The 55,330-nt window shown below is 41.0% G+C and overlaps 1 protein-coding gene and 1 non-coding gene across 9 annotated transcripts; both read right to left on the reverse strand.

Moving 5' to 3' along the window:
* Nucleotides 1-6,902: 6,902 nt before the first annotated feature.
* Nucleotides 6,903-52,963, reverse strand: Ms4a20 (membrane-spanning 4-domains, subfamily A, member 20). Of its 8 annotated transcripts, none has more exons than NM_001432887.1 (7): nucleotides 52,770-52,963; nucleotides 47,580-47,689; nucleotides 44,193-44,336; nucleotides 42,268-42,321; nucleotides 38,342-38,461; nucleotides 12,238-12,358; nucleotides 6,903-7,089 (listed from the first exon to the last, which is right to left on the reverse strand). In NM_001432887.1, the coding sequence occupies exons 2-7, from the start codon at nucleotides 47,637-47,639 to the stop codon at nucleotides 7,019-7,021; spliced, it is 570 nt and encodes a 189-aa protein (NP_001419816.1). In that variant the 5' UTR covers nucleotides 47,640-47,689; nucleotides 52,770-52,963; the 3' UTR covers nucleotides 6,903-7,018. The 8 variants fall into 8 exon arrangements, with proteins under 8 accessions (NP_001419816.1, NP_001419815.1, NP_001419818.1 ...); NM_001432886.1 differs by having other exon boundaries at nucleotides 52,597-52,963; NM_001432889.1 differs by lacking the exon at nucleotides 38,342-38,461.
* LOC148007865 (U6 spliceosomal RNA) lies at nucleotides 13,919-14,024 on the reverse strand. Its single transcript, XR_015655611.1, has one exon. It is a non-coding gene; the product is annotated as a U6 spliceosomal RNA (small nuclear RNA).
* Nucleotides 52,964-55,330: the final 2,367 nt, after the last annotated feature.

Here is a 55,330-nt window from a genome sequence, read left to right on the forward strand (position 1 = left end):
AAGTTACACTCCAACTCTCATCCATAGGTTTAAAGAGTCATTTACTTTTATTTTACGTGTATGAATATTTTGCCTCTGTGTATGCCTGTTTGCTTTGTGTGTGCAGTGACTGCTATCACAGATGCTTGTGAACCACCATGTGGTTGCTGAGAATAGAGCTTGGGTCATCTGCAAGAGAAGATGGCTTTTAACCATGGAGCCATTTCCCTATTCCCTTCCATTTATCTTTATCTCACCTGACAAATGACTACCGTGTATAAGAACTGTTACACTGGGGCAGTGAGGTCTTAGGAATTAGATGTGACAAACTGACTTTTAAAAAAATTCCGGGGATATGGCTCAGTGGTAGAGCACTTGCCTAGCAAGCGCAAAGCCCTGGGTTCGGTCCCCCAGTTCTGGGAAAAAAAAGAAAAGAAGAAAAAAATTCCAATTGGCATATGAAAGACACTCAGTAGACTCTTCCTGACTGAGCACATTGAGATGAGAGGATAGCTGGAACTTTGCAAGTTAACAGTCGAAAGAACATTATAGGCAGAGGCTATTGAAAGGGACAAAGCCAAGGAGAGAAGAAAACTCAGGACAAGTTTTGGGTAGGTACACACAAAGGACATTGAAAGCAAAAAGGATGAAAAATTCTGATGCAGTCAAAGCTCGCCAATCCCCTTTTCAGATTTGCCCCCAAGTTTTTAAAGGCAGCATTTTTATGAGATCTTATTTATATGTGGCATAATGTCTTAAAATTTGGTATTGTTTTATTGTGTGTACATGCCCACGTGGTGTGTATGTGAATGTGGTGTGTCTGTCTGTCTGTCTATAGTATAGTCAGAGTCTATGTCATGTTTTTTGCTTCCTTATCTTTTCATTTTTCAAAAAGTCACTTTTAGCATATATTATTTGTATGCAATGCTGAAGTTCACTCTGTTTTATGCAATTGTATAACCATATACCCTGCCTTATTTTTCATTTTCCAAAAAGTTACATGTGGCATATGTTAGTTGTATGTAGTGATGAGCATCACTCTGACATTTTATACATGTATATATGGCATTTTGTTCGGTCACCCCTCAGTATTTTTGTATTCCTCTCACTCCCATTGATCTCCTTCCTTTAACCAACCAGCACCCCCATTCTTTTATATTTCTTTTTTTATTTTTAGTTTAATAAAGATCACTTATGGAAACCTTTTGAGGCTTCACTTACAAATGCATGGGTGGCTTGCATATGGCTATGCTGATGAAGGAAATGTCTCTCCTTCCCTCAGCAACCATTAATAAACTGTTCGCAGATCCCCAGGAGTGGTATGGCTTTATGAGCTCCTCCTGCCCCTTTGCTTTTTTTCTTTTTTTTAGAGATTTTAGGATTTGTTTTTGGGGTCTCACACTGAATTGGAAGCTTACAGATCCCACTACACTGACTGGTTAGTAAGCTCTAGGCATCCACCCTTGCAGTCACAGAAGCATGTTGTTTCACCTGCCTTTTATTCATGTAGGGGCTGGGGACCAAACACAGGTCCTTACACTTTCTCAGCAGACATTTAGCTCTTGGATCCATTTCCCTGGCTTTGGGGATTGTATTTTGGTTTATTAAAAAAACCTTAATCCAAAGCAAGGAGAAGAGGGAGGGAGGGAACTGGGAAGGAGAGGGGAAAGTGAGGGGCGGGGGGGGGAGGGAGTATGATCAGGTATTGGTGGGGGCAGGAGAATGAATGGAAATATGCAACCTGTGGTGGTGGGGGGTTGGTAGGGGACCCTCTAGAAAGTACCAGAGACCTGGGAGGTAAGAGACTCTTAGGACTCAAAGGGAGGGACCTTAAGTAAAATACCCAACAGTGGGGACAGGGATCTTGTAGAGTCCACCTCCAGTGAAAGACAGGGCATCAAGTGGAGGAATGGGGTTGCCATCCCATAGTCAAAAACTCTGACCCAGAATTGTTCCTGCCTAAAAGAACTGCAGGGACAAAACCAGAAAAGAGGCTGAGGGAAAGGAGGTCCAGTGAATGGTCCAAATTGGGACCCATCTCAAGAGGGAGGCTTCAAGGCCTGACACTATTACTGATGCTATGATGAACTTACAGACTTCCTCTGAGAGGTCCAATTAGCAGCTGACTGAGACAGAGGCAGATACTTATACCCTGATGTCCCCATTCCCTTCCCATCCCATCTCTCTCCTAGTTACCTCTCTCCAGTCATAAGAGTATTTTATTCCTCTTTCTAAGTGAGATTTGAGCATCCTCACTTGGGTTTTCTTTTTGTTTAGCTTCTTTGAGTCTGTGGAGTGTAGCCTGGATAGCCTGTAGTTTATGGCTAATATCTACTTATAAGTAAGTACATACCAGTGGCTTATGCTCTAAGATCAAGAATCAACAAATGGGACTTCATAAAATTGCAAAGCTTCTGTAGGGCAAAGGACACTGTCATTAGGACAAAATGGCAACCAACGAATTGGGAAAATCACACATCCTATAGAGGGCTAATATCCATTATATGCAATGAACTCAAGAAGTTAGACTCCAGAGAATCAAATAACCCCATTAAAAAATGGAGAACAGATCCAAATAAAGAATTCTCAGCTGAGAATTATTGAATGGCTGAGAAGTACTTAAAGGAATGTTCAATACCCCTAGTCACCAGGGAAATGCAAATCAAACCAACCCTGAGATTCTACCTCACACCAGTCAGAATGGCTAAGATCAAAAACTCAGGGGACAACAGATGCTGGCAAGGATGTGGAGAAAGAGGAATACTCCTCCATTGTTGGTGGGACTGCAAGGTGGTACAACCACTCAGTAAATCACTTTGAAGTTTCCTCAGAAAATTGGACATAGTAGTTGCCTGAGAACCCAGCTATACCACTCCTGGGCATATACCCAAAAGATGCTCCAACATATAACAAGGACGCATACTCCACTATGTTCATAGCATCTTATTTATAATAACCGGAAGCTGGAAAGAACCCAGATGTCCTTCAACAGAGGAATGGATACAGAAAATGTGGTACATCTACACAATGGAGTACTACTCAGCTATCAAAAACAATGACTTAAAAATCAAATTCATAGGCAAATGGATGGAAATAGAAAATACCATCCTGAGTGAGAAAACAGAATCACAAAACACACACACATGGTGTGCACTCACTGATAAGTGGCTATTAGCCCAAAAGCTCGAATTACCCAAGATACAACAAGGACGACCAAAGTGTGGATGCTTCAGTCCTTCTTAGAAGGGGGAACAAAAATATTCATAGGAGGAGATATGGAGAAAAAGTTTGGAGTAGAGCCTGAAGGATGACCATTCAGAGCTTGCCCCACCTGGAGATTCAGCCCATATACCTACAGCCACCAAACCCAGACAACATTGCTGATGCCAAGAAGTGCATGCTGATAGGAGCCTGATATAGCTGTCTCCTGGAAGGCTCTGCCAGAGCATGACAAATACAGAGGTGAATGCTCACAGCCAACCATTGAACTGAGAATGGGGTCCCCCTTGGAGGAGTTAGAGAAAGGATTGAAGGAGCTGTAGGGGCTTGTTACCCCATAAGAACAATATCAATTAATAAGAGCTCCCAGGGAGTAAACCACCATCCAAAGAGTACACATGAACAAATCCCTGGCTCCAGCTGCATACATAGCAGAGGATGACCTTGTTGGGCACCAATGGGAGGAGAAGTTCTTGGTCTTGTCAAGATTGGACCCTCCCCCCCCGCAGTGTAGGGGAATATCAGAGCCGGAAGGCAGTTAGGGTTGGATGGTTGGGTGGGTTAACACCCTCATAGCAGAAGGAGGACAGTGGATGAGATAGGGCATTTATGGATGGGAAACTGGGAAAGGGGATAACATTTGAAATGTAAATTAAAAAAATCCAATACAAAAAAAAAATGACGAATGACATCAACCACTTGTATTGAGGGAAGTAATACTAAGTGTAAAAACTGGGCCTTAGGTCATGTGGGTTTCATGAGACCAGATGTAACCAGTTATCATTCTGGTTGGGATTTTCTCTCTTTTATTAACTTCTTGGAAATGCTTCTAATTGTCTTGAAGGGACAGAAACCTTGAGGTGATAGAAGTCTCAAATGGATCGACACATTTCTGCTGAACGTTTTCGGGGATAGAGAATTTGCTGACTATGTACGTGATAGAGTCTTTGGAGGAGTGATGGATCCTGGAGATTGTTTCACAGTAAAACTGAGAAATAACAAGGCAAGTTCCAATCACATAACGTATGTATGTAGTATTCAAGAGAGCTTTTGTTTTTATAAAATATTAAATAAAACACAAATATTTTAAAAACAACCCTGGTTGTCTTTTTAAAGGGTTAAGTGAGATAAATGAGCTCCTGTTGGGTTGGAGAGCTAGTTCAGTTGGTGAGGTGCTTTGTAAGCTTGAATTCGAATCTTAGGACCCATGCTGAAAAAGAGTTGTGCATGGTGGCATGTGCTTGTAATCTCAGCTGTGTGAAGGGAGAGGCAGGGAGATCTCACCAGCCAGTGAGCTTAGCAGGTCCAGGCCAGTAAGAGAGCCTGTATCAAAAAACAAGGTGGATAGCATCTTAGGAATGACACCTGATTCTGTGCTTTGGCCTGCACATATATGCACATATGTATGTGTAAGTGCACAAGAGCACATATACACATATGTACACATATATGAACTCTTAGGTTAGAGTATGGTCTTCTTTCTGTAGACTATATACCTCAATCTAGACAGGATTTGGGAGGTTTCTAGGGGCACTGGTGGCATTTTTAGCAACTTGTTACCTCTTGGTACTGATCCACCACTGCAGCATTTTGACGAAATGCTTTGGCATGATTTGTTCCACATGCCATGACTCTCAGGAAACCCAAGGCTTCTGGGCCCATCTCCCACCAGTGCTCTGTACTGGCACCTGAAGGTAGGATGGAGTCCTTTTACCTCTTGTAAACTCTGGATCTCAAGCTGGTCCATGGGCCTCCCTGAATGACTGGACAATGATGCCTTGAAATCCATGGATCTTGTCATGACTGTTCCAGAGCTGGCCAGCAAACCTCACCTCTGTCTCAAAGCCTAACAACGGGAAATGACATTCTCCTGCAGCACCCAAACCCTTTACAGACTCTCCTCTCATCCAACTTTAGAGACTGGGGTCATTCAAATGTCACTTTCCCACTGTGGGATGTCCAGGTTAGAGGGTGGAAAGGTATGTGACTAGCTTCCACAAAAGGCTGAGCTACTAACAACAGTGGCAATATACTCTCTCACTGTTCTAGATCAAAATGTTATCAGTCAGACTTGTCACTGTGTCCTGCAGGCCACATGTCTCCCAGGAGAGCTGTGAATTTGGCCCAATGTAGATGACAATGTTGGGTTGCAATTTTCAAAAGTTGGATACCCCGAGAAGATCCCTTTATACAACTCTGGTGGTTTTCTGCTGCTCTTGGCATTTGACTAAGAGATGCTTCACTCCACTTCTATCTCCACAGGTCCTCTCCCTTCCTCTCTCTGTCACCTCCCTTCTCTGCTTGCCTGACTCTGTCCAAATCCTTAGTTTTCTAAGAGAATCAGCTGTACTGGATTAGGCCCCATCCTTACATCAATTTTACTTCATTCCCTCTGTAAAGATGATATTTCTATTAAAATTATTTATTTGCTGGGCACAATGGCACACACCTCTAATATCTTAGTGCTGGAAAGGTGGAAGCAGGTGGATCACTGTGAATATAAGGTCGCCCTGTGCTACTAAGTTCTAGGCCAGGTACCACTACACAGTGTGACTTCGCCTCAAAACCAAAACAAAAATTACTTATTCTGTTTGTACTTTAATGTGCATGCTACTCTACACATGGAGAGGTCAGAGGACAACCTGTAGGAGTTCTCTCATTCTGCCACGTGGGTCTCAAGGATCAAACTCAGCTAGACTTGGTATCAGACACCTTAATCTGCTGGCTAGCTTACTGTCCCCAGATTTTATTTCTAAATAAAGTCTTATTTTGAGGTACTGGGCACTAAAATGTCAACATCTGTTTTCTTTTTATTGGGGGACACAAATGCATCACAACATCTTATAGAAAGCTTTCATGGACTTTTTTATGGCTTAAGAAAAAAATGTATTAAAAGTGATCTCACTTTTAGCTTTTAGAGGTGGGCTCTTGTCACCAGTATTGGGAAATAGGAACTATTCCTTTTGGCCTCCCGAATCACCATGGTTTACAATAATGAGCTAATAACTGATAACAGCCTGCTGATGAATTGCTATGAGTTATGTAGGAGCTATGCGTAGCTCTTTTAGTGACAAGTATCATGTAGCCCTCTTTTCTACTCCATGGGCTGGGGATCACTCTGCAAGTTAGCAGTAGTGTAGACCAACTTAGAGTCTTGCTTTCACTACAGCAGCACCATGCCTCTTCCAAAACTGGTATTTTCTTCTTTATAAAAGGGTTCCTTTGTTTATAATGTTTTCCACAAATGGAGATAAAACTGAGCAGTCACCTTTACTTCCTGTCATGCCCCAAATCTTAAGGGTAGAGAAGGCTGGTAATCTACAGTGGGTGTGGAGGTTTGAATAAGAACAGCCTCCATAGGTTCACATATTTAGATTCTTAGGGAGTGGCACTATTTGAAAGGATTAGGAGGTGTGGTCTTGTTGGAGGAAGTGTGTCACTGGGGGGGTAGGGGGTAAGCTTGAGGTTTCAAAAGCTGAAGCAAGGCCCTGCTGGCTTTCTTCCTGCCGCCTTTGGCTCTGAATGTAGAATTCTCAGCTCCTTCTCTAACACCTTGTCTGCCTGCACGCTGCCATGTTTCCCATTACGATGACAATGGACAAAACTGCTGAAATTGTAAGCCAGCCCCAATTAAATGCTTTCCTTTATGAGAGTTGCTGAGGACATGGTGTCTCCTCACAGCAATAGAACACTGACTAAGCCAATTTGTGATCAAATTGCATCATTTATTACTGAACTAGGAGAAAGTGAGAAGTGGCAAGGATGTGACTGAAGGGCTCTTCAGTTAAGTCACATCAATTTCATCTTCTATTTTCTTTGGTTAGGAGTCTTCAGAGACATTTTCCAAGTCGAGTAGAGATGGTGGTTTTGAAGGTGGTGGTTCTGAGAAAACTAGGAAAAGTTGAGAGATAGCAAATTGGTAATTAGTATCGTCTTGAGGATAAAAGGTTTGCCCTTAGTCATCAAGTCAAAACTAGACTAAATAACAACCACTTAAATGTAAAAGCCTAGAGCATGGGCGAGCTGAAACTCTAGGAAGACGGCACTCTCTGTGTCTTGAGGCCATACCCATGGATCTATGACCTAAGAGGTACTGCTTAATTATTTACTTGATTGGTTTGGTTTTTCTTTTTTTTTTCTTTTCTTTTTTCTTTTCGAATAGAATCTCACTATGTATCTCAAGTTGCCCTGGAATGGACGATCCTTCTCGGTTAGCATCCTGAGTGCTGGGAGTATACATGTGTGCATCATTTCTACCCCACAGGTTTCTATGCATTGTAGCAAACCCAATACCTTCAAGTATTACACTTTTCAAAGGGACTTTAACCTTCTGCTATATTCTGGTGGTTGTATCAGATTTGGGGGTCTTGTATGCCATGCAGGAAGTCATGCTATGCTGACTAGTCTTAACTGTTAACTTGACACAACCTAGCCTCACCTGGAAGAGACTTTCAGCTGAGAAATGATCTAGATTAGACTGACTCGAAGGCATGTCTGTGGGGAATTGTCTTGATTACTAATTGCGGTGGGACTACCCACCATGAATGTGGGTGGCAGCATTTCATGGGCCAGGCCCTGGACTGTATAAGAGTTAAGCAAGCTGGTTGAGATAAACAAGAACACAAGGGTCCATGCTTTTATTTTTTTTTTCCTCTGTTTTTGACTGTGGACATGGTGTTTTAAGTTCCTGCCTTGCCTTCCCTGCAACAATAGACTGTATCCTGTAATTATAAGCCAAATAAACCCTTTTCTCCCTTAAGTTTCTTTGGGACAGGGAAGTTTTTCTTTTCTTTTTTTTTTGTTCTTTTTTTCGGAGCTGGGGACCGAACCCAGGGCCTTGCGCTTCCTAGGCAAGCGCTCTACCACTGAGCTAAATCCCCAACCCCGGGAAGTTTTTCAAAGAAACAGAAATTGGGACTAGAACACATCTTAAGGGACATGGTATTATTGTTTTCCTGAGCAACACTTTAAAGCTTTTTTTCCCCCATGTATCCTTTACATGTATTAAAGAATCTTTTGCTAAGCACACAAAAATCCCCCTGAGAAGATGAGTACTTAAATCATCTCTTAATCTACTGGAATTAAGTTTAAGTATTCAAAACTACAACTCTTGAGTGATAGGGGAACTATTAATGAAGGCTGAACCATCTATAGTCAGTCCTGTTGCCTGAGAAACTTGATTATAAAACTAATATACACAATGTATATTTTGACTTTCAAACTCCTGTTCCTTTCCTATGCTGCATTATTTACATTTAGATATGCATAACTTGGATTGCTCGATTACTTATCCTTGTCTAATGCCTTGTCTTCTTTTCTGATTTCTCCTTCTTGAATGGCCCAGAGGCAGGTGGGTTCCCTCAAAATCACCCTGCCACCACACTTTGTCTTATGCCAATCCAGTCCTCTTTGCTATTATTTAGTTCAGAGCTGGAGGCATTTGTGTCTGTGAGAGGGAGAGAGGGGTTTCCTATTCTTTCAGAGGAAGAAGAACCAATTTCTGAAGCATGTGACCAGGAGTTATGTGGTCTGAGCCATCTTGGGAGCACGAACTGAAACAGTCTTAGGATACAGATGCAGATACGGGGGTGGGGTGGGGGTGGAGGTGGGGCAGAAAGAAGTCCTGTACCCATCACGCCTAAGGTCTTCCTAACTTTGGAACTGTTGTTTTAACAGATGCATCTTCTCCTGACTGGTTGAATAATTGAGTTAGGGGTGAGCACCTATAAGTTGCTATAGAAAATATTCTAATGAATGTAATTATAGTAGGAACAAAGTATGACTGAGATACATTGCTGTTTAAATCCTTCAAGGGCCCCTCGTACCCAAGTCTAAAGTAGGCGTTCTTTAATAACTTGGTTAAATGCTCTCAGGACCTGGTCTCCGTTTATTGCTGCGCTTCATCTCAGCAATTTGTTTTCATATAGTAGCCATCAAGGCCTGTTATCCCTCTACTCCCAGGCAGAATTTTAGGCTGATACAAGAATACAGTTATTTTTATTTATTTTGATTTATTTTAAAAAATATTAGGTAAGCTGAACATATATGAAAACTATCATTATTGCAACCTGTGTACACAATTAATAATTTTAGTGATTATGTCTCTAGTCTTATATTTTTGGTTGTGAGCCTAGCCTTTAACGGCTGAGCCATCTCTCCAGCCCAGTATGTCTCTATTCTTTACCTAATAATGTAGTGTTTATTGATTAATTTTTATATGCTGACTAACTTTGAGTTCTTAGGATAATGCCTAATTAGCCATGGTGTATACACTTTTAAAATGGTACTAGATTGATTTGGTAATGAAAGCCTTCAAAAGTTTATTTTTATTTGCATGTAAGTGTGTGTGCCTGCTTGACTGTATATGCACCATGTGTATACATTGCTCAGAGAGGCCAGAATAGGATGTTGGAGAGTTAAAGGTGGTTGGGAGATGTTGTATGTGACCAGTGGGAAGTAAACTGTGTCTTCAAAACTGACTGCCTCTTTTTTTTTGATTTTAAAATATTTTTATTATCTTAGTGATGAATATAGGTATAAAAGGAATGTAAGTCAATCAAAAAATTATGCTTAAGCAACAAGCTTGAAATTTTGCCTTCTCTTTGTACACAGTCCTATGTTTATCCTGAGATGACAAATAGAAGAAGAATGAATTATAAAAATTACGTAGACATATAGTTAATAATTGTCTATTCACTTCCGAGGTGTTTAGTTCTGGTGTTGTAAACATTGTCTATTTCACAGGAAATGACTTCTCTTTTCATTTAAAGACAAGAAAATCAATTGACACAGCCTCAATGAACTCACTCCAGTCACCCTACTCGGCTTCCTCTGTTTTGATATTTAAATGGAGAAGGGTAAGGGATTAATGTCAACTCTAGATAGAGAGAAGTGTGACATTTTTATGTAACACCTCTGCCTCTTAACTGCTGAGCCACCCCTCTGTCTTTTGCTTTGGTAGATATTTTTGCTGCTGGTAGTGAGGGCTCTTCCAACTATATTCCGTAGATTTCTCTGTTGTATTCTTTCCTTGGCCAATCAATTTATGCATGAAATTTGTTTTGTGTTTTTGATGGAGCATCCATCATTACCTAACCTAAGTTAAAAAGCATTATGCCTAGAGTTTCTTCTAAGAGTTTCACAATGTTGACTCTTAAGCTGAGGTCTTTGTGCATTTTGAATTAACTTGTGGAGCTTGTGTGGGGTAGTGATCTATTAGTTTCACTTTTTAGTTGTCCCTGTACCATTTGAAAAGATTACTTAGTCATCGAATTGGTCAGTGTGTTATCCAGCAACGGAGGCAAACGAGAGCATCTATCCCATTTGTTGGCATGTCATTGTTCCTAATAGCCACTTCAATATTTTTATTTCTTTAATATTGTTCTGTTCATTCATAATTTGACAAATGAAATTTGATCTTCCTTTTCCTTTTGTCCATATAGCTACAGGTTTGTTGGTTTGTTATTTTTTTTAAAAAAGAGAATACACTTTTGTTTTTCTTTGTTCTCTTTTTCTTATTGATATGCATGTATTGCATGAGGCATATGCATTTATTTTTATTTCGGGCTATTATTTTCATTTTTCACTTTAAGCTTAGTTTTAAAAGTCATTTTCTAATTTTTCAACAGCAAAAAGTTGAGTTTTGCTTTGAGATTTAAAAAATATACGATTTATACCTACAAATGTCCTAAAAGTTCTCTAAAATCTCTTCTTCCCCTTTCCCCTTTCTTTCCCTCTCTCTACTCCTTCCGTGACTCCCATATGCACGTTTTGGCACCCCATTGTCTTTCCCAGTGTCTAATACACTGTTCGTTTTCTGCATTTGTCCTTGCTCTGTGCTACTGATGATTGAAATTGCCTATCTTCAAGTTGCTGCTTCTTCTTCCACCTCACGACTTCTTTAAATTATTGTACTAAAAATTCTAATTTTACTGTTGTAGTTTTCTGCTCTGGGATTCTGACTTTTTTTTAAAAAAGAGTTTCAGTTTATTTTATTTTAGGTTAGGTGCTGCTATAATTTTAGTGTTTTTTAAAGGTTGTTTTTATTTTTTTTAAGTTAAAAATACATTCTTCTTGTATACAATACACTCCAATCAGAGTTTCCCCTCCTTCCACTCCTCCTATTCCCCCTATTTCTCTCTCTCCCAGATCTACTCCCTCTCTATTTCTCTTCAGAAAAAAGCAGTTCTCCAAGATATATCTTGGATATCAACCAGCCTTGATATCAAGTTGTAGTAAGACTAGGTGCATCCTCTTCTATTAAGGTTGGACAAGGCAGCCCAGTAGGAGGAAAGGGTCCCAGAGTCAGGCAATGGAGTCGGAGACAGCCCCTGCTCCTACTGTTAGGAGTTCCACAAGAAAACCAAGCTACATGCTCAAGTGACAGCTCAGCTGGTGAGGATGAGGAGCAAGGGAAACACTCCTCCACTGCTGGTGGGATTGGAAACCTGTACAGCCACTATGGAAATCATTATGGTGGTTCTTCAAACAAATTGAGAATCAATCTACTTTAACACCTACTTATTTTAGCTGAATAAAACATCTCATGTTTAAGTCTAAGGTCTAGACTTACTTAGAAAAAAATTAATTGACTTATTTTTCTCCATTTGTGAAGAACATTCTTTGCTATTCATTTCCATATCTCAGAATGTTTTGGCTCAAAGCTCCATATTTAAGGTAATATGGCAAAGTGGGCTAGTGATTGGGTATAGATTTCTTTAATTGCTTGATCTAATAAAATTCCTAGCCTTTGTTGAGGGGTTTTCTTTCGTTTCAGGCTCCTGTGATGGCCAGAGGTTGATGTTGGAGTGTTGTTCTACACTTTATTGGTCTATTTTACAGTGTTTTTCATTGAAGTTGACACTTGATGTTTCTGCTAGACTGGCTGACTAGCTATCTCTGTCTCCCAGGAAGGGTCACAGACACCTACTAACATATCCACTTCTTTCCACATGTGTGTTGGGACTGGAATTAAGGTCACCATGTTTGTGTAGCAGGTGCCTTGCCCTCTAACCCATCAACCTGGTCTCTGTTACTCACTTTCGTTTGAGGGTACTTTATTTTTACGCGATGACATGAACCAGTGGAGCACTGTGATTGCAATAATCAACTCTGAGATGGTACACAAGACAGAAATTTGTAGAAGCATCATGCCAGCCATCTGAATGAGAAAAGAAACATTCCACATGTGGAACAAGTCATTTGAAAGCAGTGCAAGAAAAGCGTTTTTTTTTGGGTCAGAATGCACCATTTATCCTTTATAGTTCCAAACAATTATGATTATTTCAAGGTAGTGGCTTTCTTATTTATGAGGTGAATCTCTTGCTAAACACTTTAATTATGTTAACAGCTTCCCAACTTTTACTTCTGTTTTACACATGATGGGGCTGGAAAGGAGAGAAAGCAAAGCAGTACATAGTTTACTTCATTTTTCTCAGTCCCCCACCTTTAAAACATTTTTAAAAAATTTCTTTATTTTACATCTTGACTGCTGTTTCTCCTCCCTCTCTCCTCCCCAGTCCCTCCCCACTCTCTCACCCACCTTTATTCCTCCTCCATTTCTTTTCAGAAAAGGGCTGACCTCTGTGGATAACAACCAGCCTTGGCATATCAAGTTGTAGTAAGACTAGGTGCATCCTCTTTTATTAAGATTGGACAAGGCAGCCCAGTAGGGGGAAAGGGTCCCAGAGACAGGCAACAGAGTCAGAGACAGCCCCTGCTACTACTGTTAGGAGTCCCATAAGACCAAGCTACACAATATATGTGGAGAGGGCATGCAGGCTCCCTGGTTGTTAGTTCAGTCTCTGTGAGCCCCTCTGGGCTCATGTTAGTTGTTCTTGACCCCTATGGCTCCTACAATCCGTTCTTCCCCTTTTTCAAGGGATTCCCCAAACTCTGACTGATGTTTGGCTGTGGGTCTTGCTGTTTCCATCAGTTGCTGGGTGAAGCCTCTCTAATGACAGTTGGGTTAGATGCCTATCTATGATTCTCAGTCCCTTTTAATGGGGTTGATAATATGATTATGTTTTATGCTATTATTCTAAGTATATTTGGAATTGTATGTTCTGTTTTTTTTATTACAGCCTTCATGAAGTGAAGTCATTCTTTCTTATGGGAAGAGTGAGACCTTACCAGTGGAATAGGTCATTCTGATAGAGACAGATTCTTTTGGGTTCCCTTGTTTTTTCCCCAGAATGAATTGTGTTTAGAACATCCAACTCTTTTTTTCAATAGCTGATACTTGTCTGGTTTCCAATAGGGAAGCATTTAGTTTATTGTATATTTTAAATAGGTAGATGGACTTAATCCAAAACATCAGTGTGCTGGCTAGTTTATGTCAACTTGACACAAGCTTGAGTTACTAGAGAAAAGGAAGCCTCAATTGAGAAAATACTTTTTATAGGATTGGGTTGTAAGCAAGTCTGTGTGACATGTTCTTAACTGGTGATTGGTGTGGGAGCCCATTGTGGGTGAGCCACCCTTGGGTAGGCAGTCCAGGTCCTATAAGAAAGCAGTCTGAGCAAGCCATGGGAAAGAAGCCAATAAGCAGCACTCCTCCATGGTCTCTGCATCAGCTTCTGTTTCAAGGTTCCTGCCATCATTGAGTTCCTGTTCTGATTTCCTTTGATTATGAACTATGATGTGGAAAAGCCAAATAAAATCTTTTCTTCCCTAGTTGCTTTGGCTATGGTGTTTCATTACAACCATACTAACCCCAATGATTAGTGTTGCCAAATTCATTAACAAGGATTTCATCCTTGCTAGGGGCCATGCTAATCTTCTCTGTATTGTTCCAATTTTAGTATATGTGCTGCCGAAGCGAGCACTTAACAAGGATTTCAAAGGTGATAATCAACAACAAAGCTGACAGCCCTGTATATATATATATATGTATATATATATATATATGTATATATATATATGTGTGTGTGTGTGTGTGTGTGTGTGTGTGTGTGTGTGTGTTTTCTCGGTTGTTTTCATTCTTGTGTCTAATCTCAATTGGAATAAAAGACTGGAGAAGCAGACAGCAATTTATTGGCCTCCTCTACTTGTTCTCCAAGGACATTGTGATAAGTAACATAACATGAATGATTTTTCAACCAGAAATTAACTGTCTCATAGTTACAGATCAATGTGTTGGTAGGACCATGCTTTCCTAGTTGCTCTAAGGAGGGCACTTCCCTCTTTGGATTTGGGAAGCACTATTCCCATGTGTCTTTATATTCACATAGCCACCTTCCTCAAACGCCTTCTTATAAGAGTACCAGTAATATGGTCTGCCCTTCTCCAGAGTTACCTTAGTTTAGCTTAACTAACATTTGCGCATATTAAAAAAACTCCACAATTCAACCTATAATTTTGCTTCTAGATCCTCCAAATTGATGTCCTTTCCAATGTGCAAAACATATTCACCTCATCTCAACATCTTCTCCAATTGTAAGTTATTACAGCACTAATTCTAAGTCTAAAATCTCCCTAAATACCATACAGTCAAACTTTAAATTCTTCTTGAAATCAATTGGAGGAAAGATTTATACTGTGGTTTAGTAGGGACCAAAATTTCTCGTCCCCATGTGCTCACGAAGCCAGAAAGAAGTAGTTCACGGTCAAGATCCAAGCTGGAGTAGAGATACATCCCAAAGTGGGAAATTTAAAAGGAAGGAAAAAAGCTCCCTGCACCCAAATCCCATAGGAGAGAGAGCTGGACCCTCAGAAGTGCTGACACTCCTGAGAAATCAGAGGAGACTACCCTCTACCCACATTCCAGACCCAAGAGGGAATTGCCTAGTGCCAACTGTACCCCCTGGGCACAAGGACCTAGGAGCAATCAGGGGCAGGACCCTTCTGATTCCTAGATGCCTAGAGCTGAAGGACAGTCGCCAGGAGCGCATACATACCTGAGAGCAGAGGTAAGACCCACTTTTATGCTCGAAGTGATCTGCCTGGTGGATTCAGGACACACAGAGGCAGAAGTCCTCTGGGTCAGGGCACTTCCCCTTTCTAGCTCTCTCTGGAACTGAACTGATACCATCCCACAGTTCCCTGCACCCGAATCCCATGGGGAAGAGAGCTGAACACCCAGAAGGGCAGACATCCTGAAACCGCAGAACAGATGACCACTTCTGCACACCTCTGCCCACATCCCTGGCCCAAGGGGAAACTGCATAATGCCTCTGGACACAGGAACATAGGAACAGTAAGCCACCAGTACCTGCAGTTCCGGTCTGTGCCCAGGACTGTACAGAACCGACCAAACAACTCCCTGTACCCAAATCCTGTGGGGGAGAGAGCTGGACCCTCAGAAGTGTGGATACTCCTAAGAAATCAGAGGAGACTGCCCTCTGCCCACATTCCAGACTCAAGAGGGAATGGCATAGTGCCAACTGAGCCCCTGGGTGCAAGGACCTAGGAGCAATCAGGGGCAGGACCCTTCTGACTCTTGCCCACGCCTAGAGCTGAAAGGCAGTTACCAGGAGCACCTATACACCTGAGAGCAGAGCACCTGTTCTTAGGAAAGGCTGAAAGAAAACAGGAAAACAGTTCTACAGGAGTGCTGACACAGAGGCCTACAGGAGGGTCAAGGCACTCTCAGAAACAGCAAGACACGCAAACCCCAGAGACAACCCAGTGGTTAGAGGCAAGTGCAGGAACCTAAGCAACAGAAACCAAGCATCATCAGAACCCAGTTCTCCCACCAAAGAAAATACTGGATAGCCAAACACACTGGAAAAGCAAGATTTAGATTTAAAAATCACATTTTATGATAATGATAGAGGACTTTAAGAAGGACCTAAATAACTACCTTAAATAAATGCAGGATAACACAAGTAAACAAATAGAAGCCCTTAAAGAAGAAACACAAGACTCGAACGGCAGACCCCCCCTCCCCCCGCAGTCCAGACACCACCCGGCCGGACCTGAAGGGAATTGGTCAACAGTTCTCTGCACCCAAATCCCGTGGGAGGGAGAGCTAAACCTTCAGAGGGGCAGACACACCTGAGAAGCCAGAAGAGACTACACTCTGCCCACATTTCTGACTCCAGAGGAAAACACCTAATGCCACCTGGGACCCTGGTGCACCGGGGCTCCGGGAAAAGGTGGCACAGACCCTTCTGGTTGCTGCCCTCACTGAGAGCTCAAAAGCATCCCCCCACGAGCAACTTGAGCCACGGGACCACAGATAAGACCAACTTTTCTGCTCCAAGCAACCTGCCTGGTGGACTCAGGATACAGGCCCACAGAAACAGCTGAAGACCAGTAGACAGGAAAGACTACACGCCCAAAAGCAGAACACTGTGTTCCCATAACTGGCTGAAAGAAAACAGGAACACAGGTGTACAGCACTCCTGACACACAGGCCTATAGGACGGATTAGCCACTGTCAGAAATAGCAGAATAAGGTAACACCAGAGAAAACCTGATGGCGAGAGGCAAGCGCAGGAGCCCAAGCAACAGAAACCAAGACTACATGGCATCATCAGAGCCCAATTCTCCCACCAAAGCAAACACTGAATATCCAAACACACCAGAAAAGCATGATCTAGATTTAAAATCATATTTGATCATGATGCTGGAGGACTTCAAGAAAGACATGAAGAACTCCCTTAGAGAAACACAGGAAAACATAAACAAGTAGAAGCCTATAGAGAGGAATCACAAAAATCCATGAAAGAATTCCAGGAAAACACAATCAAACAGTTGAAGGAATTAAAAATGGAAATAGAAGCAATAAAGAAAGCACAAAGAGAAACAACCCTGGATATAGAAAACCAAAGGAAGAGACAAGGAGCTGTAGATACAAGCATCACAAACAGAATACAAGAGATAGAAGAAAGAATCTCAGGAGCAGAAGACTCCATAGAAATCATCGACACAACGATCAAAGAAAATGTAAAACGGAAAAAGCTACTGGTCCAAAACATACAGGAAATCCAGGACTCAATGAGAAGATCAAACCTAAGGATAATAGGTATAGAAGAGAGTGAAGACTCCCAGCTCAAAGGACCAGTAAATATCTTCAACAAAATCATAGAAGAAAACTTCCCTAACCTAAAGAAAGAATTGCCCATAAACATACAAGAAGCCTACAGAACTCCAAATAGATTGGACGAGAAAAGAAACTCCTCCCGTCACATAATAATCAAAACACCAAATGCACAAAATAAAGAAAGAATATTAAGGAGACACCGCCGGAACCTGAAAGAAACAGACCGGATAAACAGTTCTCTGCACCCAAATCCCGTGGGAGGGAGAGCTAAACCTTCAGAGAGGCAGACAAGCCTGGGAAACCAGAAGAGACTGCTCCCTGCACACACATCTCGGACGCCAGAGGAAAAAGCCAAAAACCATCTGGAACCCTGGTGCACTGAAGCTCCCGGAAGGGGCGGCACAGGTCTTCCTGATTGCTGCCGCTGCAGAGAGCCCGTGGGCAGCACCCCATGAGCGAACTTGAGCCTCAGGACCACAGGTAAGACCAAATTTTCTGCTGCAAGAAAGCTGCCTGGTGAACTCAAGACACAGGCCCACAGGAACAGCTGAAGACCTGTAGAGAGGAAAAACTACACGCCCGAAAGCAGAACACTCTGTCCCCATAACTGACTGAAAGAGAGGAAAACAGGTCTACCGCACTCCTGACACACAGGCTTATAGGACAGTCTAGCCACTGTCAGAAATAGCAGAACAAAGTAACACTAGAGATAATCTGATGGCAAGAGGCAAGCGCAGGAACACAAGCAACAGAAACCAAGACTACATGGCATCATCGGAGCCCAATTCTCCCACCAAAGCAAACACGGAATATCCAAACACACCAGAAAAGCAAGATCTAGTTTCAAAATCATATTTGATCATGATGCTGGAGGACTTCAAGAAAGACATGAAGAACTCCCTTAGAGAACAAGTAGAAGCCTACAGAGAGGAATCGCAAAAATCCCTGAAAGAATTCCAGGAAAACATAAATAAACAAGTAGAAGCCCATAGAGAGGAGACACAAAAATCCCTGAAAGAATTCCAGGAAAACACAATCAAACAGTTGAAGGAATTAAAAATGGAAATAGAAGCAATCAAGAAAGAACACATGGAAACAACCCTGGATATAGAAAACCAAAAGAAGAGACAAGGAGCTGTAGATACAAGCTTCACCAACAGAATACAAGAGATGGAAGAGAGAATCTCAGGAGCAGAAGATTCCATAGAAATCATTGACTCAACTGTCAAAGATAATGTAAAGCGGAAAAAGCTACTGGTCCAAAACATACAGGAAATCCAGGACGCAATGAGAAGATCAAACCTAAGGATAATAGGTATAGAAGAGAGTGAAGACTCCCAGCTCAAAGGACCAGTAAATATCTTCAACAAAATCATAGAAGAAAACTTCCCTAACCTAAAAAAAGAGATACCCATAGACATACAAGAAGCCTACAGAACTCCAAATAGATTGGACCAGAAAAGAAACACCTCCCGTCACATAATTGTCAAAACACCAAACGCACAAAATAAAGAAAGAATATTAAAAGCAGTAAGGGAAAAAGGTCAAGTAACATACAAAGGGAGACCTATCAGAATCACACCAGACTTCTCGCCAGAAACTATGAAGGCCAGAAGATCCTGGACTGATGTCATACAGACCCTAAGAGAACACAAATGCCAGCCCAGGTTACTGTATCCAGCAAAACTCTCAATTAACATTGATGGAGAAACCAAGATATTCCATGACAAAACCAAATTTACACAATATCTTTCTACAAATCCAGCACTACAAAGGATAATAAATGGTAAAGCCCAACATAAGGAGGCAAGCTATACCCTAGAAGAAGCAAGAAACTAATCGTCTTGGCAACAAAACAAAGAGAATGAAAGCACACAAACATAACCTCACATCCAAATATGAATATAAAGGGAAACAATAATCACTATTCCTTAATATCTCTCAATATCAATGGCCTCAACTCCCCAATAAAAAGACATAGATTAACAAACTGGATACGCAACGAGGACCCTGCATTCTGCTGCCTACAGGAAACACACCTCAGACACAAAGACAGACACTACCTCAGAGTGAAAGGCTGGAAAACAACTTTCCAAGCAAATGGTCAGAAGAAGCAAGCTGGAGTAGCCATTCTAATATCAAATAAAATCAATTTCCAACTAAAAGTCATCAAAAAAGATAAGGAAGGACACTTCATATTCATCAAAGGAAAAATCCACCAAGATGAACTCTCAATCCTAAATATCTATGCCCCAAATACAAGGGCACCTACATACGTAAAAGAAACCTTACTAAAGCTCAAAACACACATTGCACCTCACACAATAATAGTGGGAGATTTCAACACCCCACTCTCATCAATGGACAGATCATGGAAACAGAAATTAAACAGTGATGTCGACAGACTAAGAGAAGTCATGAGCCAAATGGACTTAACGGATATTTATAGAACATTCTATCCTAAAGCAAAAGGATATACCTTCTTCTCAGCTCCTCATGGTACTTTCTCCAAAATTGACCATATAATTGGTCAAAAAACGGGCCTCAACAGGTACAGAAAGATAGAAATAATCCCATGCGTGCTATTGGACCACCACGGCCTAAAACTGGTCTTCAATAACAATAAGGGAAGAATGCCCACATATACATGGAAATTGAACAATGCTCTACTCAATGATAACCTGGTCAAGGAAGAAATAAAGAAAGAAATTAAAAACTTTTTAGAATTTAATGAAAATGAAGATACAACATACTCAAACTTATGGGACACAATGAAAGCTGTGCTAAGAGGAAAACTCATAGCTCTGAGTGCCTGCAGAAAGAAACAGGAAAGAGTATATGTCAGCAGCTTGACAGCACACCTAAAAGCTCTAGAACAAAAAGAAGCGAATACACCCAGGAGGAGTAGAAGGCAGGAAATAATCAAACTCAGAGCTGAAATCAACCAAGTAGAAACAAAAAGGACCATAGAAAGAATCAACAGAACCAAAAGTTGGTTCTTTGAGAAAATCAACAAGATAGATAAACCCTTAGCCAGACTAACGAGAGGACACAGAGAGTGTGTCCAAATTAACAAAATCAGAAATGAAAAGGGAGACATAACTGCAGATTCAGAGGAAATTCAAAAAATCATCAGATCTTAGTATAAAAACCTATATTCAACAAAACTTGAAAATCTGCAGGAAATGGACAATTTCCTAGACAGATACCAGGTATTGAAGTTAAATCAGGAACAGATAAACCAGTTAAACAACCCCATAACTCCTAAGGAAATAGAAGCAGTCATTAAAGGTCTCCCAACCAAAAAGAGCCCAGGTCCAGACGGGTTTAGTGCAGAATTCTATCAAACCTTCATAGAAGACCTCATACCAATATTATCCAAACTATTCCACAAAATTGAAACAGATGGAGCCCTACCGAATTCCTTCTACGAAGCCACAATTACTCTTATACCTAAACCACACAAAGACACAACAAAGAAAGAGAACTTCAGACCAATTTCCCTTATGAATATCGACGCAAAAATACTCAATAAAATTCTGGCAAACCGAATTCAAGAGCACATCAAAACAATCATCCACCATGATCAAGTAGGCTTCATCCCAGGCATGCAGGGATGGTTTAATATACGGAAAACCATCAACGTGATCCATTATATAAACAAACTGAAAGAACAGAACCACATGATCATTTCATTAGATGCTGAGAAAGCATTTGACAAAATTCAACACCCCTTCATGATAAAAGTCCTGGAAAGAATAGGAATTCAAGGCCCATACCTAAACATAGTAAAAGCCATATACAGCAAACCAGTTGCTAACATTAAACTAAATGGAGAGAAACTTGAAGCAATCCCACTAAAATCAGGGACTAGACAAGGCTGCCCACTCTCTCCCTACTTATTCAATATAGTTCTTGAAGTTCTAGCCAGAGCAATCAGACAACAAAAGGAGATCAAGGGGATACAGATCGGAAAAGAAGAGGTCAAAATATCACTATTTGCAGATGACATGATAGTATATTTAAGTGATCCCAAAAGTTCCACCAGAGAACTACTAAAGCTGATAAACAACTTCAGCAAAGTGGCTGGGTATAAAATTAACTCAAATAAATCAGTTGCCTTCCTCTATACAAAAGAGAAACAAGCCGAGAAAGAAATTAGGGAAACGACACCCTTCATAATAGACCCAAATAATATAAAGTACCTCGGTGTGACTTTAACCAAGCAAGTAAAAGATCTGTACAATAAGAACTTCAAGACACTGAGGAAAGAAATTGAAGAAGACCTCAGAAGATGGAAAGATCTCCCATGCTCATGGATTGGCAGGATTAATATAGTAAAAATGGCCATTTTACCAAAAGCAATCTACAGATTCAATGCAATCCCCATCAAAATACCAATCCAATTCTTCAAAGAGTTAGACAGAACAATTTGCAAATTCATCTGGAATAACAAAAAAACCCAGGATAGCTAAAGCTATCCTCAACAATAAAAGGACTTCAGGGGGAATCACTATCCCTGAACTCAAGCAGTATTACAGAGCAATAGTGATAAAAACTGCATGGTATTGGTACAGAGACAGACAGATAGACCAATGGAATAGAATTGAAGACCCAGAAATGAGCCCACACACCTATGGTCACTTGATTTTTGACAAAGGAGCCAAAACCATCCAATGGAAAAAAGATAGCATTTTCAGCAAATGGTGCTGGTTCAACTGGAGGGCAACATGTAGAAGAATGCAGATCGATCCATGCTTATCACCCTGTACAAAGCTTAAGTCCAAGTGGATCAAGGACCTCCACATCAAACCAGACACACTCAAACTAATAGAAGAAAAACTAGGGAAGCATCTGGAACACATGGGCACTGGAAAAAATTTCCTGAACAAAACACCAATGGCTTATGCTCTAAGATCAAGAATCGACAAATGGGATCTCATAAAACTGCAAAGCTTCTGTAAGGCAAAGGACACTGTGGTTAGGACAAAACGGCAACCAACAGATTGGGAAAAGATCTTTACCAATCCTACAACAGATAGCCTTATATCCAAAATATACAAAGAACTCAAGAAGTTAGACCGCAGGGAAACAAATAACCCTATTAAAAAATGGGGTTCAGAGCTAAACAAAGAATTCACAGCTGAGGAATGCCGAATGGCTGAGAAACACCTAAAGAAATGTTCAACATCTTTAGTCATAAGGGAAATGCAAATCAAAACATCCCTGAGATTTCACCTCACACCAGTGAGAATAGCTAAGATCAAAAACTCAGGTGACAGCAGATGCTGGCGAGGATGTGGAGAAAGAGGAACACTCCTCCATTGTTGGTGGGATTGCAGACTGGTAAAACCATTCTGGAAATCAGTCTGGAGGTTCCTCAGAAAATTGGACATTGAACTGCCTGAGGATCCAGCTATACCTCTCTTGGGCATATACCCAAAAGATGCCTCAACATATAAAAGAGACACATGCTCCACTATGTTCATCGCAGCCTTATTTATAATAGCCAGAAAATGGAAAGAACCCAGATGCCCTTCAACAGAGGAATGGATACAGAAAATGTGGTACATCTACACAATGGAATATTACTCAGCTATCAAAAACAACGAGTTTATGAAATTCGTAGGCAAATGGTTGGAACTGGAAAATATCATCCTGAGTGAGCTAACCCAATCACAGAAAGACATACATGGTATGCACTCATTGATAAGTGGCTATTAGCCCAAATGCTTGAATTACCCTAGATCCCTAGAACAAACGAAACTCAAGACGGATGATCAAAATGTGAATGCTTCACTCCTTCTTTAAATGAGGAAAAAGAATACCCTTGGCAGGGAAGGGAGAGGCAAAGATTAAAACAGAGACTGAAGGAACACCCATTCAGAGCCTGCCCCACATGTGGCCCATACATATACAGCCACCCAATTAGACAAGATGGATGAAGCAAAGAAGTGCAGACTGACAGGAGCCGGATGTAGATCTCTCCTGAGAGACATAGCCAGAATACAGCAAATACAGAGGCGAATGCCAGCAGCAAACCACTGAACTGAGAATAGGTCCCCTATTGAAGGAATCAGAGAAAGAACTGGAAGAGCTTGAAGGGGCTCGAGACCCCAAAAGTACAACAATGCCAAGCAACCAGAGCTTCCAGGGACTAAGCCACTACCTAAAGACTATACATGGACTGACCCTGGACTCTGACCCCATAGGTAGCAATGAATATCCTAGTAAGAGCACCAGTGGAAGGGGAAGCCCTGGGTCCTGCTAAGACTGAACCCCCAGTGAACTAGTCTATGGGGGGAGGGCGGCAATGGGGGGAGGGTTGGGAGGGGAACACCCATAAGGAAGGGGAGGGGGGAGGGGGATGTTTGCCTGGAAACCGGGAAAGGGAATAACACTCGAAATGTATATAAGAAATACTCAAGTTAATAAAAAAAAAAAAGAAAGAATATTAAAAGCAGTAAGGGAAAAAGGTCAAGTAACATATAAAGGCAGACCTATCAGAATCACACAAGATTTCTCACCAGAGGCTATGAAAGCCAGAAGATCCTGGACAGATAACATACAGACCCTAAGAGTACACAAATGCCAGCCCAGGTTACTGTATCCTGCAAAACTCTCAATTAACATAGATGGAGAAACCAAGATATTCCATGACGAAACCAAATTTACACAATATCTTTCTACAAATCCAGCCCTACAAAGGATAATAAGTTGTAAAGCCCAACATAAGGAGGCAAGCTACACTCTAGAAAAAGTTAGAAACTAATCGTCTTGGCAACAAAACACAGAGAAGAAAAGCACACAAACATAATCTCATATCCAAATATGAATATAACAGGAAGCAATAATCACTATTCCTTAATATCTCTCAACACCAATGGTCTCAACTCTTCAATAAAAAGGCATAGATTAACAAACTGGATACGCATTGAGGACCCTGCTTTCTGCTGCCTACAGGAAATACACCTCAGAGACAAAGACAGACACTACCTCAGAGTGAAAGGCTGGAAATCAACTTTCCAAGCAAATGGTCGGAAGAAGCAAGCTGGAATAGCCATTCTAATATCAAATAAAATCAATTTTCAACTAAAAGTCATCAAAAAAGATAAGGAAGGACACTTCATATTCATCAAAGGAAAAATCCACCAAGATGAACTCTCAATCCTAAATATCTATGCTCCAAATACAAGGGCACCTACATACATAAAAGAAACCTTACTAAAGCTCAAAACACACATTGCACCTCACACAATAATAGTAGGAGATTTCAACACCCCACTCTCATCAATGGACAGGTCATGGAAACAGAAATTAAACAGAGACGTAGACAGACTAAGAGAAGTCATGAACCAAATGGACTTAACAGATATTTATAGAACATTCTATCCTAAAGCAAAAGGATATACATTCTTCTCAGCACCTCATGGTACTTTCTCCAAAATTGACCATATAATTGGTCATAAAACAGGCCTCAACAGATACAGAAAGATAGAAATAATCCCATGCATCCTATCAGACCACCATGGGCTAAAGCTGGTCTTCAATAACAATAAGGGAAGAACACCCACATATACATGGAAGTTGAACAATGCTCTACTCAATGATAACCTGGTCAAGGAAGAAATAAAGAAATTAAAGACTTCTTAGAATTTAATGAAAACGAAGGTACAACATACCCAAAATTATGGGACACAATGAAAGCTGTGCTAAGAGGAAAACTCATAGCTCTGAGTGGCTGCAGAAAGCAACAGGAGAGAGCATATGTCAGCAGCTTGACAGCACACCTAAAAGTTCTAGAACAAAAAGAAGCAAATACACCCAGGAGGAGTAGAAGGCAGGAAATAATCAAACTCAGAGCTGAAATCAACCAAGTAGAAACAAAAAGGACCATAGAAAGAATCAATAGAACCAAAAGTTGGTTCTTTGAGAAAGTCAACAAGATAGATAAACCCTTAGCCAAACTAACGAGAGGACCCAGAGAGTGTGTCCAAATTAACAAAATCAGAAGTGAAAAGGGAGACATAACTACAGAATCAGAGGAAATTAAAAAAATCATCGGAGCCTACTACAAAAGCCTATATTCAACAAAACTTGAAAATCTGCAGGAAATGGACAATTTCCTAGACAGATACCAAGTATCGAAGTTAAATCAGGAACAGATAAACCATTTAAACAACCCCATAACTCCTAACGAAATAGAAGCAGTCATTAAAGGTCTCCCAACCAAAAATTGCCCAGGTCCGGACGGGTTCAGTGCAGAATCCTATCAGACCTTCATAGAAGACCTCATACCAATACTATCCAAACTATTCCACAAAATTGAAACAGATGGAGAGCTACCGAATTCCTTCTATGAAGCCACAATTACTCTTATACCTAAACCACACAAAGACCTAACAAAGAAAGAGAACTTCAGACCAATTTCCCTTATGAATATTGACGCAAAAATACTCAATAAAATTCTGGCAAACTGAATCCAAGAGCACATCAAAATAATCATCCACCAGATCAAGTAGGCTTCATCCCAGGCATGCAGGGATGGTTTAATATAGGGAAAAACATCAATGTAATCCATTATATAAACAAACTGAAAGAATAAAACCACATGATCATTTCATTAGATGCAGAGAAAGCATTTGACAAAATTCAACACCCTTTCATGATAAAAGTCCTGGAAAGAATAGGAATTCAAGGCCCATACCTAAACATAGTAAAAGCCATATACAGCAAACCAGTTGCTAACATTAAACTAAATGGAGAGAAGATTGAAGCCATCCCACTAAAATCAGGGACTAGACAAGGCTGCCCACTCTCTCCCTACCTATTCAATATAGTGCTTGAAGTTCTAGCCAGAGCAATCAGACAACAAAAGGAGGTCAAGGGGATACAGAATGGAAAAGAAGAAGTCAAAATATCATTATTTGCAGATGATATGATAGTATATTTAAGTGATCCCAAAAGTTCCACCAGAGAACTACTAAACCTGATAAAGAACTTCAGCAAAGTGGCTGGGAATAAAATTAACTCAAATAAATCAGTAGCCTTCCTCTACACAAAAGAGAAGCAAGCCGAGCAAGATATTAGGGAAACGACACCCTTCATAATAGTACCAAATAATATAAAATACCTCAGTGTGACGTTAACCAAGCAAGTAAAGATCTGTATGATAAGAAATTCAAGCCCCTGAAGAAAGAAATTGAAGAAGACCTCAGAAGATGGAAAGATCTCCCATGCTCATGGATTGGCAGGATTAACATAGTAAAAATGGCAATTTTACCAAAAGCGATCTACAGATTCAATGCAATCCCTATCAAAATACCAATCCAATTCTTCAAAGAGTTAGACAGAACAGTTTGCAAATTCATCTGGAATAACAAAAAATTCAGGAGAGCTAAAACTATCCTCAACAATAAAAGGGGTAACAAGGCCACACTTACTAACTGTGCCACTTCCCATGGGCCACGCATATTCAAACCACCACATGGGAAACGCCTTAGAACCGAGTCAGCTTTAAGTCACTGCTGTTATCACTGTAGCCTATGCTGAGGTTTGCGCTGCCATTGAACAACTTCACTCCTGGGACCTTCACTATCTAGATCCAAGGAGCTTTCCAGGGACCTTTGGTGATGGATACCAGGGCTGACCGCCACCCTCTTCCCAGAGGTGTTTCCTGTCAACCTGCCTACCAATGCTCTAGGTAACAGATTCTCCTCTGCACTATGTAGACAGTGCCATTTTCGTTCGAGCTCCCTCGATGGGTCTATTGACTGTGGGCCGGTGAGCAACGTGGGAAGCCGTGCCTGATGTCTGCAGAGATCCAGAAGAGAAGGAAGAAGGAAGAAGAAGCTGCCACTGAGAAGGCTGTGACCAAGGAGGAATTTCAGGATGAATGGCCTGTGCTAGTGCCTGAGTTTGCTGCTGCTCAGGAGAGGGTGACAGACCGGTCTGAGTGTTCAGGTGCCCTTCCTGCCTGTCTGGCAGAGCCTTACTGAAGACTGGAGTGCCAGCCGCTTAGGGCTGGACTGCAGCTCCCACTGGTCAGCCACTGAATGGAGTCCAACAGCTACCAAGTGCTCACAGAAAGGTCAGCAACTGTATGGTCTTTACTTTTACCAGGGGTAAACCCCTGCAGAGTGGAGTCTCTGTGAGACTCAGAGTCCACAGGGCTTGGAAAGTTACAGTCCAGAAAGGCAGGGCCCCACCCAGAGGGTGAAGAGTTCCCCTTTTTAGCCACAGTTGACCATTGCTAGGGGTTAGAGCAGTGGCTCTCAACCTTCCTAATGCTGTGACCCTTTAATACAGTTCTTCTTCAAGATGTGGGGACACCCAGCCATAAAATTAGTTCATTACTAACTCATTGGATTAGCGCATCATTAAAAAGATATCAGGTTATCAATATACATCTTTCCTGGCTGACCATTACTGGGGCCCCCCAGGGCAGGGCAGTCAAGAATCTAGAGAGACAAGTTGATTTACTTCTAGAAACCAAATTACCATAGTTAGCCATAGCTGTTCTCCAGACACTTCAAAGTGGAAAGGTGGATGGGGAACGGTTTCTAACTAAACATAAATCATATAAAACACAGTAGAAACTTGGGCATCGTGGCACATAGGTGTGATCATGGCCCTCAAGAGATAGAGGCGGGGCAACTGGAGCCCACGGCTCTCAAAAAAGCTAAAAGTAAATAAAATGGCATCCTAGTGGTATAAGATCTAGTGTTTTGTTTTAAATCTGCGCCCCTGAGCACCTGGCACATAACAGACATTGAGAATATTCTTGAATACTTCAAAGATGGGAAAATGGCCAGAAAACAGAAATACTCAACACCACCATTCAGGAGGGAGAGCCACAGCTCGATTCTACTTCTCCTCCACTGGAGCGATGGCTTCACAAGTCAGGCAATACCAAGTGTTTGTGAATATGGGGAGGAATTGGAGTCCTCATCAACTGCTGGTGAGACATCTTGCCAAGTCCAATGTGATATTATAGCTGCCACTCCTAGGTTTAGACTGAAGAAAACAGAACAAACATCCACACAGAAACTTGTGTACAGTACCGTTATCCACAGCAGCAAAAACGCGGAAGCCCAGGTGTCCATCGCTGGGTGAAGACTGGCAGACAAGGAAGTCCCCGTGGACAGAAAGTGGGTTAGTGGCTGCGTAGGACGTGGGCATGAGGTAGGAAGTGGGTATGAAGCTGCAGGGTGTCTTTGAGATGATGAACGTGTTTTAAAATCACAACACACAACGTGTGTTAATCACAACGTGTTTTAAATTGCACAACAAATTAAGGTCATGCCATTGTTTACTGTGTGGGGTGAATGGTATGAAGGTATTACAGATAATAGCCTTCAGATGTTAGGAGAGAAGAAGGGTGGAAAACTGTCCGTTCCACATTCCTTGTTGATTGTATTCCTCCTGCTCTTGGCCTGCTAGGACTCTCATAACAGAGTGAACAGACTAAACAACAGAAATGTATTTTCTCAGTTCTGGAAGAACAAGTTCGAGGTTCTGAGACAGTTGAGCTTCAGGATACTGGCTTGTGGAGGACAGTCTTCTCACCATGCCCTCATGGGCTCTCCTTACTGTGCACACTGAGAAAGAGCCAACTTCTGTCTCTTATGAGGACACCAGACCTACTGGATGGCGGGGACTGCCCTTGTAACCTCATTTACCCTTGGTTACTTCCTTAGAAACCTTTCCAAACACAGCTGCACTGGGGTCAGTGTATAAACACACCAGTTGGGGTATATAAATATTGAGACTGTCACAGATACAGAAGTTATGGTCACCCAGTGACCTCCTGCCTGGTGCCCCGGGCTGCAGAGCAGTTGACTTGATCGCCCATTTGAGCTGCAGCTGAAGGCAGCCATGGCAACCTGGAGATTCATCCCCAAACTTCCCAGGATGCCCTGTAGGCAAAGCTTGGGGACTGCTCAAGATGAGGAGTAGGCTTTTGAGTAAACCCAGAGGGGTCAGAAGGAGGATCCCATCAAGTCTGCAGAGATAAACAGAGTGGCCAGTGTGTACAAGGAGAGAGGCAGCCAATTGCAGCACTGTTGGAAAGCCGCACCAGACACAGGCGAGAAAACGGACAGTGGCTGTTGCATAGCACTGAGTAGTTGGTCCAGAGGCCCACGTACCCAACCGGTGAGCCCAGTACAGCGAACAGCAGGATGCAGAAGGCTGTATGTAGGCTGCCTGTGCATACAGATCAAGACGAAGACATAACATGTTGTGTTTGCCCGTGCAGTCTTAGAGCATTCAAGACAAAGACCTGACGCATGAACATGTGTGCATGCTGTCCATTTCAGAGCCCTGAGGGTGGGCACCCCTGACTGTTCTGGACCCACAGAGAAGGCATGACAGATATAACACAGCACACAGCACAGCTGAAGGTTAAAGCATGGGGAATCCCTTGGTTGGGGATGGGTAATCCCATTTCAATTAAATTTTCAACTGATTAAAAACATAAAAAAAAACCAATAAAAGGACTTCTGGGGGAATCACTATCCCTGAACTCAAGCAGTATTACAGAGAAATAGTGATAAAAACTGCATGGTATTGGTACAGAGACAGACAGATAGACCAGTGGAATAGAATTGAAGACCCAGAAATGAACCCATATACTTATGGGCACTTGATTTTTGACAAAGGAGCCAAAACCATCCAATGGAAAAAAAGATAGCATTTTCAGCAAATGGTGCTGGTTCAACTGGAGCTCAGCATATAGAAGAATGGAGATCGATCCATGCTTATCACCCTGTACAAAGCTTAAGTCCAAGTGGATCAAGGATCTCCACATCAAACCAGATACACTCAAACTAACAGAAGAAAAGGTGGGGAAGCATCTCAAACACATGGGCACTGGAGAAAATTTCCTGAACAAAACACCAATGGCCTATGCTCTAAGATCAAGAATCGACAAATGGGATCTCATAAAACTGCAAAGCTTCTGTAAGGCAATGGATACTGTTTTTAGGACAAAATGGCAACCAACAGATTGGGAAAAGATCTTTACCAATCCTACAACAGATAGAGGTCTTTTATCCAAAATATACAAAGAACTCAAGAAGTTAGACCACAGGGAGACAAATAACCCTATTAAAAATGGGGTTCAGAGCTAAACAAAGAATTCACAGCTGATGAATGTCATATGGCTAAGAAACACCTAAAGAAATGTTCAACATCTTTAGTCATAAGGGAAATGCAAATCAAAAGAACCCTGAGATTTCACCTCACAGCAGTGAGAATGGCTAAGATCAAAAACTCAGGTGACAGCAAATGCTGGCGAGGATGTGGAGAAAGAGGAACACTCCTCCATTGCTGGTGGGACTGCAAACTGGTACAACCATCTGGAAATCAGTCTGGAGGTTCCTCAGAAAATTGGACATTGAACTATCTGAGGACCCAGCTATACCTCTCTTGGGCATATACCCAAAAGATGCCCCAACGTATAACAAAGACACATGCTCCACTTTGTTCATAGCAGCCTTATTTATAATAGCCAGAAGCTGGAAAGAACCCAGATGCCCTTCAACAGGGCAATGGATACAGAAAATGTGGTACATATACACAATGGAATATTATTCAGCTATCAAAAACAATGACCTTATGAAATTCATTGGCAAATGGAATGAACTGGAAAATATCATCCTGAGTGAGATAACCCAATCACAGAAAAACACACATGGTATTCACTCATTGATAGGTGGCTATTAGCCCAAATGCTTCAATTACCTAGGTGCACAGAACACATGAAACTCAAGAAGGATGATCAAAATGCGAATGCTTCACTCCTTCTTTAAAAGGGGAACAAGAAAACCCTTGGCACGGAATAGGGAGGCAATGTTTAGAACAGAGGCAGAAGGAACTCCCATTCAGAGCCTGCTTCACATGAGGCCCATACATATACAGCCACCCAATTAGACAAGATGGATGAAGCAAAGAAGTGCAGGCTGACAGGAACCAGATGTAGATCTCTCCTGAGAGACACAGCCAGAATACAGCCAATATGTAGGCGAATGCCAGCAGCGATCCACTGAACTGAGATTGGGCCCCCTGTTGCAGGAATCAGAGAAAGGTCTGGAAGAGCTTGAAGGTGCTTGAGACCTCATATGAAAAACAATGCCAACCAACCAGAGCTTCCAGGGACTAAGCCACTACCCAAAGACTGTACATGGACTGACCCTGGGCTCCAACCTCATAGGTAGCAATGAATAGCCTAGTAAGAGCACCAGTGGAAGGGGAAGCCCTTGTTCCTGCCAAGACTGAACCCCCAGTGAATGGGATTGTTGGGGGGAGGGCGGTAATGGTGGGAGGATGGGGAGGGGAAAACTCACATAGAAGAGGAGGGGGAGGGGTTAGGGGGATGCTAACCTGGAAACCGGGAAGGGGAATAATAATCGAAATGTAAATAAGAAATACTCAAGTTAATAAAGATTAAAAAAAGAAAAAAAAAGAAGAAACACAAAAATCCCTGAAAAAATTGTAGGAAAACACAACCAAACAGGTGAAGGAATTAAACAAAACCATACAGGATTTAAAAATGGAAATAGAAACAATAAAGAAAGCACAAAAGGAGACAACCCTGGATATAGAAAACTTAAGGAAGAGACAAGGAGTCATAGATATGGGCATCACCAACAGGATACAAGAGATAGAAGAAAGAATCTGAGGGGCAGAAAATACCATAGAAAACATCGACACAACGGTCAAAGATAATGCAAAATGGAAAAATCTCCTAGCCCAAAACATCCAGGAAATCCAGGACACAATGAATAAATGAATCTGAAGGATAATACGTATAGAAGAGAGTGAGGACTCCCAACTTAAAGGACCAGTAAATATCACCAACAAAGTTAAAGAAGAAAACTTCCCTAACCTAAAGAAAGAGATGCCCATAAACATACAAGAAGCCTACAGAACTCCAAATAGATTGGACTGGAAGAGAAATTCCTCCCGTCACATAATAGTTAAAACACCAAATGCACAAAACAAAGAAAGAATATTAAAAGTTGTAAGGGAAAAAGGTCAAGTGACATATAAAGGCAGACCTATAAGAATTACACCAGACTTCTCACCAGAGACTATGAAAGCTAGAAGATGCTGGACAGATGTCATACAGACCTTAAGAGAACACTATATCCAGCAAAACTTTCTGTTACCATAGATGGAGAAACCAACAAAACCAAATTTACACAATATCTTTCTATAAATCCAGCCCTACAAATGATAATAGATGGAAAACTCCAACACTAGGAGAGAAACTATGCCATACAGAAAGCGAGAATATAATCTCCTTGCAATGAAACAAAAAGATAGCCACACAAACATAATTCCACCTCTAAAAATGAGAACAACAGGAAGCGACAATTACTATTCCTTAATATCTCTCAACATCAACGGACAAAATTACCCAGTAAAAAGACATAGACTAACAGTCTGGATACGTAAAGAGGACCCAGCATTTTGCTACATGCAGGAAACACACCTTAGAGACAAAGACAGACACTATCTCAGAGTAAATGGCTGGAAAACAAGTTTCTAAGCAAATGGCCTGAAGAAACAAGCTGGAGTTGCCATTCTAATATCAAATAAAATTGACTTTAAACCAAAAGTCATCAAAAAAGATAAGGAAGGACACTTCATATTCATCAAAGGAAAAAATCCACCAAGATGAACTCTCAATCCTTAATATTTATACTCCAAATACAAAGGCACCTACATTCATAAAAGAAACCTTACTAAAGCTCAAACCACACATTGCTCCTCACACAATAATTGTAGGAGATTTCAACACCCCACTCTCATTACCATGGAAACAGAAATTAAACAGAGACATGGAGAAACTAACAGAAGTTTTGAATCAAATGGATTTAACAGATATTTATAGAATACTCCATCCTAAAACAAAAGGATATACCTTCTTCCCACAACCTCATGGTACCTTCTCCAAAATTGACCATATAATTGGTCATAAAACAGGCCTCAACAGATACAGGAAAATAGAAATAATCCCATGCATCCTAACAAATCACCATGGACTAAGGCTGGTCTTCAATAACAACAATAATGACAGAAAGTTCACATATACATGGAAGTTGTACAATGTTCTACTCAATGACAACTTGGTCAAGGAAGAAATAAAGTAAGAAATTAAAGACTTCTTAGAATTTAATGAAAACAAAGATACAGCATACCCAAACTTATGGGACACAATGAAAGCAGTGCTAAGAGGAAAACTCATAGCTCTGAGTACCTGCAAAAAGACACAGGAGAGAGCATATGGCAGCAGCTTGACAGCACATCTAAAAGCTCTAGAACAAAAAGAAATAAATAAACCCAAGAGGAGTAGAAGGCAGGAAATAATCAAATTCAGGGCTGAAATCAACCAAGTAGAAACGAAAAGGATTATACAAAGAATAGAGAAAACCAGAAGCTGGTTCCTTGAGATAATCAACAAGATAGGTAAACGGTTAGTCAGACTAATGAGAGGTCACAGAGAGTTTATCCAAATTAACAAAATCAGAAATGAAAAGGGAGACATAAAAACAAAATCTGAGGAAATTAAACAATCATCAGATACTACAACAAAAGCCTATATTTAACAAAACTGGAAAATCTGTAGGAAATGTAGGACAATAATCTAGACAGATACCAGGTACGAAATTTAAATCAGGAACAAATAAACCATCTAAACAACCCCATAACTCCTAAAGAAATAGAAGCAGTTATTAAAAGTCTCGAAACCACAAAGAGCCCAAGACCAGAGGGGTTTAGGGCAGAATTCTATCATACCTTTATAGAAGACCTCATACCAATACTGTCCAAACTATTCCACAAAATAGGAACAGACCTAGCACTACAAAATTCCTTCTATGAAGACACAATTACTCTCATGCCGAAACCACACAAAGACCCAACAAACAAAGAGAACTTCAGACCAATTACCCCTATGATTATTGACACAAAAATATTCAATAAAATTCTTGCAAACCGAATCCAAGGACACATCAAAATGATCGTCCATCATGATCAAGTAGGCTTCATCCCAGGGATGCAGGGATGGTTCAATATATGGAAATCCATCAACATAATCCATTATATAAACAAACTGAAAGAGAACATGACCATTTCATTAGATGCTGAGAAAGCATTTGACAAAATTCAACCCGTTCATGATAAAAGTCCTGGAAAGAATAGGAATTCAAGGTCCATACCTAAACATAGTAAAAGCCATATACAGCAAACCAGTAGCTAATATCAAACTAAATGGAGAGAAACTTGAAGCAATCCCAGTAAAATCAGGGAATAGACAAGGCTGCCTACTCTCTCCATACTTATTCAATATAGTACTCGAAGTTCTAGCCAGAGCAATCGGACAACAAAAGGAGGTCAAAGGGATACAAATTGGAAGGAATGAAGTCAAAATATCACTATTTGTAGATGATATGATATTATACTTAAGTGATCCCAAAAGTTCCACCAGAGAACTACTTAACCTGATGAACCACTTCAGCAGAGTGTCAGGGTATAAAATTAACTCAAACACATCAGTACCCTTCCTCTACTCAAAGGATAAACAGGCTTAGAAAGAAATTAGGGAAATGACACCTTTCAGAATAGTCACAAATAATATAAAATATCTTGGTGTGATTCTCAACAAGCAAGTGAAAGATCTGTATGACAAGAACTTCAAGAAGGAAGAATGAAATCGAAGAAGATCTCAGAAGATGGAAAGATCTCCCATGTTCATGGATTGGCAGGATTAATATAGTAAATATGGCCATTTTGCCAAAAGCAATGTACAGATTCAATGTAATCCCCATCAAAATTCCTACTCAATTCTTTATAGAGATAGAAAGTGCAATTTGAAAATTCATTTTTAATAATAAAAAACCCAGGATAGTGAAAACTATACTCAACAATAAAAGAACTTCTGGGGGAATCACCATTCCTGATCTCAAGCAGTATTACAGAGCAATAGTCATAAAAACTTTATGGTATTGTTACATAGACAGGCAGATAGATCAGTTGAACAGAATTGAAGACCCAGAAATGAACCCATACACCTATGGTCACTTGATCTTTGACAAAAACCATCCATTTTCAACAAATGGTGCTGGTTCAACTGGGGGTCAGCATGTAGAAGAATGCAAATCGATTCATTCTTATCATCCTGTACAAAACTTAAGTCCAAGTGGATCAAGGACCTTCACATCAAACCAGATACACTCAATCTAATGAAAAGAAGGAGGGAAGAGTCTCGATCACATGGGCATTGGGGAAAATTTCCTGAACAGAACAACAATGGCTTATGCTCTAAGAACAAGAATCGACAAATGGGACCTCCTAAAACTGCAAAGCTTCTGCAAGGCAAAGGACAATATCATTAGGACAAAATGGCAATCAACAGATTGGAAACAGATCTTTACCAATCCTACATCTGATAGAGGGCTAATATCCAAAATATACAACGAACTCAAGAAATTAGACATTAGAGAGACAAATAACCCTATTAAAAATGGGGTACAGAGCTAAACAAAACATTTTTAGCTGAGGAATATCAAATGGACGAAAAGCACCTAAAGAAATGTTCAACATCTTTAGTCATCAGGGAAATGCAAATCAAAACAACACTGAGATTCTACCTCACACCAGTCAGAATGGCTAAGATAAAAAACTCAGGTGACAGCAGATGCTGGTGAGGATGTGGAGAAAGAGGAACACTCCTCCAGTGTTGGTGGGATTGTAGACTGGTATAACCACTCTGGAAATCAGTCTGGAGTTTCCTCAGAAAATTGGACATTGAACTACCTGAGGACACAACTGTACCCCTCCTTGGCATATACCCAAAAGATGCTCCAACATACAACAAAGACACGTGCTCCACTATGTTCATAGCAGCCTTATTTATAATAGCCAGAAGCTGGAAAGTACCCAGATACCCTCCAACAGAGGAACGGATCCCAAAAATTTCATCCATTTACACAATGGAATACTACTCAGCTATCAGAAACAATGACTTCATGAAATTCATAGGCAAATGGAATGAACTGGAAAATATCATCCTGAGTGAGGTAATCCAATCACCAAAAAACACACTTGGTATTCACTCATTAATAAGTGGATATTAGACAAAATGCTCAAATTACCCAAGGTGCAAACCACAGACCACAGGAAGCTGAAAAAGAAGGATGACCAAAATGCAGATGCTCCCACCCCTTCTTAAAAGGGGGAACAAAAATATCCATAGGATGGGATATGGAAGCAAAGATTAGAGCAGAGACTGAAGGAATGGCCACTCAGAGCTGCCCGACATGTGGCCCATATATATACATACACAGCCACGAAAACTAGGTAAGATTGATGAAGCTAAAAAGTGCGTGCTGAAAGGGACCAGATATAGATCTCTCCTCAGGGACACATCCAGAGCATGTCAAATCCAGAGGTCAATGCTAGCAGCAAACCATTGAACTGAAAACAGGACCCCCTTTGGGGGAATTAGAGGAAAGACTGAAAGAGTTGAAGGGGGTTCCAACCCCATAAGAGCAACAATGCCAACCAACTAGAGCTTCCAGGGACTAAACCACTACACAAAGACTATACATGGACCGACCCAGGGCTCCAAAAGCATATGTAGCAGAGAATAGCCTTGTTGGGGCACCAGGGGAAGGAGAAGCCCTTGGTCCTGCCAAGACTGGACCCCCAGTGCAGGGGAATGTCGGAGCAGGGGTGGTAAGGGGGTGGATAGGGCGGGGGACACCCTTATGGGGGAGGAGTTGCGGATGGAGGCTTACGGACAGGAGACCGGGAAAGGGAATAACATTTGAAATGTAAATAAAGAGATATATCTAATTAAAAAAAAGAGTGGAGCAATACTACAATATTATTAAAAAAATGGAGGAAAAGCTCCCAGGGCCTATTTACATCCACAACCCAGTTGAGCTACATTTTGGTAGATTTAAAGGAATGAAAACAGTCCTTCTCAGTGCCTTTTCTCTGGAGAACTTCTTTGCCCTCTGCAACAGTGATCCCACCCTCTCAATCTTCTGGGAAGCTGTTGTTATCTCAGCCTACACTGCATCAAAAATGAAAATATTTTACAACTCGAAATGTGTAAGCTTCCTTCTCTTCATTTCCTAGTTTCTTAGTCTTCTTTATGTAGTTAATATGTAACTTTTAAATGGTGGTTTTCATAATTTTATGCTTATGCATTTATTGCTGACTTACTTTTCTATAAAACAAAATATTTGGCTATTTAATTTTCTTTGAAATAGATATCCTAGTGAGTTGATACTACTCAAGTTTCATTTTCCCCAAACTGCCTAATATGACCTCATCCTATAAATATGTTGTAGGAACCAGGGAAGCAGAGCCCTGCTGTGAGACAGTGTCTCCTAGAAATGACTGAGAAGCTGCACCCATGAAATCTCAACATGGTTGCCTAAACAGACCAATAAAATAACAATGCCAGCTGACATGCCAGTGCAGATGGAGAAAATTTCACAAGTCCATCTTCCAACAGGTGACCAATGGCTTCTGAGGGAGGGAAAATCGGTTTTCTTGGGGATATAACCCCTAGGTTACCCAGTGTCAAGTGGTCAGCCTTAAACACATATATGTATGGGCAACACTGAATGGACTCAATAGATTATATAAATAATAATGACTGCAGAAGAGGTCATGAAGCCAAGAGCGAGGAGAGGAAGAGAGGCACTATAATGAGAGGTGGGGATAGAATGAGGTAAATATACTATACTCACGCTCAAAATTCTCAAAAACTAATTGGGGGTCTGGATGTGTGCACCAGATTTTCTCTATCTCAACTCTTTCTGCTATGAGATGGTGAATTTTTCTTTGTGTAAATACTATGTAATTTTAATATAATACCATAATGACAACTTTGATATCTACTTCATCAAATTCTCTGGCCTTTCCCAACATTATAGGACTTCTCAGATTTCGTGGCAATTTCTTTCTTTCTTTTCTGTTTTTTCGGAGCTGGGGACCGAACCCAGGGGCAATTTCTAAACTAGTTATCTTCTATCCATGTGTATTTTAGGGCAGTTTTATTGTGTGCCATTTATAATAATTTTTTAGTTCTAACAGTTCTATTGTTGAGTTATTATTAAAATTGGTACTTACATTTGACCAAATGTATTCAATTCCCATTGATTCAAAAAGTGGAAATTCATATCCAAATAGCGCTGCACCAAAGAGAGCCGCGAAGATACTTAAGGTGTTTGCTATAATTGCTATTATACGCTGCAATAGTTTTAAAAAAAAGTCATAGGTAGAATAAACAGGTTTAGAGCACTATTTACTGTGTGTGTACACATGGGGATTCTCTGTCTTTCATCTCACCCTAGACATAGTGGGATTGCAGGTGTGTCTGGCTTACATTAGTTCTGGAAATTTCAGTTCAGGTGTTCATGCTAGTGCAATGACCATTCTACCCATTTAGCCATCTTCCTACCTCTCTTGTTCTAAAAACAACCTGTAAAATCTGACTTTTTGCAAGTGTATTAAGAGTGGTTGCTACAAAGACTTCACTTCAAACTTGTCTAGAAGTTAGTAGCATAAAGGTTTTATTTCACAACATATTTCAAAGTACATGAGCTCCTCAGGATATCACTATACAGTGTCTGCAGTGTGCTAAGCACTGGAAGGTTACAACAGGAATTGGAGGAATGGCTCAGTGATTAAAAGCATTGGCTGCTATGCCAGAGGATCCAGGATCAATTCTCAGCACCCACACAGCAGCTCACAACTGTCTGTAACTCCAGTGCTGGGGGATCTGGTGCCCTCTTCTGAGGACACTGCACACACATAATGCATAAACATACATGCGGACAAAACACCTCCACATCCACAAAATAAAATGAGAGACAAAGGAGAAGCTGAGAGTAATGATAATGGGGGAGAAAAGTGATATTCTGATTGTTATGTAATGAAATTTAATAAATAACCTATCAACGGGTTTCAAGTTCAGGAATTGTCAGACTTATTTGTGCCACTTCAGTATTTCATCCTTTTAGTGGTTTCCAACTTCCCTTGAAACAGCACCGACTCTTTTAAGTGGCCTGAAGGACACTATATGAGCTATGAAGAAAGGCGTACCACTGAGGAGGAGCGTAAAGAGTTGCATGTATTGTGTATATGTGTGTGAGAGACAGTCGCGTGCTATCCAGGAGGATGTGCTTGTGGTAATGGGAAGAGGGGTGACTTAACAACAGCAAACCAAAGCAAAGGACTGAAGGGGACACAGGAATTTCAAGTTGTCCAGCAGAAAGTTCTCTTCCTACTTTAAAGACTTTCTTCATTAGTTTATTTCTTTTCCCATTTTCATGCTCGCATAAAGAAGTGTGTGTGTGTGTGTGTGTGTGTGTGTGTGTGTGTGTGTGTGTGTGTACATGTACACGTGCATGAGAAGGCCTGAAGTCCATCTTATTCACTGAGGCAGAGTATCCCAGTCAAACCTGGAGTCCACTGACATGGTTAGTCTTACTATCCAGCTTGTTTTGGGGATCCACTGCCTTCCGGGGATGTAATAGTAGGTGATGCTTCTTTGTTTTGGATATTTGAACTCTAGTCTCATATTAGTTTAGCAAAGGGCTTTAACAAACCACCAAGTCATCTCCTTAGTGCCCTCTTTATCAATTTAATTTTTAGTAAAGGAAATTCTTTTAAGCTTCTGCTATGAAAACCAGGAGGAAATCCCTCTCTGTTCAATCCATGGAAACTTTCCATGGCCCACTCAATCCTAAGGATTAAGAATCTAAGTCTGATCAGGTGTGCCAGTGCACGCCTTTAACCCCAGCAGTGGGGAGGCAGAGGCAGGCGGATCTCTGAGTATGAGGCCAGCCTGGTCTACAAAGAGAGTTTCAGGGCAGCCAGAGCTATACAGAGAAGTCATCTCGAAAAGCCAAACCAAGCCACCCCTAAATCCTGAGAAGGGGCATCTGTTATATTTCTTTATTTCCTCAACTAAGAAGATCATTTATAAAAAGTAGTAAGCTTATCTGTATATAAAAATACTGGAATGATGCCCGCTGCTTCCAGAGAAGGGACCAGGCTGTCTTTGTATAGAAGGCTTTGCTTCTTTAGGTAGTATGGAAGGGGGGGAGGGGCGGCAGAGATGTTTAGGTTTACCAAAGGCTGCAGACTGTGGCTTGGAAATTACACTCCACAGTTAGACTCTCCACACCACCATGCTTCAGGAGAAAGAAACAACATGCTTGGTGAATTCTTTGAAAACCAGCCAAGGGGCCATATTTACTCCTATCTGCTACCATGGCTACAGCACAACAAAACAAGACTTCACACAGAGACAGAAACTGACTATGAGCTGGCACTGAGTCAGGAACTAGGAAAATCTCAAGAGGGATGCCTAGGTCTTGAGGTCACCTCTGCTGTTGCTGTGGAAGAGCAATGCCAGATGTGAACTCTGTGTACACTTGATTGCTGATACTTTGGGGTTACAAGCTTAGAACAAGGACTAGGATGTTAACAGTGGCTGCTTAGGTGATGGTAAAAGTTAAAAAGGCAAGGAAGCCAAACTCTGATTCCTCACAGTCATAGTTGCCAAGCTCCTTCTCAGCAAAGTAGCCTTTATATGCTACTGTTCTTAGGGGAAAAATATAAATCTCTAGCTGAAATAGAGAGCAAAGGGTTTTTAGAGTTTCTCTGTGAAGCTCTGGCTGTTTTGGAACTTGGTCTGTAGACTAGGGTGGCCTTGAACTCACAGAGATCTGCCCACCATTGCCTCCCAAGTGCTGGCATCACAGGCATGTTAGCAAAGCTTTTTAGCTTGCTAGTGTTCTCCATGTTTTCTCAGGTTAGCATGAAGCACAGTAAAGTACTTTGCTCAGGGTTGCATAGCTAACACAGGAGCCTTCAGAACCAGAATCCATGCGTGTGAGCTCCCAGAGTTGTGGCTAACCAAAAGGGGTGGGCAGAAGTGGGCGGGGAAGTTCTAAGTGGGAAGGGTACTGTACCTCACTGGGGGTGTTCTGATTGCCTCTATCTATCTATCTATCTATCTATCTATCTATCTATCTATCTATCTATCTATCTACCTACCTACCTACCTACCTACCTACCTACCTACCTACCTACCTACCTATCTATCTATCTATCTATCTATCTATCTATCTATCTATCTATCTATCTATCTATCTGTATTCTGGTGACATTCTATAGACCTGCAGAAGATAGCTGTTTTTCTACAGGTTATTTTTTTTATCCTCTTTCTTAACAGTCATATGTTGAGTCCTCTCTCCTCCTCACTTTTCTTTGTTAACTTGACACCAGCTAGAGTTATCCAGGGGAAATAACTTCGAGTGAAAAAACTGCCTCCAACAGATTTTCTGTAGGCAAGTGTTTAGAGTGTTTCCTTGATTAATGATTGATGTGGTAGGGCCAGCTCACTAAAGGACAGGTGATGCCACCCCCGAGTAAGTGGTCCTGGGTTGTATAAGGAAATAGTTGGAGAAAACCACAAGAGACAAGCCAGTTAGCAGCATTCCTCTGTGGCCTCTGCTTCAGTTCCTGCCTCTAGGTTCTCGTCTTGAGTTCTTTCAAGGATAGAATGTGACCTAAGTATTATAAGATGAAGTAAACCATTTTCTCTCTATGCTGCTTTTGGTCATGATGTTTCAGCACAGCAATAGAAACTCACCTAAGGCACCGACTAAATACCTTCGAACTTCCATAACTTTCTTTCTCAGCTCTGAGGCTTTTTTTTTTTTTTTTTTGTGATTAACATCCCCCTTTAAATGCTTAGCCACCATGCAGGCATTCATTCCATGGAAACTGTTACATCTGTCTCCTTATTTGCCCATTAAGCACTTTTCCCACACTCCCCCCAAAAAAGACACACTGGTGTGTGTGTGTGTGTGTGTGTGTGTGTGTGTGTGTGTGTTTTAAAGAAAAATTCAGTGCTTTTTTTCATCTGAGCATTTGGAAGAAGTTTTTTCCCCCCTCAAAAGTCTCAGAATCATCAGTAGCTCTTCTTCTTTGTGTAATGAAACATTTTTGTCTGTGGGGTTATGTCCAGCTTTCCCACATACCTGATATATTGAAGAACTACCCTGGGTTATACTGCTGGCTCCCGAGTTGATGAACTGTGGGAAGAAATCTGTATTGAAACACCCATACTGTTTGGCCCATCCCCTAACTCTAGTGCCCTTCAGACGTCTAGACTATTCCCGAGTTTTATGAAGAAAGTGGCATTGAAATGAAAAAAAAAACTGTCTTGGTTCTAAGGGATTCCCTAAAAAAAGTGGTTCTACTTTTTTCTGTTATAGAGATGAAAAGATGTCTAAAAGTTGTTGATCATTCCTTCGATCAACACGTCGGTGATGGGACTCAGGAACTTCTCAGTAATTGCTGCTCAGTTAGCAAGTTAATGACCAGAAGTATTAAAACAATGAGATGGCTACCGTGGCAGCTCTCAGCTACAAGAATACTCTTTCCACTCAAAATATTAAAGGGGGAAAAGATCACTACAAAATGGTTTTAGAAAGCATTTGATCTGAAAATCAAATGGCTTTATTTTTATTTTATTTTATTTATGGCGGTTTCCTCAATCGCTGTGATGTCTGTGACCTACTGGGAACTAGCTAGAAGTGTGGTTCTTTGTGGTTATTTTACATTGACTTTACTTCCTGTGGTATGTCTTCCAGCTGCAGAACTCCCGGAAGATGATCTAAATATCCTAAGAAGAAGATCAAGAGCCTCTCAGCCCATGAGGATGCAGTCTGCTGTGAAAGCAGAGACACCTTACCTTGGTTTAAAGAAAACCCTGCTGTTTTACTGTGGGGCATTCTGTCAGAGTTATTTAAACTCTACAGACATAAAGCAGGGAGTGAAAGGCTACTGCATTTGATCCTTGTGGCAACATTGTGTTGATGAGGTAAAATGAGCTTAAAGTACCACTGGGCTATGCATGATGCAGGGATGGACACGCCATTGAATCAGATTCGTGGTTAATTTCTTCCTTAAGCATCCTGTTTATGTCTTGGGCCTAGGGCTCTTTCTAGACACTTTGCAATTGGAGAGTCATTGTATCATTCCAGTTTAAGTAATTGCTCTTTCCTCCACACACTTCTTTCCAGAAAGTTGTCAGTTTTGCAGTGCCTTCAGAGGTAAATCCTCTAAAGAAATGTCTGACAATCAAAGAAGTGAATGCCAGACCACTGGCTTAGTGAAATGACTACTATGTCTCAGAAGCCTTTTCATAAAGCTCAGGGACTGGGTTCCACTCAGACCTCTACTCTTTTAAAGCTCCATCTTGGTGGTGGAGAGCAAGAAAGTAGAGGAGTATTTATTGAAACCTGTTCTCTGCAAAAAAAAATTCACCCTTATATTAAGCTTTCTGCTTCTCGAGACTTGTTATCAAAGGGAAGTCAGTTGTGTCCCAGGTCACATGACTTCTGCATAAATGACCCCTGATTAACAAATTTCTTTTGGATTGAGTGCCTCTGTGGACTAAACTAGCTAGGGGGAAGTCATGGCTTTGGGCTTCCTCAAGTATAATTACTTTTAATTGGGCATGCTCCTGGTGGACACTTTGATAAATATACCTATGAAAGTATTAGGAATCTCTGTTTAATCTCTCCCCATTCCTCTTGCTCCCTGCCCCCAAGGTTCTTCTCTTCTTTTTCTTTTTGTAACTTCTCCAAAAATTGCCTCTATTTCCCTAGACACTAAACTCTTGCTTTTGGATTTTCATCCTGAAAAGAAAGGCTTTATAGCTGTTATATACACAACCATGCTCTTTAATAGTCTTCTTAATACAACTCCTTTGAAGTCTTTTCTACCTGCACATCCCAGCCTCTTGAAGTCCTTATTGAAACAGGCAATAAACACAAAAAATGCTCAAATGAGCACTGTGACTCAGCGATTGAATCTAGTAAACTGTTGACCATAGAATACTCTACTTGATCAATTTGAATCAAATAAATAAAAATCAGTAATGCCACAGTTTACTCACCAATGCTCCAGACACAAGCAGGTAACAGATGCTAACCAGCATAAGTTTAGAACCAATACTGTATTTCTTGTCTTCTACATGGTACAAAGAGATCCAGAGAGTCGCCAGAGCATTGTGGATTAGGCCAAGCATTATTTGAGCAGCCTGCGAGAAGAGAGAGCCAGTGTTATTATTCAAGGTCACTCTACTAAGGATGGTTTCAGTCTGGGCATCTGAGAAGTCTTGAACATATTCTGTTTGCTCTGAATATTAGTGTATTCATCAAGGCTCGCTAGAAAAGAATAATCAACAAGAAACAAGATGCTAGTTCTAGTCTCTTCAGGATAATGATATAATCATGGAGTCTCCGGACACCATTCCACCCTATTCCACTGTCCTGCTAAAACTTTTGCTTCAGGATGGTGAGTGTTCACTGTCTCTGAGTATCAAAAGAGTTACATGTCAGGGAGGAACCACGGTTGAGACAGATGTGGCAGACTGGTGTAGGTCATCTTTGCTTGAACAAGAATGTTTTTATTTAACAACAGTCTTGAGGGACAATTATTTTGATTTTTTTTTAGGTGCTTCTAGTTGATTGAATAGCAGAGGCCTATTGATCTGTCTTTCTCAGAAGGATGGCCTGGCTAAGAGACAGCTGTGGCCGTGGGGACCTGGAAGTGTCTCTCTGAACCCTGATATCCTTTCTAATTTTTTTAAAAAGGCAGACTGTAGTCAGCAGAAGGCTTATCTCTTGTCCTTCCCTGAACCAACGAGGAACTTTTGACCTTTCCTTCTTTCCCTCTTCCCCTCTTATCTGGAATTTGAACTTCAATTTTGCCTTATTACCTTATCCAGTGTTGATCTTTGCCACTGGAGAATGAACAAGTCTTAGCCTTATTTAAAAGAAAAAGGTAGTATTTGTGAAGTCCAAAACCTAGCTAAGGACCTCTTGACCTATGACAAAGATGGAGGAAAGTGTGGATTGGTTATTGCGCTGATTAGTTTTTTGTCAACTTGATAGAAGCTGAGGTCATCTGAGAAGAGGTACCTTCAGCTGAGAAAATGTTTCCAACATGTAGGCATGTATGGCAGTTTGTGGGACATTTTCTTCCTTTGTGACTGATACGGAGGTACCACCTCTGAGAAGTTGGTCCTAGGGTGTATAAGTTGGTTGAGTAAGCTGTGAAGAACAAGCTAGCAGGCAGCATTCCTCTATGGCCTCTGCTTCAGTTCCTGCCTCAAGATTCCTTTCCTTGCCTTCTACTTAACTGTAGCCTACAAACCAAACAAACCCTTGCCTCCCCAAATTGCTTTTTATTATGGTGTTTCCCCCCCCCCTACAGCAGTGGTATAGAAAGAGAGAAAGCTGAGGTAGGTATGCACAGCCCAAGTACGTATCCTATTCACTTGATTGCTAAAATCCTCTTGTACTGAGTCACAATGGCTTTTGCTGAGTACTGACATGAGATGCAAACATTTTCAATTTTCTTTTGCTTATTTTTAAATAATAATGCTTTCCTAGTGTCTTAATTACTTTTTTCTGTTACTATGTAAAGAAATGTGTGGCTGGAGAGATGGCTTAGTGGTTAAGAGCATTAACTGCTCTTCCAGAGGTCCTGAGTTCAATTCCCAGCAACTACATGGTGGCTCACAACCATCTGTAATGGGATATATAGTGTATATGTATAAAAAAGATAAAATCTTTATAAAGAAAAAAAAGGAAATGTGGCTTGGTGGGTCAAGTAACATCTACAACACAATGAACAACTCAGGTTGTGTGGCAAATTGGTAGACCATGCTTAAATGTTCAGTTTGTATTTAGGTGCAGTAGAAGGCCAACTGTTCCTTAAAAGGACAGCAGTTATATTCAAAGAATGGAAAGATTTTGCTCCATAAAATGCCGCAATAAATTAGTAGGTATCTGGCAGAGGCTTCAGGAAGTAAAACCACCCCACATCAGCCAACCACATTTCAAATACTATTGGAATGGTTGGATCCACTAGTACAGGGATGATGCAACTTGCACATTAGCCTGGATTTAAAGCAGTCTCCACCTGTTACAGTACACACACATGCTCCTATCGGCCTTTTGGATAGCTTTTCAAAAAGGCATGATAAACACTGCCAAACACTGCCAGTTCATTGTTTCAGAATCCACTCCTTCCAAATTTTTGACACCCTTTCCCCTCTCCATTTCTTTTCTTTTTGAGATGATAATTGCATCGTGTTCCTCCTCCTTTCCCCTCCTTCTCTGGTCTGTGTCATTGACTTGGGATTCTTTCCCTGCATCTATGTCTATAATTTGAAATGTTGATGCTTTTCATGGTGTCACACATGTCTACAGGTCTAATAGATTTTGAAGAGAAGCTGTGGATTAGTCTTTCGTATCTGTATGCTTGTGATGAGATCTGGGCATGAGAGCTTCTTTTGTTAGTTCTAAGTCTGATACTGGCAAAGCGGATTGGGACAGAAGAGAGGATGTGTGGGTGGGTTGGGTCCCGAGGTTGGAAATGGCTTGGGGAGAATGGAGTCAGGTGGATTAGGAGACTGGGCTGGTATACAGGATGTGCCTTCTGGTCTAAGCCTTGAGTGTAGGTGTGAATCTATATGCAAAATTTGGATGTGGTGTGTAGGAGAGATCTGTGGATTAAGGGGTTAGGTGAAGTAAGCTCTGGCAGAGCAGTAGAGATTGGCTGCCACATGGGCAGGGACTCAGCCAGGGTGTCAGATGTGAGACTCAAGCTATATCTGGTGGATTGAGGAAGGTATGTGGATAGGGAGTGAGGGGTAGAGGCACAGGGCTGGATTCTGGAGAAAGATGTGAAAGATCTGGCTTAGTAGAGAGGTTGGATATTGATGTAAGTTTTAATGCTGTTGGCTTGGACTGAAATGTTCAAGGACCCATAAACACGGATGAGTATTATGTATAAAGTATAGCATTCTAAATTTGGAGATTGCTGAGAGGGACAGCCTTAGTGTGTTATATGATTCACCCAGGGTTGAGTGTAGGGAACCACATAAAACCTCAGAGTTTAAACAGCCTCTTCTGGCTTTGTATTTGAGATGACCATCTGCCTTCTTCTTTTATTATCTAGAAACACTGCTTACCATTTCAAACAAGGGTTACCAGCAAAGGCAGAAAATAAATATCGTCAACACCTCTAACCTATGTATGTTTCCTAAGACCAGGATTGATTGGAATAATGTTGAAGAATTCAGGAATGGTATATGAATACATGTTTTGTGTGACCAATTAGCTCTGGTCTAATTTTCTTCACTTCAAAACACATTTATCCACATTTATCCAATTATCCCCAAGGAGCTCATTGAAAATACTGTCAATACTTCTACATTTTTATTAGTAAAAAGTAACACTATTTGTTAATCAGTGTAATGCTTAGTGCTTACCCCCATTGCATTTGTCTCTTCTTTTAAGCGATAGGTTGTTGTATTTTTATTTGTTAGCATTTTGACTTAGATATGGGATCAAAATAATAGAGGATGAATGGGCTCCTTTTCTGTAAAGACATACAGGAAAAAAGTAATACTAATTATTTTTGAGGAAGGCATTTAAAATGGAAGTTCTCGTTTGACTACCACATAATTACTTGAAAATAGCTTTATTTTTTTAAAACAAATCAAGTGACACATTGATTTATATTATGCGTTTAATTATTTTCTGGATAAAACCAAGAGCTACCTTTCAGATTATTCCTTCACTATGGCCTTTACTGAGATAGAGTTGTTTTGAAAATTAAGAAAACAAAAAGTGAGTACGTGTGCGTGTGTGCGTGCGTGCGTGTGTGTGTGTGTGTGTGTGTGTGTGTGTGTGTATGTGTGTGTGTGTGTAACTTCATAGGTGAGAATAGGGTGTTAGAATTCCTGGATGTGGGTGCTGAGAACTAAATTTAGGTCTTACCTAAGAACAGCAAGTATTCTTAGCTACTTAACTGTCAGCCCACACCAGATATTTTTAATATAGTTATTCCATTCTCATGGTCTTTATTTTTGTAGGCATTGCCTGCTCTGATAAGTCCACTGGGGTCCTGGGTTCTTGACTGATTTTTTTTCTGTATCTTAAGAACATGCCATGACTACCATACAACAAATAGACAGCCAATTCTAATTAAGCCAGTTGGTGTTCCATTTACAGTCAAGTATATTTCATATTAAGATAACACATTCTCTTTCTTGACTTGCCTTTTGAACAAGAAGTAGCAGAGCTGCCATGCTGCCTTATGAAAGAAGAACAAAAGGAAGGCAGTGTTGTATTTTCATTAATGATAATGCTAAGGATAAGGCTAGTAGCTTTTGAAGAGCTAATTAGTAGGTGATGGTTCAGAGGGTAGCTGAAAACAACTTAATTTAAAAAAATTTTTTTTATTAGATTTATTTCTTTACTTACATTTCAAATGTTATTCCCCTTCCTGGTTTCCAATCAACTTCATTACTATACCCAGCTAGTCTATCTCAATTTCATGCCAGGGGACTTTATACCATGTGACTTGTAGAACATCTCTTCACTACGTGGGAGGAGCATCTCTCTCTAATTCACCAATAATGTGGATTGTGTGACATGCTTTGACTGAGAATGACATGTTATTCATGTAAAAAAGCTTTGACTTTTTTTTTAAACATTAGAAGTTTCTGTTACCTGTTTTTCTCATATTTCTTTGCTGTGAGGATATTATATCTTGGAATTTTTCTGTTTTTTTGTTTGTTTTTGTTTTGATGTGGATACCAGAAAGAGGAAATAGTGAGATAGCCCCTAGTCTACCACCAGCATTGAGTAAAACTCCAGTAAGTGGGACAAGGGATGATTGTTTTTCTGACACTGAAATAGCAACACTCACTAACACTCTGGTACTAACATTCTAGGTCATATGGAAGGATGATATACAGGGGAACACATTGACAGGAGAAGGTGGAAAGCAGAAGACTAACACTTAGAAAATAGGGGTACCTTTACATAATACAAAAATAGCAAACCCACTACATGGCTGGGGAAGTAGGTAGATGACAAATCATCTTCACTCTCTCTCCTCCAAAGCCAATCCCCAAGTCTCATGCCTTACTCTGCAGAAGAACATCTGCTGTGACCTGCCTTCCTTTCTCCTCCTATCTCCTGAAGATCATGTAGGTCTTCTCCTACAACCTCCCTCACTGCCCCATCCTTTTATCTCAGCAGCCAACTACCACAGGGTCAGTCCAGGGAAGCAGGTAGCCAAGCTTCAGATTTTCACTCTCTGTCCTCATCTCCAAACCCAATTCCCCAATTTCATCTCCAGCTCTGTAGCAGAACACCTGTTGTGAACCCGTCCCCCTTTCTGCCATAGTCCCAGAGGACTAAGCAGATCCTTGTGGCATACTCTGTTTTCTTCCCCCTTGTTGACTCCTTTAGCACCCCTAGTGCAACTCTATCCCTAATGTCAGATATCAATACCTAGAAACACATTCTACCTGGAATGTCTGATTGGCAGGATCTCAGAAGCACTTCCTATCAGGTAACCCACACTCTTTTAAGAACCAGAAAGGGCATCAGAAACCAGGAAACAATACATCAACTGAATAAAGACAAGACTAACAGCACATAGAATTATGATCATCCCAAACTAGGTGACAACATAAAAATATAACCAACAACAGCCAAGATGATACATTTCCATTAGAGCCTGGCAACCCTACTATAATCGACCCTGAGAAATGGAACAGAGTGGAAACAAAAGACAAGGACTTCAAAATAGCGCTTATGAATAGATTAGAGGTCTTTAAAGAGGGAATAAATCTATTAAGGGAATTTATGACAATACAAATAGTGGAAGGAAATGAAGAAAATAGTTCAAGACTTAAAAGCAGAAATAGATTCAATAAAGAAAATTCAAACTGAAAGATAAAATATTCCAAACTGGAAATAAAATATTTAAGAACTTGAAAAAAATCCTAATAGAAAAGCCTCACAAATACGATACAAGAGATCAAAGAGAAAATCTCAGGCACTGAAGGCAAGTTAGAAGTAATCTAAGAATATATCAAAATGATCATTTATCACGATCAGGTAGGCTTGATCCCAGGGATGCAAGGGTGATTCAATATACAGAAATCTATCAATGTAATCCACTTTAATGTAATCCAATATAAACAAATTCAAAGATCATCTCATTAGATGCTGAGAAAGCATTTGACAAAATTCAACATCCTACATGATAGAAGTTTCAGAGATCAGGAATTCAAAGCCCATACCTAAATATAGTAAAAGCAATATACAGCAAACCAGCAGTCAACATCAACTGGAGAGAAGCTTAAAGCAATCCTTCTGAAAGCAGGAACTAGACAAGGCTGCCCACTCTCTCCCTACATAGTCAATATAGTGCTCAAAGTCTTAGCCAGATCAATCAGACAACAAAGGGAGGTCAAAGGGATACAATTTGGAAAGAAAGATGTTAAAATATCACTATTTGCAGATGATAGTATACTTAAGTGACACCAAAAGTTTCACCAGAGAACTACTAGGCCTAATAAACAACTTCAGCAAAGTGTCAGGGTATAAAATTAACTCAAATAAATCAGTAGTCTTCCTCTACTCAAAGGATAAACAGGCTGAGAAAGAAATTAGGGAAATGACACCGTTCACAATAGTCCCAAATAATATAAAATACCTCGCTGTGACTTTAACCAAGCAAGTGAAACTCAGTGGAGGGATAAGGACACCAACCCACAAAACTGTAGATCCCAAATGTTTCCTAACTAAAAGAAATGCAGGAACAAAGATGGAGCAGGGCCTAAGGGAATGGCCAGCCCATGATGGGCCCAACTTGAGACCCATCCCATGGGCAAGCACCAATCCCTGACACTATTACTGATACGCTGTTATGCTTGCAGACAGGGCCTAGCGTAACTGTCCTCTGAGAGACTCCACCAATCAGCTGACCGAAACAGATGCAGATACCTACAGCCAAACATTCAACAGAGCTCAGGGACTCTTACAGAAGCGTAGAAGGAAGACTTGAAGTCCCTGAAGGGGATATGAACTCTACAGGAAGACCAACAGTGTAAACTGACCTGGACCCTTAGGAGCTCACAGAGAAAGAGTCGCCAACCGAAGACCATGCATAGGCTGGACTGAGGCCTCTAGCTCAGATGTGGCAGATGTGCAGCTCAATCTCAATGTGGGTTGTCCAACAGCTGGACCCAGGGCTGTCCCTAAAGCTGTGGTTTGTCTGTGGACAACAACTGGGCTGCCTCGTCTGGCCTCAGTGGGAGAGGATTCCACTAATCTTTCAGAGACTTGATGGGCCAGGGTGGGGGTGTGGGGTGTGGGGTGGGGTGTGGAGGGGAATGATAGGGGGTCAGGGGACACCCTATCAGAGGATAAGTGGAGGGGTTGAAGGAGACAACCTGTGAAGGAGCATCGATCAGGATGTAAAATGAGTGAATAAATTAATGGAGAAATAAATCAAACAGCAAAATAAGAAGAATTAGTATTGAAATGATACTGACAACCTTGCCACCGGCCACTATCAGAAGGAACTCAGTAAAATAAGGAAACTTAAATTATTGCAAATCCATGCTACATTAATAAATAACAATTTAAAAAAGTTAAAAATAAAAGGTATTTCAAGACAAATGACAGAGAAAATTAATCATTTCCAAGTGCAGTAAAAATACTTCTAAGAGGGAAGGTTCTACAGAAACAAGGGCTTATAAAATTGCTAAATCATATTCTAGCTGTTTCTGACCAGTTTCTGGTCCACTGAGATGTCACATTTTTTATGTGTTGTGTGATATTCACCCTCAACACTGCAGAATTTAAATGCATTCTGTGTGACACATCCCTGGAGCTCAATGGCAGATGAAGTCTAAGCTTCTGTGGGCTCTTGGTGTTTGTAACAACTCAGGGAGACTGGCTTTTGGTTCCGGGTATCTGAGGTGACAGGCGTTCTCTCTCATATGGGCTCATGCCACGTAGAGGTTTAGTATTAACAAAGAGGAATTACCGAGAACGTGGGTTAGGTAGACACACTGTGCTGTTTGCTATTGCCCCTAAGAACAAACTGGGGAAGTAACTTTCATCAAATTCAGATCGTACGTGTTGAATGGTAATTTTTAAAGTCTAGGCTGTATGAATATATGTATTTGAGATGGGGGCGGGGGACAGAGAGACAGAGAGAGACAGAATCACGGAGAGACAGAGACACAGAGAGGGGAGAGGGAGGGAACAGAGACAGAGGAGAGTTATTACTTAAGGCGCCCTGGTAATGTATACTATGGTTCAAACGACACTCTAGGGTAGTTCAAAGTATTAGGCATAAGGATAGACAACATTTTCTTTCAAGAACTCAAGTCTGGTGGATCACATAACCTGCAGGTCTTAGTTGGTGATGTTGTGCATCTAATATGAACAGTCTTCCCACTGGTGTTTACTTACTTAGAAGACTCTCCCGGGTAAAGCCGAACAAGCCGCCTAGATGTCTGAATCTCGTCCAAATGCATAGATGACCTTGGATGTCTCAATTCAGCTACAGTTACATGAAAAACATTCCTAGTGATGGAAGAGCTCAGCATGAGAGAATCCGGTGGCCAGGGCCTGGTGATTCTTACCCTTAATGTGACCCGGTTTCAGTCTTAATTGCAACCGGGCCAAGGCTCTCACTTTCACATCATGCCCTGAGCCCAGGGCCAGATTGATGTGGTCTGGTGGGAATTCTGGCAGCCAGCTGAGCCCGGTGGGAGCTGCCTCCTGGTTGGTACCCCTTCATTCCCCACTCATGAGGATCTAAAGATGCGGTTATGGTCAAGAACGTGGTTACCAAGGGCACTACGTGAGAGGCCGCGTGGGCACAGGGGATAATGGTACGCTGCAGCCCTGCTGCTCCCACGATTCATCTGAAGATAAAGGGAGCAGCTGCTAGATGCACAGCTTTCCTGACAGTGTGAGCATCTTATCTGTCTTTGTTCTTGTGCACAACCAAGATGGGGTTTGGGAACTGCCGTGCTAGCCTCTACTACTGAGTGGTGATGGCCCAGCGCCGGTCTAAGACCCACCTCTTAGAAGGAGCACACACCTTATTTCTACATGGGAGAAAACTGATTTCCTGTTTTCCGCAGGGATCAATTATAAATAACTTCTTGCTTAGGGATAGGCCTTTGTGGCCACTTCCCTTCTTCTGCGCTGGGATTTTGTCTGACTTGAATTTGTGCATGCTTTAGTTGACTAGCAGAAAACGCACTCAGTGTTTTCTGGTGTGTGTGTGTGTGTGTGTGTGTGTGTGTGTGTGTGTGTGTGTGTGTTGTTATGGCTTGGTGTTTTTTGTCTTGGAATTTTTTTTTTCCTTTTGAGAATGAGAAAGAACATCAAGTTGGGTAGGGGGGTGGGGAAGATCTGGTAGGACTTGGGGGAGTGGATAGGATGTGAATGAAAGGATAGTGTATGAAAATAAAAAAAAAGAAAAAGAAGCACAGGGACAGAAGAAATGCAATTAATAGAATTAATAATTGCTAAGACTGGGAGATTAGTCTTTCCTAGGGATGAGCCCCCTGATTAGTTACCCAACACCAAGTGGTTTACCCCACAACCATACACATGCAAGCAACCCTGAAGGGGCTCAGCAGGCCTATTTATATGTATATTCATTTATATGGAAGGTTTTTTGGGGGGGAGGGAGTGGGAAGGACATGAGACAGGTAGAGAAATCATGTAATTATAATTGATTTGAGTAAAGACAATTTTAGAAAGCCCCCAGACACCCAGAATCTTCTGGATGTGTTCTCTACTAAACTTTTGTCTAAGCAGTTTCTTCTTTGGCAGAGTGGGTACTTCACAAATTTGTGCTACAGCAATTTGAAGATCAAAATTATTTTACAAACACATTCACACACTACCTATGTCCTTCATGGGCAGCTTCATGTTTAGTGTTGAGTCCTATATGGTAGTGAAAAATGATTCTTATTTCTAACAGATGATGAATTATGAGTAGTAGTTGGGAATAATGCTTTTGGCGTTTTTTTGGCGGTTGATACATTTGATGAATTTTTGAATAATACTGTTTGAGAAATTTACACATGTATGCAATGTATCTTGATTGTATTCATTCTTTCTCCTCTCTCCAACTCATTTGAGAGTCCCTGCATATCTTCCTGCAAGCTTCATTTCCCCTCCTCCTATATGACTCACAGAGTACAATCTGTCTATGTTCATAAGTATAGGGCCACTCATTAGGACATGAACAATCTACCTGTGTCCTTTCTCCAGCCACCATCAACTGCCAATATCTCCTAACCTAGGGGCAGGGGCCCTGGGAGAGCCTCCCACGCTGTATAAGGTGAAGCCATCTTAGACAGGTAGGTTACTGAAGCTGCTCTGAGTTTGTGTTTAACAGCACTGTTATGTCCAGAAGGTAATATTTTGAAGTTTTTACCCCTAGACCCTGGGCCGTAACATTTTTTATGTCCTCTCTTCTGTTGTGTTTGCTGAGCCTTGGATGGGGGAGATTGATATGGATGAACCATATCCATCTGGCACTCACAACCCTTGATTCTTCCACTTCAGTCAGTTATGAATCTCTGTACTAACATCTACTTACTGCAACAGAAGCTTCTCTGACCAAGGTTGAGAGCAGACCTATGGGAATGAATAGAAGTATGGAGACAGCAGTTCGATGTCATTTAGCAAAATAACATGATCATTTAGCAAAATAACAACAGTATGCTCCCTTTCACGGCCAACAAGTCAATACCTTTTCATGTATGTGTCAGGCACTGGTTTCAAGAAACAGTGAAGAAACACAGGGAGAATACCTTTTTTAGGGACTTGTATTAGAGTGATATCAGTAATAATTAAGACCTACAAGAACTAGTGAAACTATGTCAGAACTAGTAAAAACTAAGGAGAAAAAAAAAGTTTAGTAGGGTGAATGGGAATAGGAGGTGTAAACAATGACCTCACCAAAAGGAGGATGTGTGATCAGAAGCACAAAGAAGCTGAAGGAGAGAATCTTGGGGATACCTGGGGTAAGCAGAAGGAAGGCATCTCATCTGGCAGGAGGCCAGACTCCTAAGGTATTACAGAAGGAGGTCCATGCGAGGAGTAAGGACAGGGAGCCAGGGAAATGACGACGTAGCTTTGAAGTCTTGTTGGAATTTGGCTTTACTGAGATCTTGTG

This window comes from Rattus norvegicus, chromosome 1 (genome assembly GCF_021556685.1).
Source record: "Rattus norvegicus strain SHRSP/BbbUtx chromosome 1, alternate assembly SHRSP_T2T, whole genome shotgun sequence".
In the NCBI taxonomy this organism is placed as follows: Eukaryota; Metazoa; Chordata; class Mammalia; order Rodentia; family Muridae; genus Rattus; species Rattus norvegicus.

Bases quoted from the DNA above. Each gene is read 5' to 3' on its own strand.
- Ms4a20 (NM_001432887.1), bottom strand. From the start codon at position 47,639: ATGCTAACAAATAAAAATACAACAACCTATCGCTTAAAAGAAGAGACA. The intron at 12,359-38,341 runs GTAAGTACCAAT...TTTCTCATTCAG, and splicing joins TTGAATACATTTGGTCAAAT to ATGGCTGGCATGATGCTTCT. The intron at 7,090-12,237 runs GTGAGTAACAGA...AACTTTTCCTAG, and splicing joins TAAAGTACCCTCAAACGAAA to TTTTCTCAGAACCACCACCT.